At 35.5% G+C, this 72,089-nt stretch overlaps 1 protein-coding gene and 2 long non-coding RNA genes across 5 annotated transcripts; 1 reads left to right on the top strand and 2 right to left on the bottom strand.

The window, feature by feature from the left end:
- Nucleotides 1–33,727: 33,727 nt before the first annotated feature.
- On the bottom strand, nt 33,728–39,989 carry LOC113313223 (putative F-box protein At5g52610). 2 transcript variants are annotated; one of them, XM_026561965.1, is made up of 2 exons: nt 38,506–39,988; nt 33,728–33,898 (listed from the first exon to the last, which is right to left on the bottom strand). In XM_026561965.1, the coding sequence occupies exons 1-2, from the start codon at nt 39,800–39,802 to the stop codon at nt 33,891–33,893; spliced, it is 1,305 nt and encodes a 434-aa protein (XP_026417750.1). In that variant the 5' UTR covers nt 39,803–39,988; the 3' UTR covers nt 33,728–33,890. The 2 variants fall into 2 exon arrangements, with proteins under 2 accessions (XP_026417750.1, XP_026417749.1); XM_026561964.1 differs by having other exon boundaries at nt 33,783–33,843; nt 38,506–39,989.
- A 1,812-nt stretch (nt 39,990–41,801) lies between these two features.
- On the bottom strand, nt 41,802–42,569 carry LOC113308896. Its single transcript, XR_003340164.1, has 2 exons — nt 42,233–42,569; nt 41,802–42,058 (listed from the first exon to the last, which is right to left on the bottom strand). It is a non-coding gene; the product is annotated as an uncharacterized LOC113308896 (long non-coding RNA).
- A 5,501-nt stretch (nt 42,570–48,070) lies between these two features.
- On the top strand, nt 48,071–50,656 carry LOC113308421. 2 transcript variants are annotated; one of them, XR_003339788.1, is made up of 4 exons: nt 48,071–48,476; nt 48,958–49,156; nt 49,301–49,384; nt 50,401–50,656. It is a non-coding gene; the product is annotated as an uncharacterized LOC113308421 (long non-coding RNA). The 2 variants fall into 2 exon arrangements; XR_003339787.1 differs by lacking the exon at nt 48,071–48,476 and having other exon boundaries at nt 48,491–49,156.
- Nucleotides 50,657–72,089: the final 21,433 nt, after the last annotated feature.

Raw genomic sequence — 72,089 nt, 5'->3', positions numbered from 1 at the left:
ATGGATCGAAATATATACGTCAAAACAATCATCAAATCACAACACACAAACATGATATAAACACTAGGGTTTTGCTATATCTCTCAAACCACACGTTCAAACGACACAAAACTTTCAAGGAGATCATTTTAATCAATAATGAACATACCCAATTAAATATTTCAAAGCAAAACACCCTTATCAAGATTCAATATATTTATACATCCATTAATGGTTTTTAACCAAAAAACAACAAGAACCCTAATCATGACACTATCATGTTATCAACAACTTTTAAACACATAAAGCATGTAGTTTCAAGCACGAAAAACACATCAAACCAATAGCTCATGATACCAATATCAGAGTTTATACGATTAAAGGGAAAGCGGGTCTCGCTTCCTACTTTGAACTTAAGCTCCGATTAGCAAGAACAAGAAGCAGCAGCAGCAACAATGTTTCAACACGACGAACAGCAGGCACTTCAATCTCCAAGGATAAGCACGAACTTGATTCACAGGCTAAGAACTTGAAACCTTTTCTCCTGATGGTAACTCTCCTTAGGGTTAGAGTTACCACTTTTCTAATGGTAAAACCTTTTTTGTGTGATATCGGTGGAATCATTTACTTTCTACACACATTCTAGAGATGCTTATATAGGGTCCAAAACCTAAAGGATTATGGAACCATATCGGACTTGCCACATACAATATGGGTGACCATATTCGGATCCAACCCGAATATCTAACAGATGCGTAAAACTTAAGCAATTATGGCGGTGGTATTTAAACATAAAAGTGGGTCCTATACAAGTTGCGTCAGATTATCAATGGGATATATCCGGGATTTTAATTTTTTTGATTTCCAAACTTGTCCATCCGGGAACTACTCAAATTTCAAAATTTTGTTTCAATTAATGTGCTGCATATTAAGCAACCATACACACACACACACTTGTATTTACACTGCAAACAAATTACTCTTGCATGTTTTGTAATCATGCGCTCCAAGGATTACTCTTAATTGTCGCCCAAAATTTGACATTCATATCCATGACACGTCATTAAAATTAAAAATCCAAGCCTTATGGGAATTCAAGGTTCAATTCAAAAACGCCAAATGATATAATGTCAGACGCCAAACCATTTGGTGTATGATCTATCAACCGTTAGATGACAAACAAGACTATGAATCCTACGGTCTACATCATCCTTGTTAGAACATCGCTCGGTTGAAGTGTTGATATATCAAGCTTGTAATCAAATTTAGTTGATCTAAACTATATCTTGATTTCTAGTCTACTTTAGTTAAGTTTCGGAATTAGGATTAGAAATGTGTAGTTGAGTATTAGAAACCACCGATCACCCTTGAAGATTGAAGACTGGAGATCAAATGAAAACATCAACAAGGACTTCATCGACTAATGTATATGGTTATTGACTTCATTTGGATTCTTGCTCAATCCCACCTTTCTAATTTATCGAAATAATTGCTCACTCTATGGAACAATTCCAATGATGGCATACAAAAATTTATGTATAGACTCGAGGTTTTTTGATCCATGACTTTAGTGACAGTAACCTTTTGTTGATGGTGGATTTTCGACAAAGTGTAAAATCATAAAATCATGATACTGCATGTTTCTGATCCGGCTTCAGAAATGAATGTGACGATTCATATTTTATGATCCGTGAACCATTTCACAATATCTGACTAAGCGAAAATTCCTCTTAGAGCTATGCTGGATATGTTTCTCGAAAGGCCTCTCAGCTGAGTGTTTGATGCTTCACACATTTCATCATCACCTCTACATAGAATCAAAATGATTGGGAGGCTCCTAGATATATTGCATGCTAGTATAAAGTCTAAAGCATTCAGGACGTCACGCTGCTCGTTGTTCCCTGACTACGTAGAGAGACCGTGTATAGAATCTCTTAATAATTGGGCGGTTCTTAGACATATTATATGTTAGAGAGCTTAACGCCTTCAGGACGTCACGTTGTTCGTTGTTCCCTGACTATACACCCCTCAGAATGAGTATGATGTTTCAATTATCTCATATCTCGATTCTACAAATAGATTAATTCTAGCATGTCATTCTGTTAGAGCACTTCTCAGTCAAACACGCATGCGTTGCTATCTCAAGCATGTTTGTCAATGTTAGTGATCAAAACTATAAGTCTTGATTTCTAGTTTACTTATACTAAGTCACAGACTAGGATAGAAAGTGTAGTTGAGCTCAAGGCTCCATGGCGATCATCATACAAAGACGAAGAATTACTCAAGGAACTGGTGGAACTTCATCGACTAAAAGGTATGTGGAGACTTGAACTTATCTATCACTCAAGAATCTATCTACTTTATCTCTTATCTTGAGACAAAAGTCATTTTGCTATATAGATTTTGATTATACACATTTTCTATTTCGAGACGAGTTTATCTCTCTTATCTATTTCTCGAAATATGTGTTGGTAAGCTTTTGCTTTGGCCAAGTTCATCTTTACCAGTGACGAAAGTCATGTTAAGTTTCAATTACTTGAAAATGGCTTTGACGAAAAATGGTTTGTGAATAATAATCACATAACGTCCTCTAAGAATGTTTCAATAATTGAAATGAGAATTTAGATTATATAACCATGGTTGGATATAAGCATTATGAGGTAAATCATACATGTATAAGTCCTTATTCCATGAACCAAAGTATCCGTACTTTGCTGCTCAAGAAAACCGGAACTAAAGTCCACGTACTGTCGGAAGTTCTCATCCGGAGAATTTTTGTTGGATTTTGTGAATTGAAAAAAAACTTATTATGGGTACCTAAGTCCGCGTGCCAGTCCGCGTACCAGTCCGCGTACCTAAGTTGGTTATTTTCTAAAAACGATTATTCGTGAACTTAAACTTATATTAACTAAGGAATGCATGTTTACAAACCGTGGATATAAAGTTCATGAATCGATCGAGTGAATCAAATCATTTTTGTTTCGATTGTGTCTTGTATACTTCTATAAGATCTAAGCAATTGAAAAACTCTCTAACTAGTTCATTTGAGTCATTTGAACTAGTTACGGTAAAGAAGAATATGGTTGATATGAAAGTGCTCATATGGCTAACCATTTGGTTAACTACTGTTGAACCAACTAGATGTACATGTTTGGGTACGATTACACAAACCTAAATAAACGTGCATTTCATTTGTGTGTAACAAGCTAAGTTTCGATCTAACGGCTGAAAGATATTAGCTTGAATCTAATCAGGTTTTCATCTAACGGTGAATATTGAATGCTTTCTTAGAGCAAGTCTTATGGTGGAAGAATTCCATCTTCCAAATTATGTGCCACCTCAGCAGTTGGAATAGATCATGGAAGTTCATGTGTAATGGTGGAATCCATCAAAACACCAATCTTTTTAGCGTTTCAGTAGTCAATTGTCATTATTTATTTACTTATTTATTTACTTGTCCACGTGTCTTGAATGTGAAGAGGAAAGAAAAAAATCCGTACACCTACACTTATTGTTCTGAGCATTTATTAACAACCGTCCATTTGGTTTATTTAGTTCATTCACAGCCGTCAGTTTAAACAAGTAGATCTCTTCCTTCACGTAAGAAGATTTTAATCAGCGTTTGGCGCAACTGTTAATAGCGCTTTTTTTTTTTGCGGAACTTTAACGCTATTTTGAATAGCGTTAAACGCCAATCTTATTAGTGTTTTCATTTGTCTTCCACGCACCCTTCCACAAAACCATGGAACATAGCTTGGAAAAAGTGTGGAAACCCCTTGTTTGGAAGCCATTAGACTTGACATTCCACACTTTTCCAAGCTTGGAATAGCTTGGATTCCACCATAATACTTGCTCTTACTAAGCTAACATTGATTGCAAACCCTTATTTGAAAGACTATATAAGGGAGAACTCTAGCAAATGGGAAACCTAATCCCCACAACTCATGTGTGATACTAGTTGTATTAGCTAGAGTCGATTCTCCTTTAACCTTAGGCTTCTTCTCGAGACCCTATAGGTTAACGACTTGAAGACTTCATTGGGATTGTGAAGCCATACCCAACTATTTTCTCTATATTTGCGTGATCTGATCTTGTTGTTTCCATCATATTTGAGTACAATCGTAAGATTGGCTTGAGATTAATATCCCGGATAGGCAAGATATAAAATTAGTCACAAACACCTTCGTCTCATCGTTTGTGATTCCACAATATCTTCTTCCGCTAGTCGATTAAGATTATTGTGAGGTGATTGATAACTCGAGGTTGTTCTTCGGAATATAAGTCCGGGTTATCAATTGGTTCATGTTCACCTTGATTTATCAAAAGAAAGAACAAAAACTCTTAGGTATTTCTGTGGGAGACGGATTTATCTATTACCCTAGACTTTTCTGTGTGATACAAATTTGTTTATTAAAGTCTCCGACTTCGGGTGTAGCAACTCTTAGTTGTGGGTGAGATTAGATAAGGGAATCAAGTGCGTAGTATTCTGCTGGGATCAGAGACGTAAGGATCGCAACTGTACCTTGGATCAGTGTGAGATTGATTGGGGTTCAACTACAGTCCAGACCGAAGTTATTTTGTAGTAGGCTAGTGTCTGTAGCGGCTTAATACAGTGTGTGTTCAGTCTGGACTAGGTCCCGGGGTTTTTCTACATTTGCGGTTTCTTCGTTAACAAAACTTCTGGTGTCCGTGTTATTTCTTTTCCGCATTATGTTTTTTTATATAATTGAAATATTACAGGTTGTGCGTTGAATCGATCAATTGGGAAATCCAAACTTTGGTTGTTGATTGAAATTGATTGATCCTTGAATATTGGTCCTTGGTACTGTTTAAGTGATTTCTCTTTTATTCAATTATACTCGCAGATTTCTATTTGCTTGAGTAAGTATTGAATCAAGAAAGTGAGATATAACTCTTTGATATACTTTTGTTAAGATTGAGTTTGACTGTCTAATTGATTCTATTAAAAGTATATTGGAGTTAGTCCATATAGATTGATAATCGAAATATTGGGTGTGGTTGTTAGACCCTCGCTTTTTCAATTGGTATCAGAGAGGGCAAACACTATAAACCTAATAAGTTTGTGTTTGATTGATCCTAAAGAATTCTCCCTATGGGAAATTTCTTTCGGAAACTTGCTCTTGGCATCAGTAACGCATGCCAGAACTCCTTAAAGATTGTTCGAAGATTATTACGGACAAAACCTTTGGTGTCTGATAATAATTTCTATTCATCTAAGATATTGGAAAACTTAGATGGTGAGAAACAATCTAAAGGAAAAAGTAAACAGAAAGGAAGATTGACAAAACGTTCTCTACGCTCAAAGATATGGAATCTCACTAGATTAACTCTTAATATTTTTGAGGATTACTATCGTGATGGGTCAATTGACAGAGATGTATTTAGAGCCTTTGAAAATGCTTTTAGATTCTTTGATAAACTTAACTCTATTAAGTCTAAGAATCATTCCGATAAAGGTTCTGTAAATGTAATACCATGTAATCATGGTGTACGAACTAAACTTGTTGTCAACACAAGAAAACTCAATAACACGATTCCAAGATATCAGAAGAATCTTCTTTCTAGTCGTAGGAAGATAGAAAGCTCTAACAACCCTGATTATCATCATTACTTTGATTATATCACTGGCATTGCTCACAAATATCAACCAGAAATGTTGCATGAGGATCTCTTTGCACATTATGCCTCTTGGTAACAAGCCTAGCACTACCCCATTTGTATATATTTTGAGATGGGGCAAGAAATGGTTTGATTTGTGTACAGTTGGGTTAAAAATATTATTCTTTTCGGAATTTCGAATAGAGCTTTCTACTGCATCCGTCTCCTCTCACAAATTGTGTTGTCTTGGGATGCACAACCTTAATGTGCAAACTTCAAAGAAAATCTCACATTCCTTTTGTGGGTCGCAGTTCATAAACGGGTCCAAGCCCATTAGTGGGTCTTATAAAAAAGAAGTACGCGTTCTTGTGTTTCCACCATTAAAACTTCTTTGGAGGAAGATTAAAAGGAAGGGTGTTCAAGTTTCATTTAAAGTAAGTAATTTCATATTGGTTCCTTCCAATTTCTAGATCTCATGATGAATTTTAAGGTTTCAAAAAGAATTTCAAAAAGCTTGAGTTCTTCTAGCATGAATCTTCCTTGGACCAAAATTCTCTTAGGATTAGGTTTGTCAATGATTCTTGTGATAATGTTTTTGAAAGGATTTCATCTATGAGTTTTATTTTAGAAAAGAAATTGGATTCTTCTAGTGGACATAAAGAGGATTTAGTTTGCTATGAAAAATTCAATCTTGGAAACATCTTTGATGGTCTTGGTCAAGGATTTGATACTCTCACAAAAATCTTTTATGCCAACATTCATGATGTTGATCTCGGAAAAATGGAATTCAAAACCATGATAAATAGAGAAAGGTTTCTTGTTAATAGAGAATTGATTTCGAAGATTACCAAAATTTCGTTGGGTAATGTTCGTCTACCTATACCAAGTGATGAACGACCGTCGCATGAAGACATCTCTCTTGGTATTTGTGGTAATAAAGTTGTGTGGAATCAAGGAAAGTTTTCTACTAATGTTCTTAGTGTGGCCTCGATGGCTTTCGGAAAACTTGGTATCTCTAATCTTTGTCCCTCCACAATTGAGAATTCTCGGTGGAGCCGCGAGTTTGCGAAATTGGTCTATTTCCTTGAATTGGGTGTTCCGAGTCTCAATATTTGTGGCTTCATCATTTTTCAAATGGCATTGATGACTTCACCCAACAAGAAGTTAGGTTACCCTTGCTCTATTAGTCAAATTTGCCTTGAACGTGGATTTTATTCTATTGGAAATTCTCTTGGAGTTCCCAAACCTGTTCGTCCCTGTACTTTCAAACGTAAGGGACAATGTGTGCAAAAGACAAAGAGTTGATTCCCTTGACGATTCTTGTGATCCTACCTCCTTAAGTCTTCTTCAAAAAATTCACAAGGGTGTGTGTAAGGTTAATGCTAGGGTGAAGTGCGTGCAAGAACAATTGATGTTGGTTACAGCTAAGTTTCCCGAGCTCAAGGAAGAATTGAACATGATTCAAGCATGTTGGAGTGTTTCCGATGATGAAGATGATAAGTAAATTGTGATTTTATTTTGTCTAGTAAATCTTCTTATGAGAATGTTATTCTTGTGTATGTCCAACGTTTTCATCTTTATTTTTTTTAGATTTATTTGCTTAAATTCTAAAAATTATTTGGAAGGTGATTTTTGCAGTACTAATATTTCATGGTTTTATATATTGCAAATTTATTATGGGATATGTGTGTTTGCGTCCGTGAACTATGATTGTCCCATACCTTGTCAAAAGTTAAGTCTTTCATATGTCGATATGCATGTATTGATAAGAGAACGAATGAACTTTTGACATGACAAAAATTTTAAGCTTATTATATGTCATTATGCAAATATTGATGGGAGATAGGATGAACTTTTGTTTACAAGGATTATGTCTATTGTATGTCATTGTGCAAATAGTGATGTAAAATAGAATGAGTCCTTGTCTATTCCGCAGTATTGATCTTCCCTGATCCATTTTTATGTATATATTGTGCGGCTCCGTAAGTTCTCTTATGTTGAGCATTTCCGATTAAATTAATCACCGGTTTTCTTGTGGTTAATTTAATTGAGCATTTTTGGATTCAAATTCATATTTGTATGTGATTTTTTATGTCCAAAGAATTCTTTCTTTTCTTGAGAAAGTAAGGTCGCTCTTGTTGTTCTTTCGGGAATGACATTTTATGGGGGAGAGTTCTTAACTGTACTTGTGCTTAATTTCCAAATATTTGTGGGGAGTGCAGATGTGGAATATTATAGGAGTTACCTTGTATCTCTATAAACTCCTTGATGAAAGCATTTAGCTTCGGCTATATGATTGCATCTAAAAAGTTTATATGTGCTTTCTTTTGGTCATGAAATATCTCTATGGAAATTTCATTAGGATCCCACTAGTTTTCGTACCTTTGCCAATTTTATTGACAAAAAGGGGGAGAATTAATGTGTAGTTCACACTACAAATACATATGGTTTTCGGATCATTATGTAAGGGGGAGTGGTTTCTGAAAAAGCGGGGGACTAACAACACCACCCAATATTTCTCTTAGCAATCTGTATGGACTAACTCCAATATACTTTCTGGACAGTCAAACTCAATCTAGGTAAAAGGATATCGAGGAGTTAATATCTCTTCTCTTGATTTCATATTACTCAAGCAAATAGAAATCTGCGAGTCTTAATCAAATACAAGGAATAACTTGGATGGTACCAAAGACCAATATCCAAGTGTCAATCAACGTAAATTAACAACCAAAGGTTGGATATTCTAATTGATTGATCTTCAACGCACAAACTGTATTATTTCAATTATATAACGAAATATAATGCAGAATAGAAATAACACAGACACCAGAAATTTTGTTAACGAGGAAACCACAAATGCAGAAAAACCCCGGGACCTAGTCCAGATTGAACACCACACTGTATTAAGCCGCTACAAATACTAGCCTACTACAAACTAACTTCGGTCTGGAGTTGAATCCTAATCAATCTCACAATGATTCAAGGTACAGTTGCGCTCCTTACGTCTCTGATCCCAGCAGGATACTACACACTTGATTCCCTTAGATGATCTCACCCACAACCAAGAGTTGCTACGACCCAAAGTCGAAGACTTTAATAAACAAATTTGTATCACACAGAAAAGTCTACAAGGATAGATAAATATGTCTCCCACAGATAAACCTAAAAGTTTTGTTCTGTCTTTTGATAAAAATCAAGGTGAACACGAACCAGTTGATAAACCGGACTTATATTACCGAAGAACAGCCTAGTATTATCAATCACCTCACAATAATCTAAATCGTATGGTAGCGAAACTAGATATTGCGGAATCACAAACGATGAGACGAAGATGTTTGTGATTTCTTTTTATCTTGACCTATCAGAGATATAATCTATAGTAAATTATTCAATTGAACTTGTACGATAGAAAATGGCAAGATCAGCAGTAGTTTCATCTGGCTTCATAATCCCAATAAAGTCTTTCAGTCGTTAATCGACAGGGTCTCGAGAACAAACCTACGATTAAAGGAGAATCGACTCTAGCAAACCAACTAGTATCATACAGGAGGTGTAGGTGAAAAGGCAAGGGTACCCAAATATACCTCAAGATAAAACTTTTCCTACCTATAAGTCCTTTCTCCGAAAGTGTTTGTCTATGGACTGAGTCGATACAATACAACTAATCGGTTCACACTTCCTGTGATCATCTATGGAAACGAGATCGAGACAATACAACAACGAAGTATGTTTACTTGATATAAAGGTTCAGACTTAACCAAACACAATAGGATTGCTTATCAAGTAAATAGGAATTCAAATTTGTGTGATTTACTTTAATTATAATAAAATAATTAAAATGCGGAATATAAAACTAAATGACACAGCAAAATTTTGTTAACGAGGAAACCGCGGGACCTAGTCAAGAATTGAATACTCTCAGGATTAATCCGTTACACAAAATTACACCTAACTTCGTATAGTTGAGACCAAGTAACTAACGCTATAGTTCACCTAGTTCTGTCTGTATTCCCACGCCTCCAACTTATAAATAAGTCACGTACTTGGAACAATTTCTTTGGTTCGTATTCCAAACAGTAAAGGAACAACAAATCTGTTTGGTATCAACTCTATTCAACCAAGTGATATGAGTCGGACAAAGGCTCTTCCGTGTATCTTAACATAAACTCCTTCGTCAGGTCCTTAGATCTATCTTATGTTCAATTACCGAAGTAATCGTTTAAGATTAAGCCAACAACACCTTTAATCCGAAGAATCATGTTGATGCCGATCTACTCAATTAATCAATCCAATCTACCACAAGGATAAACCGATTATTAATTGGATCCTCTTTTACCCAAACAAGTATTGTGCACACCAAATATTATAAAACCCAAGTCAGATCTTCAATATCTTCTTTGTCTTCAAATCTTCTTAAATCTTCAATAAAAACCTGCACATAATCACTTGAATCTCTTGTGATCAATCACGCACAAAACGGAGTCTGTTAACAATGGATTATCACAAGATCGTCTTTAGAACTGACAACAGTCTAAAGATCCCTGTCGAAACTCTGAACTAGTTTGAGTGAATCTTATATCAAAAGAGAAGATTCTCAAGAATAAACAAACTAGGTGCAATCAGATTTCAACCACTGTTAGTCAATCAAAACAATCGAAAACAAAAGATAAACCGCAATTGTCTAGTTTCCCACCAACGGTACACGCTAGAGCTTCTCAATCCAAATAAGACTTAAAACTGAGCGGTTGTAAGAGATGTCGCCTAATTAGGTTACTCTCCTCTCCGAATAGGCGTCTACACCAGTAACAACAACAAAAGAGGAAGTCTGTTGTTACGAAGGATTAGTTTTCTAGAAGGGCAAACTTCGAGCATTTATAGACAAGGAAGTTTGCACACCAAGGAATTTCCAAAACCGAAAATATTCTCATGAATCATTAAAGCACAAATTTGGTTTCCATAATTCCTGGAAATGCTCTTTCCAAAAATAATGATCGAAATCTCTCGGAAAATCTAATTAGTAAATGCACATTGCTAATTCTGGAATTTCCCTACAAAATGAAATTAATAACCTTAATTAAAAGATTCTTAACTTACTTATGTTTCGATCCTGGGATTCTCTTCCCTTAGCCGTTAAGGAATATCTTTGAACAATTATAGAAATAAACATTCACAACACATGTTCAAAGTTTGTCGACATCTTTACTTTGTAAGTTCTCTTTCACACTTACAACCTTGAAACCAACTTGCCACACTTCCAAACAAGTTTAGAATTGGTTCATCTAACTTTCAAGAACTATGTGATTGATCAAACCAACATTCAATCACAATCATGGGTTTAACGGTTCTACAAAAACAAGTTTTGGTTCTACCTCCATGTGAGTACTGTGCATAGTCACACTAGCTTTCCAAAATTCGGTTGACTAGGTACTAGGATCGGTTCCCCACATATATATGGTATCTAACTTATATGTATTGCACATGTCCATAGGAACGGTTCCCCTTTGCCTAAAAACGTGTTGCACATGTCCATATGATCGGTTCCCCTTTCTGCTATAAACCTTGCTGCACCCAATACAAGGATCGGTTCCCCTTGATGTACTACACCCCTTACAAGGATCGGTTCCCCTTTCCTTTTAATTGGTCAGACATACAAACCCGATTATACCACATGTGATTACTTAAGATCGATTTTACTAATAAAAGTTATACCAATACATAAGTCAGGCCTTTGTGAATAGTTCTACCAAGAACACAACAAGTTGTGAGCGGTTATACTCTATCATATATATTGGTTGTTTATAAAATATGCAATGAATAACAAATCCAATAACACATGGCAATTTCCTTTTCGGTTCACAAACAAGTTTATGAACTTACTTCCTTAGAACATATGTAAACACCGTTCCCTATGATGTAATCCTCACCTCATACCCATACATAATCACAACAACATTCAAATGACTATGGCGATGTCTTATCTACAAAGTTTAATGGTTAAGCAATAAGCCTCATATTGTATTCCTTAATACTATGTCTATCTAGAGTTCAAATATGCTTCGCAGTTATGTTTTCAATATGCACGACTTGAAAGATACGTTAGGGAATGAAACAGTTCAAGTCAAATATCACTAACCTCAAGTGGAAGGATGATTGTTGTCGTTGTAGCTCCTTACTTCTTCACATCTTCAAGACTTCGCAATACTTGTAATGTCTCATATCCTAATATTTTGAAGCTAACATATATGAAGTTTACTCTAGTACATATTCAAGCGACTCTTAACATGAGTTTTGATTCACTAAAATATGACAACCAAACTTGACATACCAACGCTTGGTGGGTTCAACCGAGCAATGCTCTAACAATCTCCAATGGTTGTTCAAAAACAACCGCTTAATTCGATAAGACCAAAATAAAGATAAACTCCATTTTTCTCATCAGGTTCTAATTATCCATAAACTTAAACCTTCCAATTTTAAACAAGACAAGTACTAGGTTAGTTAACTAGCATTATTTTTTTAGGCATTCGATTAGACTTGAATAATCGAAACCTCACTTCGGTAAGTCTAACTAAGATCAGAATTAACTTAGTTTATCTTATCCGGAATCGAATTGGAATAAACAACTCATCCCGTACACAATATTATTTCGTTAAGACATAAATAATTCATACAAACCAAAATAAATTAACTTGCGTAATTATTCACCTCAACCGGAAGCAATTGAAACAACATAGACATTATAAGCACCGCAATTGCACCGAAATTTTGTAATCCTAAACAATTGATACCATGCAAAATCAAGATAACAATAGTTTTTCTTAACCGGAATCAATTGAATCACACACACACACATCAATTGTACCAAAATTTTGTAAGCCTAGACAATTGATACCACACAACAAAGCAAGATAACAATAGTTTTTCTTAACCGGAACCAATTGAAACACACATCCACACACACACATCATGGAATAAATATCAATTGAACCGAAATATTGTTAATAAAAAGAAACAAATATATATATATATATAAACTCAGGCTTTTCTTAAACATAAAAACAATTAACTAACAAGATTGTTACCTCAAATTTCGCATCCACTTCTCCAATATGATTGCATCTTCGTCCAGGGAGAATTGATATCGAAATAACCACGTTGTCATTCTTATGCGTGAACAAAAGAATAACAATACGCCTCAACCTTTACCAGAGAAAGGTTGAAAAACGGTTTTAACAGTTGCAAGCAAAAGTTGAAAACTGTCGAAACACATATGCTTTTATGCTAAACCAAACCGATTCAACATATTGTGACTTTTTCACATATTGTTTCTATCAGAACCCCTCATGATCCTTTGATAAATCCTACCTATTAGGCTAGAACTTAATCCCGCTAAATCAAAAAATCACCCAAACCATAAGGGTTCACAGTATGTGAGATCGAATGTTAAGGTAGTAAAACCGAAACCAAACATCCCATAAATCAATTTGAAATACACCATAAATATTCAACATAAAATCAAGTATTTAAATTACCTCAACCTTTTAGGATATTGAATTACGAAACCAACGCAAAAATAATGAGGTCATTCCGAGTTCGGACGAAGAAGTTATGCGCAAAACAGTTTTTACACATCTTCGTAAGGGGACGTCTCACTAGGATGCGTTCCCTCACCATGACATGGTACTAGGATCGGTTCCCTCACTATGACGGGGTACTATGATCTGTTCCTAAGAGTTACTTGTGACAGATCACAACACTAAACTGTTTTCGACATAACTTTTGCATACGATGTCCAAATTTAGTGATTTTTAGCTCGTTCTAACCGTAACAACAAGAGATACACATATATGATCAGTAGATGTCAACATCATGAACTCACAATTACCTTTTTTATTAAAACTAAAATATAGATAGAGAAAGTATGAGTATAGAAGAAAAGAAATCTCCTAAAGGTGTTAATTGGTCATATAATAACCGAGAGATCATGTGCTCGATTTCATGTGGTTCCTCACCTTTCAAAAAATTAAGCACCAAGGTGAATATGCACATTCTAACACAACTAGGTTGTGTTGAGTTGATCCTTGTCTTGTTCCTCACGAGTGACTAAGACGGAATCATCATTCTTGACCTCTTGCTTGGTTTGTTTTCTCTTGTTCCATCTCTTGTTTTTCTTCTTTAACTTGTGATGTAGAGTGTCATTATCACAACCTTTACTAGTACAAGAGATTTTAGACATAATAACTTTCTTTAGCCTTTCAAGAAGACTCTTGTAATTATTGTCACCAACAATTAACAGCTGAGATTCTTGTGACTAACTTTTGGTCCCTTCTTGTCGATGGAGGACTTCGGGACCCATTTAGAGTTGGTTTTCGCAGGAGCAGCTTTCTCCTTCATACCATTAGGACGATTTTCCTTTTGAATACTTTGCGAAACATCCTTTCTCCAATTTGGAACATCAGATCTTGTCTTTGCATTTGAAACGTCATCTCTCTTTCTATAATTGGGTATTTCATGAGATGACCTTGTCGAGTGATATACAAAATTTGAACTATCATTATAATAATTCTTTTGCCTAAACTTAGGACAATAACGATCTGAGTTCTTATGAGGAGAAAACATAGCCAATTCGTTTGATACAAAAGAAATTGCATCTTGCATCTTACGAACTTTTCATCCCCATTGCAAGTATCCTTTATTACCACAATAATAACAATGCTTAGTATAAATATACGAATTATGAGTTTTAATGTTACCTTTTTGTGGATCCTCTTGCATTGGAGCACGACGAGTTTTCTTCTTCTTCTTCTTATCCTTGTTCAACATTGTTGCTTTCATGACATTAGTAGAAGTGCTCTCTTTGATTATTGTTGGTTGAACACTATTCTTAGGCTTGACAGACTTTTCTTCTTTACAAAAAATAGGAGCATCTTTGTCATCAGCGGAAGCCTCTGATTGAGAAGAATTTATAGCTTCAACAAATTTTACCTCTTTGCTAATATTTGAAGCATCTATTCCCTTATGGCCCAATCATCGTGTATCACGATGATTTCTACTTGATTCTAACATTGAGGTTAACTTGTTTGAGCTTTCATTGGATTTTTTCACTTCCAAATTTTCTTTTTCCAACATCTTGATCTTATCAAGAGCACCGGCTAGATCGGCCTCAAGGCGTTTTTCTCGTGAGAGATATACACCTTCTTTATCTTCAAAACTCTTTTGTTGAGAGTTAATACTTGCATCAGATGCAACAAGTTTTTCTTCAAGACCCTGTATTTGTTGAGAAGTATCTTCCCTAAACTTCTTGTGATTTTGATACATCCTTTCATATTCAAATTTAATTGCTTTAAAATCATCCTGATTTTCTTCAAATACCTTTTTGTAAATAAGAAATTGTTGTGAGTATTCTTCTTCCAGCAAGTTATGCTCTTCATTGAGATTTTCAAACTTTAAAATTAAATCTCTTTCTCTTTCAAGTGTTGAAATAAGATCATTAGAACAAATAAGAAATTGCTTGCTCAATTCCTTTAGTTCAGATGTTTTTACACTTGATCTTTCATCAGAAATCTCCAGTATAGAACTCAAGGATATCTTGTTATCAAAAAGAGATTTTTCGGAGTCTGAATCATTGATTGCAAATACAGGGCTTAACTTAATCTCCTTCAGAGAACCTTCATACTTATTCTCAGAAGAACAAGTAGAACTTATTGAAGAAGCTCCTTTTAAGCATTTCTTAAAATCAAAACTTTCAAAGTCTTGTGATACGTTAACTGAGCCTTTCTTAAGTCTTCGCTCTCGCTTAACTTTGCCTTGGCCCATATCATATAGGTTGGATCGCATCAAACATAGATTGTTAGATCTTTTCTTGTTTGCCTGCTCTAATACCAATTGAAAAGGCGAGGGTACCCAAATTTACCTAAAGCTAAAACTTTTCCTACCTATAATTCCTTTCTCCAAAAGTGATTGTTTATGGACTGAGTCGAGACAACACAACTAATCGGTTCAAACTTCGTGTGATCGTCTATGGATACGAGATCGAGACAATACAACAACGAAGTATGTTTACTTGATACAAAGGTTCGGACTTAACCAAACACAATAGGATTTCTTATCAAGTAAATAGGAATTAATGTTTGTGTGATTTACTTTAATTATACTAAAACAATTATAATACAGAATATAAAAGTAAATGACATGGCAAGATTTTGTTAACGAGGAAACCGCAAATGCAGAAAAACCTTGGGACCTAGTCCAGAATTGAATACTCTCAGGATTAAGCCGCTACACAAAATTACACCTAACTTCGTATAGTTGAGACCAAGTAACTAACCATATAGTTCACCTAGTTCCGTCTGTATTCCCACGCCTCCAACTTATAAATAAGTCACGTACTTGGAACAATTCCTTTGTTTCGTATTCCAAAAAGTAAAGGAACAACAAATTTGTTTGGTATCAACTCTATTCAACCAAGTGATATAAGTCGGGCAAAGGATCTTCCATTTATCTTAACATAAAAACCTTCGTCGGGTCCTTAGATCTATCTTATGTTCAATTGTCGAAGTAATCGTTTAAGATTAAGCCAACAACATCTTTAATCCGAAAAATCGTGTTGATGTCGATCTACTCAATTAATCAATCCAATCTACCACAAGAATAAACCGAATATTAATTGGATCCTCTTTTACCCAAACAAGTATTGTGCACACCAAAGATTATAAAACCCAAGTCAGATCTTCAATATCTTCTTTGTCTTCAAATCTTCTTAAATCTTCAATAAAAACCTGCACACAATTACTTGAATCTCTTGTGATCAATCATGCACCGAACGGAGTCTGTTAACAATGGATTATCACAAGATCGTCTTTAGAACTCACAACAGTCTAAAGATCCCTGTCGAAACTCTGAACTAGTTTGAGTGAATCTTATATCATAAGAGAAGATTCTCAAGAATAAAAAAACTAGGTGCAATCAGATTTCAACCACCGTTAGTCAATCAAATCAACCGAAAACAAAATATAAACCGCAATTATCTAGTTTCCCACCAACGGTACACGCTAGAGCTTCTCAATCCCAAATAAGACTTTAAACTGAGCGGCCGTAAGAGATTTCACCTAATTAGGTTACTCTCTTCTCCGAATAGGCTGCTACACCAGTAAAAACAACAAAAGAGGAAGTCTGTTGTTATGAGGGATTAGTTTGCTAGAAAGGAAAACTTCGAGTATTTATATACAAGGAAGTTTGGACACCAAGGAATTTTCAAAGCCGAAAATATTCTCAAGATATTCATTAAAGCACAAATTCGGTTTCCATAATTCCTGGAAACTCCCTGTCTAAAAATAATGATTGAAATCTCTTGGAAAATCTAATTAGTAAATGCACATTATTAATTCTGGAATTTCCCTACAAAATCGATCATTAGACTGAGTAATATTCTTAACTTACTTATGTTTTGATCCTGGGATTCTCTTCCCTTAGCCGTTAAGGAATATCTTTGAACAATTATAGAAATAAACAATCACTACACATGTTCAAAGTTTGTCGACATCTTTACTTTGTAAGTTCTCTTTCACACTTACAACCTTGAAACCCATTTTCCACACTTCCAAACAAGTTTAGAATTGGTTCATCTGACTTTCAAGAACTATGTGATTGATCAAATCAACATTCAATCACAATCATGGGTTTAACGGTTCTACCAAAACAAGTTTCGCTTCTACCTCCATGTGAGTATTGTGCATAGCCACACTAGCTTTCCAAAATTCGGTTGACTAGGTACTAGGATCGGTTCCCCACATATATATGGTATCTAAATTATACGTGTTGCACATGTCCATAGGATCGGTTCCCCTTCACCTAAAAACGTGTTGCACATGTCCATAGGATCGGTTCCTCTTTCTTCTATAAACCTTGCTGCACCCAATACAAGGATCGGTTCCCCTTTCCTTTTAATTGGTAGACATACAAACCCGATCATACCATAGGTGATTACTAAAGATCGGTTTTACTAATAAAAGTTATACCAATACATAAGTCAGGACTTTGTGAATAGTTCTACCAAGAACACAACAAGTTGTGAGCGGTTATACTCTATCACACATATTGGTTGTTCATAAGATATGCAATGAATAACAAAACCAATAACACCTGGAAATTTCCTTTTCGGTTCACAAAACAAGTTTATGAACTTACTTCCTTAGAACACATGTAAACATTGTTCCCTAGGATGAAATCCTCACCTCATACCCATACATAATCACAATAGCATTCAAATGATTATGTCGATGTCTTATCTACAAAGTTTAATGGTTAAGCAATAAACCGCTTATTGTATTCCTTAATACTATGTCTATTTAGAGTTCATATATGTTTCACAATTATGTTTTCAATATGCACGACTTGAAAGATACGTTAGGAAAAAAACAGTTCAAGTCAAATATCACTAACCTCGGGTGGAAGGATGATTGTTGTTGTTGTAGCTCCGTACTTCTTCACATCTTCAAGTCTTCACAATACTTGTAATGTCTCATATCCTAATGCTTTCAAGGTAACCTATACGAAGTTCGCTCTAGTACATAATCAAGCGACTCTTAACATAAATTTTGATTCACTAAAATATGACAGCCAAACTTCACATACCAACGCTTGGTGGGTTCAACCGAGCAATTCTCTAACAATGTTGAGACCAGAATAGTTGATTCTAGAAGTGTGGGGGTTTTGTGTGAATGTGTGAAAAGGCGAGGGTACCCAAATATACCTTGAAAAATCGGGGGTCTAACAACACCACCAAATATTTCGTTTAGGCAATCTGTATGGAAAAACTCCAATTTACTTTTCAAAGAGATTTCCAAGCTTGAATTTTGAAAAACATACTAAATCCTCTTCACGTCCACTAGAAAAGTCAATCCTCTTTTCAAGAATAAAACCCTTATTGGCAATTTTATCAAACACTCTACTACAAGCATCATTCACAAACCTAATTCTAGGAGAGCTTTGATTATTATAAGGGTTCAAGTTAGAGGATTTTGACTTTTTAGAACTTCCTTTTGTAACCTTAGAATTTACCATAGTTCTAAAAGGTTGAGAAAAGCAAGTGGAAAAAAACTTACTTGGATATAGCACTTCAAACACCCTTCCTCTTGAAATCTTCAAAGGAGCTCTAATGGAGGAGAACAATAAACCCTAGTTCTCGTACGCGGACGATGAAGAAGAAGAGAGTTCGCGGACCACACTTCATATATATATCCTCTAATCATGGGCTTGGGCTGAACTTAGTTAAGACCCATGAGACAAAAAGGATATTCTTAGCCCTTTTTCACATCAAGGTATGCGGCCAAAGACGTGAATGTCAATAGAAGTAATAGAAAGCAAAACAAAACAACAAAACACAACTTAAACCATTTTTTGCCCCACTTCAAGATATATTTACAAATGGGGTAAATGCCATCATTTTTACCAAGAGGCATGATGCGCAGAGAAGTTCTCGTGCGGCATGTCTGGTTGATAAGTGTCAACAGTCCCAGTAGTATAATCAAAATAATGATGATAGTCGGGACAGCTGGAGCTTTCTATCTTCTGATTGTTTGGGCTGAAAGAAGGATATTTCCGAACACTGGGTTGTACAGTATTAACATTCTTAACACAATCAGCACCCTTTCCGGAATGATTCTTAGACTTATGAGAGTTAAACTTTTCTAAGAACTTAAAAACGCATTCGAATGCTTTAAACAGATCTTTGTCAATTGATCCATCACGATAGTATTCCTCATAGAGATCAAGAGTTAATCTAGAGAGTTTCCATATCCTTGAGCGTATTGTGCGTTTACCCTTCTTTTTATTTTTTCCTTTAGATTGCTTCTCATCATCTAAATCTTCCCTTTTGGAAGAAAAGAGATTATCATGAGAGCCAGGAGAATTTAGCCATAATAACCCACGAACAATCCTTAAGGAATTTTGGTGTGCGTTACAGATGCCAGGAGCAATCTTTCCTAAAAAAATTCCCATGGGAAAATTTGAAAGGAATGATCAAACACAAACTAGTTAGGTTTACAGTGTTTGCCAGCTCTGATACCAATTGAAAAAACGGGGGTCTAACAACACCACCCAATATTTCGTTTAGGCAATCTGTATGGACAAGATCCAATATACTTTTTATGAGAATCAACTAGATAGTCAGACTCAATCAATAAAAAGATATATCAAAGATTTTATATCTCAATCTCTCAATTTGATCTTTACTCAAGCAAATAGAAATCTGCGAGTCTTTATCAAAGAGAGATAACTTGGATGGTACCAAAGACCAATATCCAAGGATCAATCAATATCAATCAACAACCAAAGGTTGGATTTTCAATTTATGATCACGAACGCACAACCTGTATTATTTCAATTATATAACAAATATAATGTGGAAGAGAAATAACACAGACACCAGAATTTTGTTAACGAGGAAACCGCAAATGCAGAAAAACCCCGGGACCTAGTCCAGATTGAATACACATTGTATTAAGACGCTACAGACACTAGCCTACTGCAAACTAACTTCGGACAGGACTGTGGTTGAACCCATATCAATCTCCTACTGATACAAGGTACAATTATACTCCTACGCCTCTGATCCCAGCAGGATGCTACGTACTTGATTACCTTAGATGATCTTACCCACAACTAAGAGTTGCTATGACCCAAAATCGCAAGCTTGATAATAAAAATATATGTCTCACACATAAAAGTCTATCAAAGGATAAATTTGTCTCCCACAGATAAACCCAAGGTTTTGTTCCGTCTTTAGATATAAAATCAAGGTAACATGAACCAATTGATAATCCGGTCTTATATTCCCGAAGAACAGCCTAGATTAATCAATCACCTCTCAATAATCCTTCCTGACTACACAAGCGGATTATCGAGGAATCACAAACAGTGAGACGAAGATGTTTGTGACTTCTTTATCTTTCCTATCGGAGATAATCAAATCTCAAGCCAATCAAATCGATTGTACTCGTACGATAGAAGATGCAAGATCAGATCACACAACTACGATAAAAGTAGTATCGGTCTGGCTTCACAATCCCAATGAAGTATTTAAGTCGTTAAGCCGAATTTAGAGAAGAAACTCAAGGGTTAATGGAGATCGACTCTAGCGAGCGCACTAGTATCACACAAACGTGTGGGGATTAAGTTTTGCTCTAGCTAGAAGTCCTCTATATATAGCCTTTCAAATCAGAGTTTTGCCTTAGGAATCAAGCAAACCTTATTCACCGTTAGATGAAACCTGATTTAGATTCAAGCTAATATTTCTCAACCGTTAGATCGAAAAACAAAGCTTGTCATACACACATGGTAAACGTGAACTGGGTTTGTGAAACACAAGCTCGAACGTGTACGCGTGTGTTGGTTCAACACAGTAACCAAAAGGTTAACCATATGAGCATCTCATATTAACCTGGTTCTTCTTCACCATAACTAGTTCACTTGACTTCAAACGAACTAGTTAAGAGTTGTTCAATTGCTATGAGATCTTATGTAAATACACAAGACACAATTGAATCAAAGATGATTACGATTCGATTGAATCGGCTCAATGAACATCATAGCCACGGTTTGCATAAAGCATTCCTTAGTAATTTAATGATACATGTTCAGAGCTCATCTTTAGATCATAACCTATTAAGTACACAAACAAGTTCACGGACTTAATCAATCGGGTTGAGTTTTCCAAACTCAACAGAATTTCTCGGGAAGAGAAGTTTCGCCAGTTCGCGGACTGGGTTCGCGGGCTTAACAGCAAACGAGTTATATTGGAAATCCCAGCAGAAATTCTCGGGATGAGAGTTTTCGTCAGTTCGTGGACTGGGTTCGCGGACTTGGCAAGCCAATTCCACAATCCTACCGATTTCTCTTGCTCAACAAAGTTCGAAAACTTCGGATCACGGAATACATGGTTATGTAATCTAAACTCTCATTTCAACCATTGAGACATTCTCAGAGGACGCTATGTAGCCGTTATTCACAGACCGATTCATTTCAGAGAAATTCTCAAAAGTGATTGAAACTTTTCATGACTTTCGTCACTAGGTGAAGATAAACCTGATCAAAGCGAAATGCTTTACCAACACATGATTTCGAGAAAAAGATAAGCATTGAATACTCAACTCGAAATGTCAAATGTGTATGATCTAGTCTATATAGCATACGAATTTTGTCTCATAAAAAGTAGGAGATAGAATAGATAGACTTTTGAGTGATAGATAAGTTCAAGTCTTCACATACCTTTTTGTTGATGAAGTTCCACGGTTCCTTGTGCAGATCTTCGTCGTTGACGCTGAATCGCCATGAAGTACTTAAGCTCAACTACACTTTTCCTATCCTAGTCCGAGACTTAGCTAATAGGCTAGGAATCAAGACTTATAGTTTTGATCACTAACATTGACAAACATGCTTGATATAGCAACGCATGCGAGGTCGACCAAGCTATGCTCTAACGATCTCCCCCTTTGTCAATTTTAGTGACAAAACTATTAATACATATGGAATACAAAAAAAAGATAAACTTTAGTGGCTCTTATTCCATAGTCTAATCTTCAACGTTCCTTGAAATCTTCGTCCTTCCAAGTACTCCAGTGATCCCAAAGGTTGTAAGTTTAGTATCGCCGTTGTTGAAGATCCGTAGCAATAACAATGAGAGAAATCGAGATTCTCGATCATTATTATACAATGTCATAGTACTATTATGTAACATCAAAGTCCAATTGTATCACGACTTTAACAATAATACTATGGTGATATGTATCATTCCCCCTTAGTCAATACTTTATCTCGATCATGGAAACCGCTCCCTCTTACACAATGATCCGAAAACCATATGTATTAGTAGTGTGAACTACAATATTTCTCCCCCTTTTTGTCAATAAAATTGGCAAAGGTAAAAGAACGGGTTCATAATGAAATTTCCACAAGAGACATTTCATAGACCAAAAGAAAGAATACACATCATCTTAATTTAGATGCAATCTTATAGCCGAAGCTAACAACATTCATCAAGGAGTTTAAAGATACAAGATAACCCCTAAAAAAATCCACAGCCGCACACCCCGCAAGATATTACCATTAAGCACAAGTTCAAAAGAACTCTCCCCCATTAGATGTCATTCCCGAAAGAACAACAAGAGCGACCTTAATTTCGAAAGAAAAGAAGGATTTTAGTTGGACACCAAAAACCACGCGAATGATTTTTTATATCCAAAATTGAACCAAAATACTCACAAGAAAACCCATGAATGTTTTAATTGAATAAGAAATTAAATCAAAACCAAAAAAGTGATCAATTTAATTAAAGGTGCTCAACATAAGTAAACCTACGGAGCTACGACTAAGTTAATCATATGGAGGTGACTAACTTAACCGTCCAAATACTCAACATAAGGAAAAAACTTACGGAATATTTGGATACTCTACATAAGGAAGACCTTACGGAATATGAGGATACTCGACATAAGGAAAACCTTATGGAATATTCAAGACTACATTAACCAATAAAACATGATAGTGTAGTCATTCATATACTCAACACAATGAATTGTGGAATATATGAAAACTCAACTAAATTAATTACAAGAGAACCTATAATTAATCTAATTGGAATACGAGTAACCAAACTAATCACCGAAGTAATCAATTTAATTATTTTGGGCTCAACATAAGGGAATTATGGAACCCCGACTAAGATTATCAAGAGACATGACAACCTTAACCGTACATGTACTCAACATAAGAAAGAAGAAGCTTATGGAGTACAAACTAAATAATCAAGGATGATTAATTAGTTTCTAATGCTCAAAATATAGTATCTTACGAAACAACCAACCATGCCAACAACAATCGTATTGGTTGTATCATGCTCAACGTAAGACACACAATGGAGCCTTCACGGTATACATAATACAAATGGATCAGTGAAGATATATACCGTGGATAACCATACAAGGATCTATTCTATTTTCCATCATTATATGCATAACAATATAATAGACTTTATCCTTGTCAAATAAAAGTTTTTAATCCTATTTTCCATCACATACATGACTGCATAGGCATAACTTTTGTAATTGTCAAAAGTCCATTCGTCCTTAAAACCAATAAACGAATATCAATCATGAACGACTTTACTTTTGACAAAATATGGGACCTTCAAGTTCACGGACGCAACCAATACATATCCCACAAAATATTGCAATATATCAAACCAAAAGAATATTGCAATAATAATCATCCTCCAAATATTTTTAGAATTTTTAAATCCAAAAACCTAAAAAATAAACACAAGAAGATGAAACAAAATAGCTATGTGTAGTCACAATCATCACTATTCAAAGCACTAGTTATTCTTCCAACTAATCAAAAAGAAGACATCCTAGGCATTATTATTAATACAAACTACTCATCTTCTTCTTCTCCATCCGAGATATTCCAAGAAGCTTGAATTGTGTTCAACTCCTCCTTTAGTTCGGGAAACTTTGTTGCGACCAAGGACAATTGTTCTTGAACACACCTCACTTTTGAATCAACTTCTTGAACACCTTCATGAATCTTTTGAAGAAGACTTATTGTAGTAAGGTCGCTAAAATCAAGATACGCAATTCTTTGTCGCTTATAAGCATTTTCCTTCACACGCCTAAAGGTACATGGACGAACCAACTTGGGAACCCCAATAGAATTGCCAATTAACTCACACCCACGATCTTGACAAATGCGACTAATCAAGCAAGGGTATCCCAACATTTTAATGGGAGAAGTCATCGAAATCATTTGAGAGATAATGAATCCACAAACATCGAGACTAGAAATACCCGAATTAAGGAAATAAACCAATTCCGCAAAGTCATGACTCCACCAAGAATTCTCGATAGTGGAGGGACAAAGGTTGGGAATACCAAGTTTTCCAAATGCCAAACAAGAAATACTAAGCTCATTAGTAGGAAATTTTCCTTGAGACCAACCGACCTTATTTCTACAAAGCCCAATAGAAATATCATCGCATGAAGGACGTTCATCATCGGGTCTAGGAAGCCGAAAGTTTCCTAAAGGAATATTAGTAATCCTTGAAATTAGGTCTATATCAACGAGGAACCTTGTCTTACCAATCATGGATTTGAATTGCAATTTGTCATAATCAACTTCATGAATATTTTCATAGAAAACCCTTGTAAGAAAATTAAAACCTTGACCTAGACCATCAAAGAGATTTCCAAGCTTGAATTTTGAAAAACATACTAAATCCTCTTCATGTCCACTAGAAAAGTCAATCCTCTTTTCAAGAATAAAACCCTTATTGGCAATTTTATCAAACACTCTACTACAAGCATTATTCACAAACCTAATTCTAGGAGAGCTTTGATTATTATAAGGGTTCAAGTTAAAGGATTTTGACTTTTTAGCACATCCTTTTGTGACCTTAGAATTTACCATAGTTCTAAAAGGTTAAGAAAAGAAAGTGGAAAAAAACTTACTTGGATATAGCACTTCAAACACCCTTCCTCTTGAAATCTTCAAAGGAGTTCTAATGGAGGAGAACAATAAACCCTATTTCTCGTACTCGGACGATAAAGAAGAAGAGAGTTCGCGGACCACACTTCATATATATATCCTCTAATCATGGGCTTGGGATGAACTTAGTTAAGACCCATGAGACAAAAAGGATATTCTTAGCCCTTTTTCACATCAAGGTATGCGGCCAAAGACGTGAATGTCAATAGAAGTAATAGAAAGCAAAACAAAACAGCAAAACACAACTTAAACAATTTCTTGCCCCACTTCAAGATATATTTACAAATGGGGTAAATGCCATCATTGTTACCAAGAGGCATGATGCGCAAAGAAGTTCTCGTGCGGCATGTCTGGTTGATAAGTGTCAACAGTCCCAGTAGTATAATCAAAATAATGATGATAGTCGGGACAGCTGGAGCTTTCTATCTTCCGATTGTTTGGGCTGAAAGAAGGATATTTCCGAACACTGGGTTGTACAGTATTAACATTCTTAACACAATCAACACCATTTCCGGAATGATTCTTAGGCTTATGAGAGTTAAACTTTTCTAAGAACTTAAAAACGCATTCGAACGCTTTAAACAAATCTTTGTCAATTGATCCATCACGATACTATTCCTCATAGAGATCAAGAGTTAATCTAGAGAGTTTACATATCCTTGAGCGTATTGTGCGTTTACCCTTCTTTTTATTTTTTCCTTTAGATTGCTTCTCAACATCTAAATCTTCCATTTTGGATGAAAAGAGATTATCATGAGAGCCAGGAGAATTTAGCCATAATAACCCACGAACAATCCTTAAGGAATTTTGGTGTGCGTTACAGATGCCAGGAGCAATCTTTCCTAAAAAAATTCCCATGGGACAATTTGAAAGGAATGATCAAACACAAACTAGTTAGGTTTACAGTGTTTGCCAGCTCTGATACCAATTGAAAAAGCGGGGGTCTAACAACACCACCCAATATTTCGTTTAGGCAATCTGTATGGACAAGATCCAATATACTTTTTATGAGAATCAACTAGATAGTCAGACTCAATCAATAAAAAGATATATCAAAGAGTTTATATCTCAATCTCTCAATTTGATCTTTACTCAAGCAAATAGAAATCTGCGAGTCTTTATCAAAGAGAGATAACTTGGATGGTACCAAAGACCAATATCCAAGGATCAATCAATATCAATCAACAACCAAAGGTTGGATTTCCAATTAATGATCACGAACGCACAACCTGTATTATTTCAATTATATAACAAATATAATGCGGAAAAGAAATAATACAGACACCAGAATTTTGTTAACGAGGAAACCGCAAATGCCGAAAAACCCCGGGACCTAGTACAGATTGAATACACACTGTATTAAGCCGCTACAGACACTAGCCTACTGCAAACTAACTTCGGACTGGACTATAGTTGAACTCCTATCAATCTCCCACTGATAAAAGGTACAATTGTACTCCTACGCCTCTGATCCCAGCAGGATGCTACGTACTTGATTCCCTTAGATGATCTTACCCACAACTAAGAGTTGCTACGACCCAAAATCGCAGGCTTGATAATAAACAAATCTGTCTCACACAGAAAAGTCTATCAAAGGATAAATCTGTCTTCCACAGATAAACCTAGATTTTGTTCTGTCTTTAGATATAAAATCAAGGTAACAGGAACCAATTGATAATCCGGTCTTATATTCCCGAAGAACATACTAGATTAATCAATCACCTCTCAATAATCCTTCTTGACTACACAAGCGGATTATCGAGGAATCACAAACAGTGAGACGAAGATGTTTGTAACTTCTTTATCTTGCCTATCGGAGATAATCAAATCTCAAGCCAATCAAATCGATTGTACTCGGACGATAGAAGATGCAAGATCAGATCACACAACTACGATAAAAGTAATATCGGTCTGGCTTCACAATCCCAATGAAGTCTTTACGTCGTTAACCCGAATTTAGAGAAGAAACTCAAGGGTTAATGGAGATCGACTCTAGCGAGCGCACTAGTATCACACAAACGTGTGGGGATTAAGTTTTTCTCTAGCTAGAAGTCCTTTATATATAGCCTTTCAAATCTGGGTTTTGCCTTAGGAATTAAGCAAACCTTATTCACCGTTAGATGAAACCTGATTTAGATTAAAGCTAATATTTCTCAACCGTTAGATCGAAAAACAAAGCTTGTCATACACACATGGTAAACGTGAATTGGGTTTATGAAACACAAGCTCGAACGTTGTACGCGTGTGTTGGTTCAACACAGTAACCAAAAGGTTAACCATATGAGCATCTCATATTAACCTGGTTCTTCTTCACCATAACTAGTTCACTTGACTTCAAACGAACTAGTTAAGAGTTGTTCAATTGCTATGAGATCTTATGTAACTACACAAGACACAATTGAATCAAAGATGATTACAATTCGATTGAATCGGATCAATGAACATTATAGCCACGGTTTGCATAAAGCATTCCTTAGTAATTTAATGATATATGTTCAGAGCTCATCTTTAGATCATAACCTATTAAGTACACAAACAAGTTCGCGGACTTAATCAATCGGGTTGAGTTTTCCAAACTCAACAGAATTTCTCAGGAAGAGAAATTCCGCCAGTTCGCGGAATGGGTTCGCGGACAGAGTTCGCGGACTTAATAGCAAACGAGTTATATTGGAAATCCCAGCAGAAATTCTCGGGATGAGAGTTTTCGTCAGTTCGCGGACTGGGTTCGCGGACTTGGCAAGCCAATTCCACAATCCTACCGATTTCTCTTGCTCAACAAAGTTCGAAAACTTTGGATCAAGGAATACATGGTTATGTAATCTAAACTCTCATTTCAACCATTGAGACATTCTCAGAGGACACTATGTAGCCGTTATTTACAAACCGATTCACGTTAGAGCAATTCTCAAAAGTGATTGAAACTTTTCATGAATTTCGTCACTAGGTGAAGATAAACCTGATCAAATCGAAATGCTTTACCAACACATGATTTCGAGAAAAAGATAAGCATTCAATACTCAGCTCGAAATGTCAAATATCTATGATATGTTCTATATAGCATACGAATTTTGTCTCATAAAAAGTAGGAGATAAAATAGATAGACTTTTGAGTGATAGATAAGTTCAAGTCTTCACATACCTTTTTGTTGATGAAATTCCACGGTTCCTTGTGCAGATCTTCGTCGTTGTCGTTGAATCGCCAAGAAGTTCTTGAGATCAACTACACTTTTCCTATCCTAGTCCGAGACTTAGCTAATAGGCTAGAAATCAAGACTTATAGTTTTGATCAATAACATTGACAAACATGCTTGATATAGCAACGCATGCGAGGTCGACCGAGCTATGCTCTAACATACCTCAAGCTAAAACTTTTCCTACCTATAAGTCATTTCTCTAAAAGTGATTGTCTATAGACTGAGTCGAGACAATGAAACTAATCGGTTCACACTTCGTGTGATCGTCAATGGATACGAGATCGAGAAAATACAACAACGAAGTATGTTTACTTGATACAAAGGTTCGGACTTAACCAAACACAATAGGATTGCTTATCAAGTAAATAGGAATTAACGTTTGTGTAATTTACTATAATTATAATAAAACAATTATAATGCGGAATGTAAAAGTAAATGACACAGCAAGATTTTGTTAACGAGGAAACCGCAAATGCAGAAAAACCCCGGGACCTAGTCCAGAATTGAATACTCTCAGGATTAAGCCGCTACACAAAATCACACTTAACTTCGTATAGTTGAGACCAAGTAACTAAACCTATAGTTCACCTAGTTCCGTCTGTATTCCTACGCCTCCAACTTATAAATAAGTCACGTACTTGGAACAATCCCTTTGGTTCGTATTCCAAACAGTAAAGAAACAAGAAGTCTGTTTGGTAATAACTCTATTCAACCAAGTGATATGAGTTAGACAAAGGCTCTTCCGTTTATCTTAACATAAACTCCTTCGTCGGGTCTAGATCTACCTTATGTTCAATCACCCGAAGGTAATCGGTTAAGATTAAGCCAAAAACACATTTAATCACAAGGAAACGTGTTGATGCCGATCTACTCAATTAATCAATCCAATCTACCACAAGGATAAACCGATTATTAATTGGATCCTCTTTTCCCAAACAAGTATTGTGCACACCAAAGATTATAAAACCCAAGTCAGATCTCCAATATCTTCTTTGTCTTCAAATCTTCTTAAATCTTCAATAAACACCTGCACACAATCACTTGAATCTCTTGTGATCAATCACGCACAGAAGGGAGTCTGTTAACAATGGATTATCACAAGATCGTCTTTAAAACTAACAACAGTCTAAAGATCCCTGTCGAAACTCTGAACTAGTTTGAGTGAATCTTATATCAGAAGAGAAGATTCTCAAGCATAAACAAACTAGGTGCAATTAGATTTCAACCACCGTTAGTCAATCAAATCAATCGAAAACAAAGATTAACCGCTATTATATAGTTTCCCACCAACGGGTCGTGCTAGAGCTTCTCAATCCCAAAGAAGACTTTTAAATTGAGCGATCGTAAGAGATTTCACCTAATTAGATTACTATCCTCTCCGATAGGCGGCTTCACCAGTAACAAAGACAAAAGAGAAAGTCTATTGTTATGAAGGATTAGTTTGCTTGAAAAGACAAACTTCGGTATTTATAGACAAGGAAGTTTGGACACCAAGGAATTTCCAAAACCGAAAATATTCTCTAGATATTCATAAAAGCACAGATTCGGTTTTCATAATTCCTGGAAATGCTCTGTCCAAAAATAATGATCGAAATCTCTCGGAAAATCTAATTAGTAAATGCACATTACTAATTCTGTAATTTCCCTATAAAATGAAATTAATAACCTTAATTAAAAGATTCTTAACTTACTTATATTTCGATCCTGGGATTCTCTTCCCTTAGCCGTTAAGAAATATCTTTGAAGAATTATAGAAATAAACATTCACATCACGTGTTCAAAGTTTGTCGACATCTTTACTTTGTAAGTTCTCTTTCACACTTACAACCTTGAAACTGATTTACCACACTTCCAGACAAGTTTAGAATTGGTTCATCAGACTTTCAAGAACTATGTGATTGATCAAACCAACATTCAATCACAATCATGGGTTTAACGGTTCTACCAAAACAAGTTTCGATTCTACCTCCATGTGAGTACGACGCATAGTCACGTTAGCTTACCAAAGATTGGTTGACTAGGTACTAGGATCGGTTCCCCACATATATATGGTACCTAACTTATATGTGTTGCACATGTCCATAAGATCGGTTCCCCTTTCTTCCATAAACCTTGTTGCACCTCATATAAGGATCGGTTCCCTTTGATGTACTGCACCCCTTAGGATCGGTTCCCTTTCCCTTACTAGGATCGGTTCCCTTTCCCTTACAAGGATCGGTTCCCTTTCCCTTACACGGTCAGACATACAAAATCCGATCATACCTTAGGTGATTACTTAAGATTGTTTTTACTAATAAAAGTTCTACCGATACATAAGTCGGGCCTTAGTGAATAGTTCTACCAAGAACACAACAAATTGTGAGTGGTTATACTCTATCACACATATTGGTTGTTCATAAGATATGCAATGAATAACAAAACCAATAACACCTGGCAATTCCTTTTCGGTTCACAAAACAAGTTTATGAACTTACTTCCTTAAAACACATGTAAACATTGTTCCCTAGGATGAAATCCTCACCTCATACCTATACATAATCACAATAGCATTCAAATGATTATTTCGATGTCTTATCTACAAAGTTTAATGGTTAAGAAATAAACCTCGTATTGTATTCCTTAATACTATGTCTATCTAGAGTTCATATATGCTTCGCAGTTATGTTTTCAATATGCACGACTTGAAAGATACGTTAGGGAATGAAACAGTTCAAGTCAAATATCACTAACCTCGAGTGGAAGGATGATTGTTGTTGTTGTAGCTCTATACTTCTTCACATCTTCAAGTCTTCGCAATACTTGTAATGTCTCATATCCTAATGCTTTCAAGCTAACCTATACGAAGTTCACTCTAGTACATAATCAAGCGACTTTTAACATGAGTTTTGATTCAATAAAGTATGACAACCAAACTTGACATACCAACGCTTGGTGGGTTCAACCGAGCAATGCTCTAACAATGTGTTAAGACAAAGATGGTTTTCGAGACAGCTAGTTTGGGTGCATACAGTATTTCTCAAGGAACCGATATCTTGCAAATTATTCAAACTTGGATGGAAGATAATATGTATCAAAAATTTATTCACAAGATGTGCATCCTTTGGAATATATGGAAATCCAGAAATGATATTGTCTTTTCTGCAGGAAGGTTTTGGTTGATATCATCATAAGGAATGCTTATCGTGACTTCAAGTTATGCTTGGGAAATATTACTGAAACTAGATGCAACAATCTCGATCAATTTCAGCCGTGGAACTCTCCAGAATTTCCTTATGTTAAGGTCAATGTTGATGCAGCTTTCATCCCCGGTAATGCAGTAGCAGGAGCGGTGGCTATGGACCATAATGCAGCATTCTTGGGATGTGCTTCGATCACCTTTGATGATACTTCATCTGTGCTGGCAGAAACAATTGCTTGTAGATTGGGAATGGAATTCAGCTTGGAAAAGGGTTTCAAGAAAATCATAATAGAAGGAGACGTATCTAATGTGACATTGGCAGTTCAAGGTGATATAAGTGAGATCCCATGAAGCATTCGATCAAACGTTCTTAAAATAAGGGATCTAATGCCTTTCTTTGATGATGTCAAATTTCAGCATGTTTTCAAATGTGCAAACTCTATGGCACACTCATTATGTCAACATGTTATGCATGACTCTGTAAATAGAAGATGGAATGCAAATTTTTCACCCTCTGTATCTCTTCAAACCTCAATTACTGAGGTAGTTTAATAAATGAGCTCTTTTTGGAGCCCTTCCCCCTTCAAAAAAAATTAAAAAAAATAATAGGGTTACCTGAAACATAAACAGTATCATCCCTGACCAATAACATTGCTTCAATGAAATTCCTCAGAGAATGGTTATTAACTTTGTCTCAAACTGGGAGACCAATAGATTTCCATTTAAAACATCAAAATAACCAAAAAAAAACAAATTTTTGCCATGTAAACAATATTTCCATAAAATTTTCACATTCTTAAAATATCCTGGCCCTCTATTATTAATTCGATTTTATGATCCGGATTTTATTAACATCATGTAGACGTGGTGTGAGAATTTTCAACAAACTTTAGCCAATCAGAACCAAGGGTTTCGTCTACTTACCAATATAAAAGAGGGTGGACGTTATCGCTCAATTTGGATCATCCGATCGGATCTATTTAATTAGAAATTGACGGCCATGAAATGTAAGGGGGTTAACTTTGATTTTGGCCAATCAGGAGCGAGGATTTTATTCACCGGCCAATAGGAGGGGAGGTAAGCGCAACTGTCGATGTGGTAAGAGAGATGTGGTTTGGTGTTTAGGTTATTGATAATATAAAAACCATCGCTGAAAACATCCATGCGAAATGGTATTTCTTATAGCTTTACCTATGTTTTCCCTGTAAACCGATCCAGTGTAACCGAGATAGTTTTGAAGACACATGGATCTTCGACATAGAACTATATTGTTATCAACATGAAAATAATTACTTTTAGCTATATATATATATATATTCCTAATTATTTTCTCTCTATTTGTTAGAGCATACCTCGGTTGAACCCACCAAACGTTGGGTATGTCAAGTTTGGTTGTCATATTTTAGTGAATCAAAACTCATTTTAAGAGTCGCTTGATTATGTACTAGAGTCAACTTCGTATAGGTTAGCTTGAAAGTATTAGGATATGAGACATTACAAGTATTGCGAAGACTTGAAGAAGTGAAGAAGCAAGGAGCTACAAAAATAACATCATCCTTCCACTTAAGGTTAGTGATATTTGACTTGAACTGTTTCATTCCCTAATGTATCTTTCAAGTCGTGCATATTGAAAACAAAACTGCGAAGCATGAACACTCTATATATACATAGTATTAAGGAATACAATACGAGGTTTATTGCTTAACCATTAAACTTTGTAGATAAGACATCGACATAATCGTCTGAATGCTATAAGTATTATTTATGGGTATGAGATGAGGATTTCATCATAGGAAACAATGTTTTACATGTGTTTTAAGGAAGTAAATTCATGAACTTGTTTTGCGAATCGAAAAGGAAATCCCCATGCGTTATTGCTACTTTTATTCATTGCATATATTTTGAACAACCAATACGTCTGATTAGTATAACCGATCATGACTTGTTTGTGTTCTTGGTAAAACTATTCAAAAAGGCCTGACTTATAATCATGTTTATATTCGTTGCGTAAGTGTTTTAAAATGCTTTTCAACGGTATAAAGTTTATAAAAAAACCGTGGTATAGTTTAAGAGATAAGTCGTTTCCAAATTTTACTAATTATTGCCCATAAGAGTATGATTGTAAAAAATACTTAAATATACTACACTTTCCTCCTTGCCTTAAAATTTGTGCAACCTCCCCACCCCCTTCTAACGTCCCAGCTCGCTCCTCCGCTGTTTTAAAGCCTGCTGCACCATCCCCCACCCCCCACCAACAGCTCCGCTGTTTTAAAGCTTGTTGCACCATCCCCACCCCACCAACAGCTCCGCTGTTTTAAAGCCTGCTGCACCATCCTAAAATTCCCCACACCGAAGGCGCAAGGGCAATATTTGGGACCAGATTAAAGGCCTAGTGTAAAATTTCAATAAGTTAATAGGGTTGAGATTTTTAAATCCTATCCGATTTAGCGAAGTAGATTTATTCATAGAATAGAAAGTTATTAAAACATCAGAATGTTCTAAATTTACATTTCAAAAATAAAATGTATAATTTAAATTTAAAGATTCCTATAATAACAAATATCTAAAAAAATTATCTTCAATTCAAGTATCTATCTTATAGAGAATTGGTAAAAAATAAGATAGTAGGTTGCATATTGTGTCTACAAGTTATACAAAATTAGAGATGAAACACCATGTTATATAATGTGAAGAAGAGACGAACAACTTATGATTAATATTTGAATAAGGCACCTTGATGTGGTGCTATCATATAATGATTATTTATATTATAAAAAGAAGTGGTGTGTGTAGCCTTACAAATCCGACCATCGATTTCGTCATCCAACGGCTCGGATCGATTCGTTATATGTTCTATTTAGACGTCCGTCCGATCCCGTTTTTAACATATAATTTTGGACGGCGCTGATTATGCCCGGCCCAACCAAAATTCCCTAATTTTACTTTGACCAGTTTTTAGGTTTCATGAACCGCAACCTAACCTTACCGTGACCAATTAAATTCGTGGTCTACTCGATTTGATTAGCCAGGACGCATGCATACACATTTGAGAACCCATTACTAAATTTTGTAATGGGCTAGACAACTATTACTAAATATCTATGTACATGGGCTCCACACCTCTCCCAAATTTTGCATGGACGCATGCATAAGGGTGAGCATTTGATCCATAATCCATGGATTTAACCTGGACCAACCGTTCATTTGCGGATGGGTGTCCGGACCGTTCGTTAATGGGTTGGATGCTGATGGAATTTTTGAAATCTAACGGATAAAGGATCGGGCCCGGATGCAACCTTGAAAATCCGTTGGACATCCATATCCGTTAAATTAAGGACATTTATATAGTTCTAGAAAATGTTATGGATCATTTAGGAATTTTTAAGATGTTTGCTTGGAGTGACGTACATCGCATTTTTATATTTGCATACACATATAAGATATATAGGTTTTATAAGGAGTCATTTGTGTAGCTTTATTTTCTTTACTATAAATTTTAACTAAAACAAATCCATTGGATTATCCGCATCCAATCCGTCCATCCGTGCATCCATTGAATGCAAATCCGTTGGATATGGATTGGATGTGGATGCCAAATTTGAAATCCGTAGTGCAATGGATTGGATGCGGATGAGGTGAAAACCGGTCCATACCGGCCCATGCTCACCCCAACATGCATACAGAGTTGCTAGACCTGCTTGCTAAAAGAACATCTACTTATCAAGTCAATAACTTCATTCCTCGTGTCGGTATTGGTGTATGCGGAGGACGACACGTTAATCATATTTAATATTAGTAAAGGAGATTCAATAAGCTAAGGTTCACGACAAACATAGAGTATTACTACCCCATTACGGCAGTATCCTGTGCTAGATTTAATTAGTTGATTTACCTCAGTTATATTTTTTGTATAAGATATGTATTAGAATTCTATTTACATAATGGTTTCTAAATTAACTACGTTTAGAATACAGGAAACACGAAAAGAAAAAAAAATATAAATTTTAGGAAGCTAGGAATATAGGAAATCAGTAAATCAAATCTTAATTAGGGAATTACATTTGACTCTTGATTTTCTAATCCACGGCCCCGGCTGCTATGGCCCGACTGACTAAACACGACCCGATCATTACATGTTGACTAAATTTTAATGCGAGGACTATATTCGACTCTAGATTTTCTAATCCACGGCCGGGGTCGTAGACCCCGGCTGCTATGACCCGACTGATCAAACACGAAACGATCATTACATGCTGACTAAAATTTTATGTGAGGATATTGACCGGCCGGCCGAATAATAAACAAAACTCAAAAAAGGTTGATCCCGACCGTAGACCGGGATGATACCTAGTTAATGCATATATCAGTGAAGCCAAAACTTAAAAATTTTGTTCTCAAATTGAGAACAAGATGTACTTATCACACTATACGGACGTTGGTTAACTAAATCAATTTATGCCGCTATGCTAGCTTCTATATATATGTATGATTAAGTCTTAGTGTGGTGTATATTTCATTCATCTGCTACCATGCGTGAATAGTGAATGGCCTTCGAGACTGCCGTGTCAATTAACCCTTGCAGTCAGGGCTGCAAAAACCAGCCCGCACCCGCCAATACAGTTGTGCACACCATGGTTGGGAGGGTGATCGGTGGAAGCTAAAATTACCCGACCTAACCTGCCCATGTCCTAGTCATAGATCACTTCATGTCATTATAACCGTTGATTAATGATACACTTATAACTGCAATACCCTAATTCTTTTCATGTCTTCTTTACAAACTAAAACATACCCTATTTCTTTTCATGTCTTCTTTACAAACTAAAACATTCAAGTTCCACCAGTCGCCGCACAACGCTTCCATAAGCATGGTCATCAATGAAGATCAGAGCTACAAGAACAACTACAAGAACAAGATATTCATATATTTATACACACCCTCCGTCTCAAATTAATTGAGCAATTGAGCTATCTGGTTTTAAATTGTCCCATAAATAATTGAGTTATTTCACTAATCAAGGGGATATCTCTAAAATTATCTTTTTAATTGATTACTGTTACTATAGAAATATGTATAATTTGATAGTCATGCTTATATTCGTTGTGTAGATGTTTTAAAATGTTTTTCGACGATATAAAGTTTATGAAAAACCGTGATATAATTTAGGAGATAAATCATTTCTAAATTTTGCTAGTTATTATCCACAAAGGTACAATTGTAAAAAATATTTAAATATACTCCCCTTCCTTCTTGTCTTAAGAATTGTGTAAACTACAACTAGCTCAATTAATTTGGGACAGAAGGAGTATATGACACCTTGATCCAGTACTTGCGACTCTTTTCTTTAACAACTACACGTACTAATCTAAGATTTCATCGATGAGCTAATGTATTTGGATTTTGGAAGATTTTACAATATAAATCAAATATGGTTTATGCTGATATGATCACTATCTTTCGATTCATTTTGGTTTTAAGGAAAGGTCATTCACAATTATTATTTTTATTTGATGGGGAAAGGTACTAGCAGCACCATTACTTTTGTGAAATCAAGTTTATCAATAACAGATCAAAATGATGTAAATAAAATATGGTTGGTTTATGCTGACATTGTACCTGTTATTCATTTGATTTGGTTAAGTGTATATATTTTGTTAAAGGATCTTGGGAAAACCTTATTACATGAACAAGCTATCAGATTCGATCAATGTATGATGTGTCGGTTGTCCAGAAGAAATAACCAGGTTCTGTTCAATGGTTAAGACCATACCTCTTTAAGATAACTTCAAAATAACTGACAATTAAATTGAGCACAAAAGAGTTAATTCTTCTATGATCCATTTTCAGGTGTAGACCGAGAAGCAGTCTCCTAGTAACATGGTTTTAAAAAGCATTTTGGGGCACGTATCAGGGCGCGCTTTTTTGCACCCCAATCTTAAAACGCTTTCTGAAGCGCTTTATAGGTTTCCATTGGTATATTAGAAAAGAAATAAAGACTAGAAACCCTATAATTAAGTCAGTTTACAAGCCCAAGAGTCTGTCCAATTACTTAAAAACCCCGAATTATTCTATAAAACCTGCCCAAGAGTCTGTCCAATTACTTAAAAACCCCGAATTATTCTATAAAACCGTTTCTTCTCCTAGTATATCTGGTTCCTTCTTCCTCCTCTAAAAAAAATCATCTTCTCCTCTTCAACCTTCATTTCTTCTTTATTTATATTTTGTGGGGCAGCGCTTTACTAACGCTTTTATAAGCGCTTTACGCTCTACTAAGAAAACGCTATCGCTATTTTAAACCTCGCCTAGTAATTCTAGAAGTAGTTTCCTAATCCTGGAAGGAAAACTTAGGAGTCCTATTTTTAGAAGATTACAACCATAGGAGAGCTTCCAAACCTATAATGAGTTGAATATAGAAATAGTGCTACCTATATAGATTGGGTAGGGCAGACAAAATACAATGAAGAAGAAAGGTAGAGCTCCTAGGGCTGAAACTACCTTGAAGGAAAACTTTGTGAAACTCTTCCACTTAAGTAACAAAACCAAGGTTCTAATTGCAATCTGTTTGTTCTTTCATTCTACTTTCAGCTATTCTATTCTCCATCCTATCGGGGTCTGAAAATTGATCATTTTCAGTGATAATGATGTGCAAAAAAAAATGGACCATCAATATACTATTATTATCCGTTACTCCAAAAGAATTCAAGGGGCCTACAACTCAGGCTAGTTTGACCCGACCAACAAAACACCGTGGCCATAGGCCCTATCTAATTTACCGGCTCAACTCCTGGGTCGTAAGCCCGAGTAATACCTAATTATTTTATAAATTTAACGGGTTGATCAATCTGACACACTAGCCAAGTCAGGACTGACAAAACAATATTATTTTAACGAAGTTAATAATTGATCACGGATTAGTCTATCTAAGTGCTGTTGTAATAGAATATGAATTACTTTAGACACAGTTATCTAGAGTTCCAAAAGAGATTGACACGTACCAGGGGTGTAGCACACATATGGATCTCGTTTACCCTGAACAGGCATCAGACTATCCACATAAGTTGAGAATTTCAAGCCGACGGCATCACGATCCCGATAAATCCCTTTGATTTCAACTTGTTTTTCGATGTTGTTTCTTTTCCGATTGTAATAATAAAGAGTCTCGAACTTAGTTTGTTGATTGAAGTTTTTGATGATCATGAGATCTGTCCCGATAATCGCTTCAAAAGATACATAATCATCGTACGAGTCCCACAAGTCAAATGGGAAATTAATTTTCTCTTCAATCCAGTTCCCATAATTTATGTCGCTGGTATTGACACCACTGTAAATCCATAGACCAATAGAACTACCATCCACTCTTTCTAATAAAGCTATATGCCCATCAATTTCTATTAAATCAACATAAATACAAATAGTTTGTATCCCTCCATTAACTGGATAATCCCGCCAACGATTATTGATGAAAGTAGGGATTACAATGACTTTGTTAAACTTTTCACCTCTAACATCAAACGCCATTATGACTTCATGAACTTTATGGTGTTCATCCAACCAATAAATAACACCATTAACATAAACAGATGCACCAACTATGTAACCAGGAGTAGAACTCTTATCAATTTGCCTCCATTCATTCTGAACTCCAACTGTTAAAACTTCACAATTTTGAACATCAAGACCGTATGGGTTCTCTTTAGAAATTTTTTGTTCTGTATTCATCGTCTCAAACACAGAAACAACTTTGTGTTCCTTAGTAGCTGGATCAAATCCGAATCCAAAACCCCACCTCATCCTAGAAGTGTCCACCGCTTGTCCATTATGATCTCTCATTAATTTCCTAGTCCTTGTTTCTAACCAAGATGTTTTATATCCTGTGCTAGGATTATAGACGAGAACAGAACCTTCAAAAGGTTTAACAAAACAGATCAACCCGTTTACCGGGTTCAGCATTAATGTTTCATCAAAAGTGTTATTCCTATCATCATCAGTAGCTTTACGACCTAATAAGGGAATTGCTGGCCCCCCTTGAAACAAGTCGCAAAAAAACAAATCCATTTTCCTTCCTAGAACAGAAGAAATAAGGAGTTTCGTACCTTCTCGGCGTGTTTTAGATCGCACAAGGTGCAAATCGATCAAGTATTTATCTTCTTTGATTAGAGATCTCCAATGTGTACATACCAATTTGAATCTCATTACCGATTTCACTGGAAGCCTGCTTAGAATGTCACACAAAATTAGATCGTCGCCACCAAAAATATCACCATAGCTGACCTTCATCTTCTTCCTATTCATTTTTTTTTATCGAATCTGGGTTTCCTGATCTCTCGATTCCAGTTGCAACCCTAGGGTTAGGTTTCAATCTCTCTTATCTTCCTGAAACTTCTTATATATATAGGCCTGGATATGGTTCTGTAACTTTCGGTTTAGGTCAAGGAATTAGAAACCGACTACTAGAAAAACGAAACAGTTTATTTGGATGGACAAAAAACACCTTCGAGGATTTTTGGAAATTTCTCCCACTTATCGAGGCGTTTGTATAGCCGTGCAGCTGCTAGAAAAATCTCGAAGGACAGCTGGTGCATTGACTTTATTACATGTACCCTACTGGTAAACTGACCTACTTTCCTCCGCAGAACGTAGCCCCATGGCACCATCTGAAATTCTAGTTACGGAAGTGAAAAACTACTACCAACCAAGGTTTGAAAAACGGCTGAAAAACATCAATTAAACGCTTTTTGTTCTAAACAATGCGTTTTTTGTCCCAAACGTGCTCACACCCGTGAATTACTTATTCTATTAATAAGCGACAAGTGTATCAAAATAGAGATGCATACAACAATCACTGGAGATGTTCGAAACAAGGTTTGTATTTGGATTCTATGTTATTAAAGTACCTTTGTTTTAGGTCTCCACATAATAAATACTCATAGTCTATTGAAGATGCTCTAACATTAATCCCTAAGATTACTCCATGAAAAACTCTCTTATAATAATTCCCCTAAGAGCAAGTCTTATGGTGGAATCCACCCATCTTCCATCTTCCATGCCGCCTCAGCATTTGGAACTGTGGATGGAAGCACAAATGTAATGGTGGAATAGTGGAAACGCTATTCTTAATGGAGCTAAAAAAACGCAATTAAGAATGGAGCTTTTTTTTTCAGCCGTTAAATTTCAACAACTCATTTTAAATTTACGGATAAAAAAACAACGCAATTCTTAATGGCGGTTTTTTAGCGCCAATCTTATTTGCGTTTAGCGCTATTCTTATTGGCATTTAGATGGATTCCACGAACCCTTCCACGAAATCATGGAACCGTCCTTGGATTTTTTGTGGAAAGCCCCAACTTGGAAGCCACTAGACTTGACATTTCATGATTTTTCCACACTTGGAATAGGTTGGATTCCACCATAAGACTTGCTCTAATAATTTTCCTATAATAATTCGCTGATAATTGTCCTATAATAATTCCCCTAAAAAGACTGTATTAAACGTCTTTGCAACTACATGGTCAGTCATGATGTTAATGTGCGAGCAGGAAGTTTTCTTTTTCATGGGTTAAGTGTGGTCGTTAAAAAAGGAGTTGGAGCCCAGCTTGTTGCTTGGCTACCGATTAGTTTCTTGTCTGATGATAATTTTTCCGAATAATATTTGATTTTTATTTTTATTTTTTTAAAGAATAAATCTTAACTAATAGAAGGAAAACATTTTAAATTACACCGACGTATTGGTAAGCGCGCAACAAGCTGCGACGAAAGTCCCAGGCGTCATGACATTATCGTACATGACTTTCTGGACTCTCTTGAGAAGTCCACCGCGTAAGGAGCCAGACAAAAAGATATATATTTTTTTTTCAAGCACGAGATTTAGGAAAATTTTAATGTTCACGTTGGTGAAAATTACGGTTTTCATTGCTTTTCACAATTAGGGATGGGTGATAATTGTAATTTTTTATTCCTACTTATTACTTCTAATGAAAATCACAACTATCACTAGTTACGAATGTCTAATTTAACGCTTTTGTTAACCTATAATATACCCGTATATAGGTTAGGGAATAGTAAACAACTACTATAAATTTGTATTCATTTTATAAATTCTTTTGGGGACTGTTGCAATCAGTTTAGTATACATGGATTATAGGAATTAGCTTTGGTATTCCGTTACTACCCTTTGAGTTTATAAAATAAAAAACTACTGCATTTATGATGGTGAGCACAGTTTTCTAACAGGTTAATTGAGACCCTTTATTAGTCCATTGAATCAAAAAGAGAGTTTTTTATTAGTCCATTGAATCAAAAAGAGTGTTTTTTATTAGTCCATTGAATCAAAAAGAGTGTTTTCTGGAAGCATCATTCCGTAAACCTCTTTTGTTTTCTAACAGTTTCCCCATACATTCTTCATACATTTTTCTGGAAGCATCATTGTAAGCTAATGCAGCTTCAATCGCATTTGAAACTCTCATCCTTCTTTCTTCGTTCTTTTAGCTGGTTCCATGTATACTTCTTTTAGCTGGTTCAGTTTTATTGCGTCTACGCTTTTTGTTAATCCTAAAGCACCACAAAAACAAGCAAGGTCAAAATTTTAATCACAAACACAATTTCATCAACAAAAATAACGATAAGCCCCCAAACCCTTAGAACCCCAAAATCAACAACAAAAAGCTAATTAACAAACTTAAAACCGTAAAAAAGACGTAAAAAAGAGAAATTTTAAGAACATACCTGTCAACACCTTGATTCATTCACGGAATTTGATCTTCAATCATATATCTCACTATTAGTTTCTAAAATTTAATAATTTCTAAACTACTGTAAGTATACAAATCTCATATTTACTTTTCTAAACAGGGTGTTAATGGATCTTCGCTTTATCAATTGAACTAAAACCAGATTAAAACGTGATAAGCTAAGTTAAGATGAAGATGAGATTACATTAGAGTTTTGTAGAGATAAAACAAGGTGAACAGATAGTCGATTGGTTAAACAATATTTAAATAGATAGTTTTGTAGGGATAATTAACTTAAAATGACGATGCAGTTAGGGAATAAAAACGGAGAAGAAGAAGAAGACGGATATAATTAAGGAGGAGATTTCGTGAATCGTGACTGGCTTTATTATTCTGTAACAAAATCTATAAGGGTATTACTGGAACTTAAGTTCCAAATAAAGAGAAAATTAATTTATGCTTAATTTAATACCAGATTATCATTCCCTATGAAACTAAAAGTCGGGACCCCTAATTTAATTGATGTTTTCATTTGTAATCATGTAAAGTTTGTGAAAATTCATTTTATTAAAAGTGAAAATACATCTTATCATTACGATTGAAAATTCAAATTTTCACATATGTTGCATCAGAAATAACTCGTGTCGTAATGGCACGGCATGAAACTGAATAACATGTGTTTGAAAAATACGATTTAGCTTATACCATTGTTAACATTCGACTCTATTTGAATTAACGTACATGCATATTATTATTCAAAAAATTTGATGGTGAGACCTGATCATATTTAACCGGTTCCCAAGGAAATGAACCATCTTATTTTATTATGCTGACAACTTTTTTTAGTGTTATTTTTTATTTCCAAGTTGATAAAAATATAATTAATTTATTGAGATAATAATATAATATCAAGTGTACATGTTTGTAACAGTAAAGATATAAGAAATAATCTAGAACTTCTTATTCTTCTTGTTCAGATTTAGTCTTTTTGGACTAGATCTGAGCAAGGATATTCAGTTTTTTATGAATAAAAGTAGTCTAATTTGTAGTTTTAGGTTTTGTTTTTGTTGTTTTTGGTGTCTATGGACACGTTTCTTCGCTATTTGGGCGATTTTTTCTTCGTCTTTAGGACGATTTTCTCTTCGCTCTAATAGCGATTCTCTCAAATCTCCATGGTGATTCTTGGCTTGCTATTCTCGATTCATCAAGAACATCAATGATTCTGGTCGGATTCGCTTTGGATTCATCTTCAACAAGAGGGATTTAGGGCATCCGGATTCGTTTGGATCTACAAGATTTTGGGCACATTACTCCATTTTATTTGGAGCATCTCTTATTGAAGAAGATAATTATTTCAAATGGTCGGAGTTGATTCCGGTTCACACCATCATTCGTCAATACTACAGGTACAAAAATTGGATATCTTTGTGGTGCATGGTTCTTTCTCTTCGCGATGTATTTGCAATTGATGTCATCATTTATATTTGAGTTTGAATTATTTTGTGTCTTGGTGTTTTTGATAATCCTGTAAACAAACATGTAATCACTATTTAGGTTTGAATGAATTGAAATTTGATTTCCAAAAATAAATAAATAGTAATAATCTTGATTATTTATTTTCATATTTAATTTTTCTTTTATGATTCTAATTATGAGGGAATTCAATCAATATAGATACTTATAATAAAAAGAGGTTACAACTATGACATATGTTAGATGTCTTTGTCAGGGATGAGACTGAGATGGTCGGATCATCTGTTTGTCTCTCAAAATATTATTTGTTCATCTAAAATGCTCAAAAACCCCTTTTGTTTTATATTATAGATCCCAAGTTCCTTTTGAATCACCCATAAAAATCCAGCATTCTTGGTGCATTTAATTTGTAACTTTATAATAAATTTCGGTGTTTCGAGCAATTGATCGACAAATCAAGTTTACTTATGGATCCTTCCTTATAAATTAATCTCCATGATTTATCTCATCCTTAGGTTCCATAATTTTCCAATCCAAAGTATATATTTTAAGCCTGAAACAACACGGCTCATCTCAAAAGCCGTTTAACATTCGTAAAATCGAGCAATAGTGTAACTTATTATAAGGACAACTCTTATGATATGGAGGTAATTCATAACTTGAGGAGTATCCATATGCGCAACAAAAAGTGGAGTTACAACCCACTATGGATAAAAATAAAAAACAATAATCCATCTGGTCATGAAGTGGTTAAAAAAAGTAAAAATTAAAATTAGCAAAGCTTATATCCGTCCGTCATGAAGAGGTTGTATTTTGCAACGTTTGTATCTTGTCCCTGATCACCTTTTTGGAAAAAGAATCATATAAAGAAATTAAATATATATATATACACTAGTCCTTACGGCACGGTCCATGATGTTGGTTCATTTTTAATATATCGTATAATTTGTGTCCCAAATACTTATCAACTCCTTATGATTTAATATGGTTTTGTCATAAAAATAGTGGTGTTTTCCTATATCGACGGTTCTCTATAGTTTGGACATATAAAAAACGGTCCAGATTGATCATAAAGGTTTTGAGATTTGGGGAGATTTATATTTTGCGTGTATAAAGAATGACCACGATTAAGCTTTCCAATAATAGTGTTTCACTCGAACCATGGGGAGAAAAAACGTAATAACTCATACATGAAAACCCATTTATTTAATTTGAAACCGCTCATCCCCTTTTATCACGGCATTAACTTAAATGTTTTTGGTAACTGAAATAAAGATGAGATTTCATTTGTGCAATCCAAACCTCCCAGCTTTTGGGTTAATCACTTCCCTTCAACGACGCTTTCTTTTTCTTCATTTTTGTAATTCAGATCTTAAAGGTATGATTAAGTTTTTTATTTCCATTTCTTAAGCACTAGAAATAACCCGTGCCATAACGGCACGATATGAGACAAAATAATAGTTGGTCATAAGGATTTAAATAAATATTACAAACTATAATGAGACTTATTTTGACCCATAAGAACTTGTTTAGATATTTGTCATCCAGATAATTATAAATTCGTTACGCTTATAATTAATTAAAATAATAATTACTGATAAAAACGGCAGGTGTATTGTTATGATTTGCCTAAAATACCTTTATTCGATCCTAAGAGATTACACATACAATCTTTAGTCGATACCCAAAGATTGGTGGTCTGTGATACTATTGTGTTGTATTCAGAATATTATGCTGAAACTTCTCAGAACATTGTGTTGAAACTTCGTCGATATTTGCAACCATTTCCGATGCAATATAACACCACTATGCACGTTTTTCATATTCGATATTTCCAACACCAAATAAGGAGTTGAGAAGCTAGAGGTGAATAATGATACTAAAAAAATACTTGGTGACATTGATAGGTCAATATTTAAGGTTTTGATAACGATGCTCAATCGTGTTTTATGGAGGAAAAGACAATCAGGATCAATAAGATAAAGATAAAAAACTTAGTAGATGTAGAGAACAAAGGAAATCACCATAAAAGTCAGGGAAGTTTATGAAAAAATTAAGGCTTCAGTGTCAACTTTGAAAATGAATGTTATTCCGAGCTAGATTGTTGTCCCACTTGCAACGCTGCAAAGAACGCAAACTTGTGAGTCTACGTATCCTAGCTAGGACAATTATAAGCTTTAAAATAACATTTTTTTTCTCTAAATTAAAATTAGGCTATGACTGAGGTGAAAAGTTTTGGTGATTCATTTTTTTTGGTTATTTCCAAGAAGGAGGATCCATGGACACTCTTAGATGGACACTATCATACATGATTTGTGTCATTTTCGCCGCAAAAACCAAACGACAATGAATTTAAATCTAACATTTTGATGATACGTTCCTCTTATAAGACTCTACATTCCTACCAAAAATGAACACAATTCGAGATGTATAAGACCACCATCTACGCCTTAGAATATCAATCGTTAAACGTTAATGGTTGAAATTAACATCCGTAGATGGTGAGGTTTCGTTCTCGAATTGTGCTCATTTTTTGTAAGAATGTAGAGTCTTATAAGGAGACGTATCATCAAAATGTTAGATTTAAGTTCATTGTCGTCTGAGTTTTGCGGCGAAAATGACACAAATCATGTATGATAGTGTGCATAGATCCTCCCTCTTTCCAAGAAAAACAAAATGAGTCAAATTGAAATGATTTTTTTGATTTTTAACATAATGTTCTTTGTTCTTCATTTTTTGCAGGTTGAGGAAGGACAATTGATTTGTTTCAAGGAAGATATAACGGTTTTACATGTTGTAGCTGCAAATGTTTTAATATTATTGTTTTTTTGTAGGTTGATAAAGGTGGATAATTCATTTTAAAAAAATATAAGTTGTTTTCTTTATGAATAAAAAATATGAGTTTATATAGTTGTATCATTTAGTTGGTAAGCATTTTTTGTTGGCACATTAATTTTAATTTGTGAGGAACTAATTATAAGGATTATATGCATATATCCATAATTGAAGGAGGTTAAAAATCTAATTTATAAATAACTCGTGCCGTAACGACACTGCATTAGTCTGATCTAAGACTGATGTAAATTTTTTTCTAAACTTTTAATCGTTCAATTTCGATAAAGTTTTCTATTTTGTTTCAAGAAAAAATAATTTACATGGAAACATAATAAAATTAGCCATATACATCACCCAAAATCCAACAACCGAGTTATTCAAGTAATAGCGTATACATGTATATCACTTCTGATCATACTTACCTTGCCACCACTAAATCCAACTAATATTGCATATCTAGATTGTTATAATATTTTATACGTAAAACCACTAACCTGTTTTCTTTTTTGTATTTAATATTCAATTAATATTTTGAGTTACGATGTGATCAACTAATTAAAGTTCAATAAATTTTGGTTTATAATGAAAGAGGTTACAAATACCACGATCGTTGGATGTCTTTTATTGGGATGAGACTGGGATAGTCAGATGCAGCGTTTGTCTCTCAAAATGTTATCTAGAGATAACCCGCGCCGTAACGGCACTGCTTTAATCTGACCCGCGACTGATGTATTTTTTTCAGACTTTTAATTTTTCAATTCCGAGAGAGGTCTCTATTTTGTTTCAAGACAAAATAATATCCATGCAAACACAATTAAATCATCCATATACATCACCAAAAAAATCCAACAACCAAATTACTCAAATAATAGTGCAAATATATACATCAACTCTTATCATATTCACCTTGGCACTAATAAATCCAACTAATGCATGTATGATAACATTATATACTTTAAAACATTAACCTTTCTTTCTTAGCATTTAATATTTCAATTAACACTTTGAGTTATGGGGTGATAAGTTAATTAAAGGTCCATTAATTTAGGTTCATAATGGAAGAGGTTACAAACACCACAACCGCTAGATGTCTTTTGCTAGGATGAGACTGGGGTGGCCGGATCACATGTTTGTCTCTCAAAATGTTATCCGTCCGTCCAATGCTCAAAAACCTATGCTGTTTTGTATTATAGATAATTAGGGATTTCACAATTGATTTGGTTTTGTTTTTACCTTGATTGATTGTAAAGGTATGATTAAGTTTCTTAATTTGTATTTCCTTGGCATAGTTAAGGCTTCCACAATAGATTATTGTGTGTTTTTACCTTGATTTCGTTTGATTGAATTCCTCTCTTCAAACTCTCCCCACTCTATAAAGATATCTATTTTTGGATTTTTATGACACTTCTTTCCATTTTCCCCCGAGTTTTCAGAAAGTTTTCTTTTTTTCTACAAATCAGTACTTTATAATCGCTAGAATTTAACTTTTTATTTGTGTTGTTTCTTTCTTTTTAGGTCAGAAGTTTTGTTTTCCTAAAAATCGAAACTAAAACTTGGTTATTTGAGGTTTGACTTCTATCGGTTTCATGAATTTCATGGGGATTATGATTATCATTTTGATAAGATTATATTTCTGCGTAATACATCCATGCATTGTTATTTACCATTTTGATTTAATAGGATCTATTGATTTAGTTGTGATATTAGATGATCTCATGTAAACATGTAACTTTGAGCCTTTAAAAATACCAGTTATTGATTACGTTATGCTCCAACGTGTTCAATTTTTTTGGTGTTGTTCTTTTCTCTTTGCTCTCCTTCATTAAGAGACGTGTGGGTATTTTGGTGCAGGTCTTTTAGTTTAACGAATTAGCTTCATCTACTGAAAAAGTATCTCGTGGCTGATTCAAAGGCACGATCTAAAGAGATTGGTAATTTCTTCGTAATATAGTCTTTTAGAATGATGTATCATTTTTCGTTAGTTGTTGAACTTTTAGTTTTTATTCCTTTGCTAATGTCTTTTTTTTTAAAATAAATTGCGTTTTAGGCTTTTAGCTTATTGTCTTTTCTAAAATCCATTGTGTTTGAACCTTTAAAATAGAATAAGAGTGTTATGAAATGGGTATTTATTAGATTTGATTTCACATCAATTTTTTATTTTTGTTAATTTTAAGTTGTTAATATTGTGGTTGGATAGTTGGTCTCATTCGGTATACTTCGACCATGGCAATGCTTAAGGAAAGAATTGTTACTGATTAGCCAAAGGGCTTGAATTTGCTTATCTGTTTGGTTTCGCTGGTGAAAATGTTTGATTGAGATCATGTTGCACCTCTTTGTTTTTTCTTTCATTGTTGTGTACTTTTAATTTTATTGTGTTGTGATTTTACATTCCAATTTATGCTTTTGTGCAAGGGAGTGGTACTCTGGAAGAGAAACCAGGAGAAGCCATAAGTTTCGCCTCCTATTAAGGCTTGATCTTCATCTAAACTGCACAATGTATATAAGAGACGGGTGTTTTTTTTGGTATGAACATATATCTACATTTTCAGCATAAAATAAAGGATTCTTCAGAACACGACGGCGAAACTCCTAAATTTGATCCTTGTAGTATGTAAGTACATTAACTGACAAATATTTGTAATATTTTTGGCAGTGTTGACCTCAAGGGACTCTAAATTTGTAGCATGTTTGATTTTAAACGGTGTTTTTGGTCTAATTGGTTTTGCAATCTTGACTCATTTCATCAAAAATTTAGAACACAAGACTAAACTTTGCGGGATATCAAGTGTTTAATGTGGTGCTGGTGCAAATGATACAATTATCAACCTTAGTGTTTCTGGTGAGTGTTTCAATGGTCTGAAATTGGACATTTTGATTTAACGACATTATTTTAATTTGAATGTTGATGAAAGATTAGAGTCCTCAACATGGTTAAGTTGTCTTGGCTGCTTGATGTATTGAAAGGCATCCATAACATAGGGTACACATTTCTTTTGGAGATTATCAGAGTTAAGCATCAAAATATAGGTGTCATATTATATATATTTGAGTTGTTTGAGAAGTTCTGATTGAGAGTCAAGTAGTTGAGTTGTTTGAAGATTATCAGAGCTAAGCATCACTTCCTCAGGATAACTGTAATGATTTTAATACTCTGTTAAGGAATCCTCTTGGTGCTAGCCTTAGCCCAGTTGATCCCAATGATGTACCTCTGGAGTAGGTTGCTCTTCCTTGAGCTTCCCATACTCTATTTTCTATAAAAAAAACAAAGAGAGTCAAGTAGTTGTTTTAATTGAAACATTATCGTTGTCGTATAGTGGAGGTTTGTGTTTATCATTATTCGTTGGTAAATTTAATTATTTTTGTGTTGATGTGTTACGATCATTAAACATTTACGAAACTTACCTTGAAATAAGTTTGCAAGGGTGATGGCATTTTCCGATGTTACCTTGAGCGCACCAATTGAAATTTAGTGACAGATTATTATTTTTTAGTCTGATTGCAAAGTATGGTGTCTATAAGTGTGTGTGCCAATTTGTTGGCGAAAATTAGAGTAGAGTATAAAAGATTGGGGTCTATTATTAATAATAGGTTGAAGAAAATTTTGATGTAATTGGTTTAAGGGTATATGAGGTATGATGCATTTCTTTGTAAGTAATGAATATCAAAAGTGATCTAAACGGAGTAAACTTGGTCACCATTTTGTTCTTTTTTTCTTCACCTATTTACCTAATTTTCTTGGTTTAAATCAAGCAATGATCTATTTGGTGTTGTTTATCGTGCATTTTTTCTTCACCTACCTAATTTCTTTAGTTGGAATCAAGCAAAGACCTCATTTGGTGTTGTTTATTTTTGCAGGATTGCATGCTTTGTTGGCGTGGAATATGTCTTCAATGGTTTTCATAAATTAGCTACCATCATGCCACCTCATGATAGTAAAATCCGGAACTTTCCAAATCTATCAGATTTGGTTTTCTAGCTTCCTAAAATGTTGAATGACATTTTTTAAACCTGGCGTTTTTAGGGGCCACCCCAAAGGATTTAGGGGCCATCAATTTATACCCAGCCAAAGACTCTAGTTAAGGGGTACCCTATATGATATTGAAGTTACATAAATGCCCTTCTGGTAAAACTGTATAAAAACCAAATCAAAAACAATTCTACTTATTTCAACTTTTCTTCTTCCAGTTTCATATTATCTTCCGATTGTGGAAGAAAAAAAAAATTCCTCGTTCAACCGAAACATCGCCGCGAATCGTAAAATCAAAACATCGTCGATTCGATTATAAAACAATGGATAAGAGAAATGAAACCCACCGACCTAGAACCAAAAATGTTGCTCGGGGTATCGATCCAAACATTGGAATTTTAGCAAGAAATAAAGAAATTCTTGCTGCAAATGAAGAAGAACGCGAAGAAGTACCCGGCAATGTAGTCGGTGGTGGCGATTCCGAGACTCAAACACTTCGTCAACTTCAAATGGTCCCAATTAGGTAAGAATTTATCATTTTTGGGGTTTATTTCGCTTTAGTTCGTCGAATCGAGAAAAAAAATTTCTAAGGTTTTCGGTTATTTATCCATATTCGGACGATATGCATGCTCATTTACTTCCGAATGTAGTCGTGTTCTTCATTTTTCAAGAACATCGACAGTATTCGGGAGAAAGATTTGATGATTATCTGCCGAATATTGGTGGCCATATCTTCCTGGATACAAACTGCTAATAATCGGTAGTTTAATGAATTTTTTGGCTACCGAATTTATTTAAGTAGACACAAAGTATTCGGAAGAACATTCACTACCGAATGTATATATTGAAAACATCTCAAAATTTCTGATATAGGAAAAATCCCATTTTGGGGCCAGTATTTATTCGGAAGACAATATAATGTTTTATACCTCCGATTGTGTAGGATAAAATTTTAGAGTTTCTGAACTCCAGTTGATGAATATTCGGTTGTAAACATGTTTAGTTATATTCCGATTGTTTTTCATTCGGAAAAAATATGTGTCTTCTTACTTCCGAATTTGTACATTCGGGTTATAGATGTGCACTTTGTCTTCCGATTGTGTAGGATGAAAAATTTACAGATTCTGAATTCCAATTGATGTATATTCGGTTGCAAATATGTTTAGTTAGTTTCCGATTGTTTTGTATTCGGGAACAATATGTGTCTTCTTACGTCCGAATGTGTACATTCGGGTTATATTTCCATAATTTGTCTTCCGATTGTATAGTTTGTAAATATTGTTCCTTTCTTTCGGTGGCTAGGTACTTAGTTTTATTTCCGATTATATATAATCAGAAATATCTTTTTGATATTACTACCGAATATACAGGCCAGAAAAACTATAGTTTACTGAACTCCAAATGACGCATATTCGGTAGGAAATGATCCATATCTATTTCCGAATGTTGGGTATTCGGTAGATAGGTACTCAGTTTTGTTTCCGATTATATATAATCGGAAATTATGTTTGGAAATTACTACCGAATATACACAATCTATTTACTAAAACTTGATTTCTTATGTATATAGGCATGGATCTATGACCACTTCCCTATCCTGAAGTTGGCCGGAGAGAACCCGGGGTGGTGCAAAGGTACTCCTAGAGGAACAAAGTATATATTTGAAGACAACCGTTCTAGGAAAAAAGAGCAGCAGTTGATTCGCATGAGGGAGATTTTGGACCAATTGAAGGCCTCGGACGTATGCTTTGATCCATACAAGGAAGATCGAGCCAATGGGCATATAAATTTTCGGTCGGACTTGTCCATTTATTTTGGACCATTGTGGCACCCCACAGGATATGTGATGTATAACCCCTCTAGGGTGATGCGATAACACGGGTATATACAACAACAACCTCTGGAGAAAATGGGGGATTACTACAAATTGGAGTTGGAGTTGTGCTCTTCTAGTGGTGATAATCTTACAATTGTTCACAGAGGCCCTCCTACTGTTCTTGATAACTGGGATAAGAGGAATGACTTCATTATCGACACTGGTAGACGAACCAACCGAGGTGATGAAATTTCTCCAGACTATATGAGTTGGTATAACAAGGTATCACATCCTTTGGTTATCCGTGAAATCAAATCCAACACTACTGCGGCGGGTTCAAGTTATAATTGTATCATCAAAGACAAACCAGCTGGTTATGATAGACTGGTGCGTGTTCTTATATTTTTGTTCATTTTATATGATTCCTATAAATCTTAGGTAATTACCGTTTGATGTTATGTCATTACGTATAAAAAACAGGTGAATAGGTTCAAGCGTGTTTCCAAAATGTTAACTGCATGCCTGAAGAGCGGAGATCCCGTGCCAGCTGAGAAGATCAAAGAGGATAGAGATCTAGTTGATAATATGGATAACGAAGATTATGCTGCCCAGTTTGGGGAGAAAGTCACGAAGAGGCATCCGCCCAAGGTGGCAGTATCAAAGACGGGTAAAAGAACTCGAGCTTCATCGAGCGCTGAAGCTGCTCCAACTGAAGGTGCTCAAACCCGTGGTCGTGCAGGACTGGAAGGTAGTCACGGTCGTAAAGTAAAGAAGAGCAGATAAATGACAATGATTTTTGTTGTACATTCGGAAATTTGTTTGGGTAACTAAGTTAGACAAGTTCAAATGACAATGATTTGTGTGTTATATTCGGAATATTTGGTAACTAATTTAACTTCCGATTATTTCAATTTCAAAAATTTGTGTTTTTCCCAAATTCTGATTTTTGGGCCATCGTACAATCGGAACTTTACAAAAAAATTTATCCTCTGAATATTACAAGTTCAAAACAAACCACGCCATGGCTCTAGGTGGTTCCAAGGGCCAATATAGAAGGTTAGACAGCCCATATTCGGAAGTTTGGGTAACTGTTTAACTTCCGATTAATTCAATTTCAAAATTTGAAAAGTATCAGTTTTTCCCAAATTCTGATTTTTGGGCCATCGTACATTCGGAACTTTACAAAAAAATTTATCCTTCGAATATTACAAGTTCAAAACAAACCACGCCATGGCTCTAGGTGGTTCCAAGGGCCAATATAGAAGGTTAGACAGCCCATATTCGGAAGTTTGGGTAACTGTTTAACTTCCGATTAATTCAATTTCAAAATTTGAAAAGTATCAGTTTTTCCCAAATTCTGATTTTTGGGCCATCGTACATTCTGAACTTTACAAAAAAATTTATCCTCCGAATATTACAAGTTCAAAACAAACCATGCCATGGCTCTAGGTGGTTCCAAGGGCCAATATAGAAGGTTAGACAGCCCATATTCGGAAGTTTGGGTAACTGTTTAACTTCCGATTATTTCAATTTCAAAATTTGAAAAGTATCAGTTTTTCCCAAATTCTGATTTTTGGGCCATCGTACATTCGGAACTTTACAAAAAACATATCCTCCGAATATTACAAGTTCAAAACAAACCACGCCATGGCTCTAGGTGGTTCCAAGGGCCAATATAGAAGGTTAGACAGCCCATATTCGGAAGTTTGGGTAACTGTTTAACTTCCGATTATTTCAATTTCAAAATTTGAAAAGTATCAGTTTTTCCCAAATTCTGATTTTTGGGCCATCGTACATTCGGAACTTTACAAAAAACCTATCCTCCGAATATTACAAGTTCAAAACAAACCACGCCATGGCTCTAGGTGGTTCCAAGGGCCAATATAGAAGGTTAGAAAGCCATATTCGGAAGTTTGGGTAACTGTTTAACTTCCGATTAATTCAATTTCAAAATTTGAAAAGTATCAGTTTTTCCCAAATTCTGATTTTTGGGCCATCGTACATTCGGAACTTTACAAAAAAATTTATCCTTCGAATATTACAAGTTCAAAACAAACCATAATCGGAAGTTTAGTTTTTATTACCCTTTCGATTATTCTAACCGAATATTACAATCGGAACCAAACAACACCATAATCGGAAAGAAAGTTGACTCATAACATAACCGAATATTACAATCGGTAGTTTGTTTAACAAAATAATCTACCGATTTCGTATAATCGGCTAGTTTTTATATTAATAATACTCCGATTACATCCATTACATAAAATTCAAACGGCCTTAACCTTAAAATTTCGTCAAAAGCACCTAAATCCATACTCCTAATTGACCATAAAAGTATTAAAACAGATCATAACTTCCAGTGACCATAGAAATTGTCCCTCTTGATTTTGTAGCATCCTTCATGTTCAAATCATTTCCCGTAGAGGTCCACATACCGGCGATCCGCAAGATTTCTCTGAAATTACGAATGAGTAACAAGTTAGTACTAACTTTTGTTAATGTGAGTTGGAGTTACAGAGATACTTACTCGTTTTTCATACGTCCACCAAGGAAAAGCGTTCCTAACAAACCGTTCCTCATCTTCAAGTTTGTAAATCTCCTTATCGAGCGCATTCTTTCTCATCTTAATGTCATTGGATTATCTTCGAATTCGATTACCATCTAAGGCCTCAAATACCATTAAGATACGGTTCCATATCTGCTCTTCGGATTCCGATTTGTGGAGCTTGTGAACACGATCATGAGTAGTTACCACAACCCACGCTCTATAAATAGCACAATCTTCTTCTTCGGCAAAAGCAATATCCATGTTTTTTGTTATGAAAATTAAAACTGAAGAGAGGAAAGAGTTTGGTGCAATTGGGGTGATAGATATGAGTTTCTTCATATAGGTTTAGGGTCCAACGACTCTTTTTGTTTTTCCCAAAAACGCCAACGGCTAATTTGACGAAAGTTGAATGTGGAGAAACCAATAATCGGTAGGTATTGGATTTAGCATATCTACCGATTATGGTAGCTTTCAAAATTTGAATTTGCGGCAACTTATAATCGGTAGGTTTTGTAATATATTTAACTCCCGATTAACGCTGAATCCAAAACACGAACCAAGAAATACTGCACCGACTACAATCGGAAGTCTGGGAAATATTTTGGCTTCCGATTGCATTCGGAGGGTAACAATGTTATCATATCCTCCGAATATATAAGGGTAATTTCGCCATTACGAATTACGCGAGATAAGGGCTGGCTACATTTTCCCTTTGGGTGACCTTTTTTGTTTTATTGTTGGCCCCTAAATCCTTTTGAGTGGCCCCTAATAATAAACAATTAATGCTTATCCAATACCTTGTGCCTCCATTGGGTTTGTGTGCTCGTTGCGCCCTTCACTTACTAGCCAGGGTGGCTTCCACAATCTTGAGAGACTTGATCCGTATAAAGGATCATATATGCCAAATATGCCTGGGTGACGCACCGGGTCAACACCGTTGACAGGTTCCATAAAACGTGGTCTTATTATTCCACCCTCCTTAAATGGGACTTTGCCCTCAAAGTCCATTATATATATTGATACTGGGTCCACATGTGATCTTATCATTCCACCCTTCTTGAATAGGACCTTTCCCTCAAGGTCCAATTTTGAGGCACTTACAATTTGGTTTTCTTCATCAACAACTGCCGAAGGAATATTAACGGTATCAAAAAAATTAATGTCACTGGGTTTTGGAATCTCAGTAGTAAAATAATCGGTTGTAGTTACAACAGGTTTCGGCTTCACGACTTTAGCTCTTTGATGCTCCTTGAACTCTTGGAATGCAGATTTCCAATAAGCACGACTTTCGTCTAAATCTTGGTGCAAATTAGCTAGTGCTAGCATTGGGTCATCACTTCCGAAACGCTTTAGCAAAGCAAAACAAAAATTCTTCCAACACCCTGAAATATAATTTTGCATCCACTTGTACCATTTTAACGGACTACCGATAAGGTGATCACTAGCTACCTTCACAAACTCTTCCAACGGAATGTTATGGAATTCAAAAATTAATTGTGCTTGAAATAACCAACCTTCCGGATCTCTGCCATGGAATTGCTGACATAATAACCTCTTGCCGGCTGTTTGGTACATAATGGTGTAGAAATTGGGTAACTGTTGGCTTACTGTTGGCTTGATAGATAGCTTCACGGATAATTGGCTTAACTTTGGGCTTCACAGATAATGGTCTGACCGTTAGGCTTGATTTGGGTCCAAAACAGGTATTGGGCCAAATTGTGGACTGTAGTATACGAGATGGGAATCGCTGCTGCTGGCTAGAGACGTAATGTTGTTGACGTACGCTAATAAAACAAACCCTAATAACAACGAAACTCTTCCACTAATACAGATGGTGAAGTTGTAAAATAACTTACTTTTGACGGATACGTACGTAGAATTTGATTGCACACTTCTTTGAGGACGTCGGTATGTGTGAAATCTTTCTCTGATTTGAGTTTTTTTTTTCTTGGATAAAAAGATAATGTCGATGATGATGAAACGATGGAAGAGATGATAATGGATTGATGGGGTTGCGGAAGTTGGGATAGGAAAGAACTTGCTCTGACACCAATTGGTAAAAAAACGATTTGTTTCTTAATCAACGGCCAGCAGCTCAAGCTCAAAAGGTCATGATTCAAATAAATCAATAAACCAAAGGGTAGCAATATTGCTTAATAATTTTCTTGTTCTGATTAATCAACTGATAAGACCTATTTATAGGCTACATTACTTGGAAACTAAGAAAACAATACTACTCCTAAAATACTATTCCAAACAAATATAAACTCTAAATAAAATAATTAAATACTTAAAATATAATAAATACCTAAATAAATATATTATCTCTAATAATAAATAATCTATGCTTATCCAATGCCTTGTGTCTACATTGAACTTGTGTGCTCGCTGCGCCCTTCATTTGCTAGTCAGGGTGGCTTCCACAATCTTGAGAGACTTGACCCGCATAAAGGATCATATGCGTCAAATATGCCTGAGTGACACATCGGATCAACACCGTTGACAGGTTCCATAAAACGTGGTCTTGTCATAACTCTAGCTCCACAGTTTATTATTATCAACATTTTGCCAACTTTGTTAGTTTTCAGTTCTTGGACTATTTTGCTTCTGGATCTTCATTTCTTTCACTGCAATGTAAATATCGGGATGTTAACAATATGATGTCGTTGTCTTTTCGCTTCTAAATGTTCCGTTGTAATATCTCCATCACCAAAATTCTCATTTAACTCTGTATAAGTACACATGAAATCAGGGATTCTCATTGTAATTGTAAGTTCACATGAAACTACTTCACAAAACTTTAAAATGGTGGGTTAAAAGACAACCAACCGGCCAATTTTACGATTTTATAAACAAAACTGAATGTTTATACAATTCCCGCTAAAATTCAATGAAGCAAAAAGAAAAAAAAAAGGAAAAAGGTTAGGATCCTACCTTCAAGTGAGTTTTATGTTTCCTGGCATTTTTAGGAGCGACCCCAAAAGAATTAGGGGCGACACTAAAAGACAAAAAAGGTCACCCAAACGTAAATCTAAGCTACCCCTTATCTTATATATTTCGAAACGGTCAATATGCCTTTATAGAATCGGGAGGATAAATCATAATCGGTAGGTTATAGGTGAATCGGTAGGTTAAATTGAAATTATACCTACCGATTATTGTGTAGATATTTCGGCTAATAATCCCTTTTATAATCGGTAGCTTATTCAACTTGTATGACTACCGATTATAAGGACCCCCATATTCAACCTTGGCCAAATTCCATAGGTTTTGAGGGGTGCAGAGCCAACCATAACCACTTGGCTTGAGATGTGGATGTAGCCATAATCGGAAGCCAAATAGGTTACAAACACTACCGATTATAAGTTGCTCCAAAATGAGTTTTTTTAAAATCCTTCACGTAATGAATTTTGAAATATGCTATAATCGGTAGGGTATACAACTACATAACCTACCGATTATAACGAGCCCCAGATCCAACCCTTGCCATATTCCATAGGTATTGAGTGTACACAGCCATCCCTAACCACTTGGTTTGTGTTTTGGATGCAGCGTTAATCGGGAGTTAAATATATTACCAGAACATCCGATTATAAGTTGCCCCAAAATGAGTTTTTTCTAAAATCCTTCATGCAAGGGAATTTGAAATCTACCATAATCGGTAGGTTAGACAACTTAACAACCTACCGATTATAAGGAGCCACGGATCGGACCCTTGCCAAATTCCATAGGTTTTGAGTGTACATAGCCAGGCATAACCATGTGGTTCTTGATTTGGATGTAGCCATAATCGGACGTCAAGTAGGTTCCACAACCTATCGATTATAGGTTGCCCAAATTCAAATTTTGGAAGCTACTATAATCGGTATGTATTATAACTTAAATACCTACCGAATATTGGTTTCACCTTCGTCAAATTAGCCGTTGTAGTTTAAACCAAATTTCAGAAATAGCCGTTGAGTTTTTGGGAAAAATAAAAAGATCCGTTGGACCCTAAACCTATTTAAAGAAACTCATCTCTATCGCCCCAATTGCACCAAACTCTTTCCTCTCTTCAGTTCTAATGTTGAAAATCAAAAACATGGATATTGCTTTTGCCGAAGAAGAAGATTGTGCTATTTATAGAGCATGGGTTGTGGTAACTGCTCATGATCGTGTTCACAAGCTCCACAAATCGGAATCCCAAAAGCATCTATGGAAACCGTATTTTAATGGTATTTGAGGCGTTAGATGGTAATCGAATTAGGAGATCATCCAATGACATTAAGATGAGGTTAAAGGTGCTCAATAAGGAGATTGACAAACTTGAAGATGAGGAACGATTTGTTAGGGTCGTTTTTCCTTGGTGGACGTATGAAAAACGAGTAAGTATCTCTGTAACTCCAACTCACATTAACAAAAGTTAGTACTAACTTGTTACTCATTCGTAATTTCAGAGAAATCTTGCGGATCGCCGGTATGTGGACCTCTACGGCAAACGATTTGAACATGAAGGATGCTACAAAATGAAGAGGGACAATTTCTATGGTCACTGGAAGTTATGATCTATTTTAATACTTTTATGGTCAATTAGGAGTATGGATTTAGGTGCTTTTGATGAAATTGTAAGGTTAAGGTCGTTTGAACTTTATGTAATAGATGTAATCGGAGGATTATTAATATAAAAACTAGCCGACTATAAGAAATCAGTAGGTTATTTTGTTAAACAACCTTCCGATTATATTATTCGTTTATATTATGAGTTAACTTTCTTTCTGATTATGGTGTTGTTTGGTTCCAGGAAACAAAGTTTTTTTAACATAGAATAATCGGAAACTAATAAAAATTAAACCTACCAATTCTCATAATTCGGAAGTCAAGGTGTAAATTTACCTTCCGATTGTTGTGTTGTTTGGATACAGAAAAGAAAGTTTTTCACATAGAAAAATCGGACGGAACACATAAAACAAACCCATTGATTTTCTTAATCGTAAACCATGTAGTAATTTCGATTTCCGATTACGGTGTTGTTTGGTTCCAGGAAACAAAGTTTTTTTACATAGAATAATCGGGAGGGTAATAAAAATTAAACATACCGATTATTTTTATTCGGAAGTCAAGGTGCAAATTTACCTTCCGATTCTGATGTTGTTTGGTTCCAGGAAACAAAGTTTTTTTACACTGAATAATCAGAAGGAAAAGTATATTAAAAATCTTCCGATTCTGACAAAATATTTTGCAAAATCCCCAGAATCGGTAGGTTAATAATATACAAAGGTCTCGATTCTGACAAAAAAATGCAAAATCCCCAGAATCGGTAGGTTCATATATAAACTTAGCTTCCGATTGTGTTCCAAAATTCAACAGTTTCATGTCTCTTCATGTGATTCGCTTGCGAGTCATCGTTAAATGCATAAACATAGCAACATAACCATTCATAATCCATAAAAGGAACCATTCAAAATCCATAAACATAACGTAACAACTAATAATCCGACACATTGTTTGAAAACGACACAATCCGACATAAACAAAGTTATCCATAAAGTGAAGGAAAAATATCGAGAGTTTACAACATCGAGAGTTTACTATTTCTTCTTTCCTTTGACTTTGAGACGACTTGGACCAACATTATCATTGGTTTATTCAACTTGAGTGCTCGATGACGCCCGAGTTCTTTTTTCACAATCTTTTTAGGTTGCTTGGTTTTTCCACAAACTGAGATGCATAATCTTCATTGTCAATGTTATCAATCAACTCTTGGTGCTTTTTTATCTTCTCAAGTGGCACAGGCTCTCCGGCTTTTATGCAATTAGTGCACCATTTGGAAAAACTCTTGAACCTGCCCATCTGTTTTAAAACATAGCATACCATCAAACGGTCATTACTCTATTTTGACCCAAAATATTAAACTAAAGTAAAAAAACAATACGTACCAATCTATCATAACCCGGAGGTTTCATATTGAGGATACTCTTGTACGAAGCTGGCTTTGGTTTAAGATCACGGATTACACGAATATGAGAAACATTCCGGTACCAATCCATATAGTTGGGAGCATTTTCAAAATAGTGACACAACACTACAAAAGGCACCCATTACTCCTTCAGATGAGCTGAACCCGAGCCCAACTTCTTAGCAGCAAGATCAGCTCGCTTCTTCTCACGAAACTCCTTTATACCCTCCTTGACCTTCTCGGAAAGCTCAGCAGCAAATCTTCCTTTTTCCTCTGCAACTTGGAGAGTCAATTTTGCTTAGACAGTCTCGGCAGCTGTAATCTTCCCGATCAGCTGAGCCTCACTGGCATTTAACCGAGTCACCTCCTCCTCCAAGGATCGGACCTTCCCTTGCTTCACTGCAAACATAACAAACTGATCAACGCTATGACAAACAATATTGAAAAGGCGAGGGTACCCAAATATACCTCAAGCTAAAACTTTTCCTACCTATAAGTCCTTTCTCCGAAAGTGATTGTCTATGGATTGAGTCGAGACAATACAACTAATCGGTTCACACTTCGTGTGATCGTCTATGGATACGAGATCGAGACAATACAACAACGAAGTATGTTTACTTGACACAAAGGTTCAGACTTAACCAAACACAATAGGATTGCTTATCAAGTAAATAGGAATTAACGTTTGTGTAATTTACTTTATTTATAATAAAACAATTATAATGCGGAATATAAAAATAAATGACACGGCAAGATTTTGTTAACGAGGAAACCGCAAATGCAGAAAAACCCCGGGACCTAGTTCAGAATTGAGTACTCTCAGGATTAAGCCGCTACACAAAATTACACCAACTTCATATAGTTGAGACCAAGCAACTAAACCTATAGTTCACCTAGTTCCGTCTGTGTTCCCACTCCTCCGACTTATGAATAAGTCACGTACTTGGAACAATCCCTTTGGTTCGTATTCTAAACAGTAAAGGAACAACAAATCTGTTTGGTATCAACTCTATTCAACCAAGTGATATGAGTCAGACAAAGGATCTTCCGTTTATCTTAACATAAACTCCTTCATCAGGTCCTTAGATCTATCTTATATTCAATTATCGAAGTAATCGTTTAAGATTAAGCCAACAACACCTTCAATCCGAAGAATCGTGTTGATGCCGATCTACTCAATTAATCAATCCAATCTACCACAAGGATAAATCGATTATTAATTGGATCCTCTTTTACCCAAACAAGTATTGTGCACACCAAAGATTATAAAACCCAAGTCAGATTCAATATCTTCTTTTTCTTCAAATCTTCTTAAATCTTCAATAAAAACCTACACACAATCACTTGAATCTCTTGTGATCAATCACGCACAGAACGGAGTCTGTTAACAATGGATTATCACAAGATCGTCTTTAGAACTCACAACAGTCTAAAGATCCATGTCGAAACCCTGAACTAGTTTGAGTGAATCTTATATCAGAAGAGTAGATTCTCAAGAATGAACAAGCTAGGTGCAATCAGATTTCAACCACAGTTAGTCAATCAAATCAATCGAAAACAAAAGATAGCCGCAATTATATAGTTTCCCACCAACGGTACACGCTAGAGCTTCTCAATCCCAAAGAAGACTTTAAACTAAGAGGCCGTAGGAGATTTCCCCTAATTAGGTTACTCTCCTCTCCGAATAGGCGGCTACACCAGTAACAACAACAAAAGAGGAAGTTTGTTGTTACGAAGGATTAGTTTGCAAGAAAGGCAAACTTCAAGTATTTATAGACAAGGAAGTTTGGACACCAAGGAATTTCCAAAACCGAAAATATTCTCAAGATATTCATTAAAGCACAAATTCGGTTTCCATAATTTCTGGAAATGCTCTGTCCAAAAATAATGATCGAAATCTCTCGGAAAATCTTATTAGTAAATGCACATTACTAATTCTGGAATTTCCCTATAAAATGAAATTAATAATCTTAATTAAAAGATTCTTAACTTACTTATGTTTCGATCCTGGGATTCTCTTCCCTTAGCCGTTAAGGAATATCTTTGAACAATTAAAGAAATAAATATTAATAGCACGTGTTCAAAGTTTGTCGACATCTTTACTTTGTAAGTTCTCTTTCACACTTACAACCCTGAAACCGATTTGCCACACTTACAAACAAGTTTAGAATTGGTTCATCTGACTTTCAAAGACTATGTGATTGATCAAACCAACATTCAATCACAATCATGGGTTTAACGGTTCTACCAAAACAAGTTTCGGTTCTACCTCCATGTGAGTACTGTGCATAGTCACACTAGCTTTCCAAAATTCGGTTGAATAAGTACTAGGATCGGTTCCCCACGTATATATGGTGTCTAACTTATATGTGTTGCACATGTCCATAGCATAGGTTCCCCTTTGCCTAAAAACGTGTTGCACATGTCCATATGATCGGTTCCCCTTTATGCCATAAACCTTGTTGCACCCCATACAAGGATCGGTTCCCCTTGTGATGTACTGCACCCCTTACTAGGATCGGTTCCCCTCTCCCAAAATTGGTCAGACACACAAACTCGATCATACCACAGGTGATTACTTAAGATCAGTTTTACTAATAAAAGCTATACCAATACATAAGTCAAGCCTTTGTGAATATTTCTACCAAGAACACAACAAGCTGTGAGCGGTTATACTCTATCACACATATTGGTTGTTCATAAGATATGCAATGAATAACAAAACCAATAACACCTGGCAATTTCCTTTTTGGTTCACAAACAAGTTTATGAACTTACTTCCTTAGAACACATGTAAACATTGTTCCCTAGGATGAAATCCTCACCTCATACCCATACATAATCACAATAGCATTCAAATGATTATGGCGATGTCTTATCTACAAAGTTTATTGGTTAAGCAATAAACTTCGTATTGTATTCCTTAATACTATGTCTATCTAGAGTTGAAATATGCTTCGCAGTTATGTTTTCAATATGCATGACTTGAAAGATACGTTAGTGAATGAAACAGATCAAGTCAAATATCACTAACCTCAAGTGGAAGGATGATTGTTGTCGTTGTAACTCCTTGCTTCTTCACATCTTCAATTCCTCACAATACTTGTAATGTCTCATATCCTAATACTTTCAAGCTAACCTATACGAAGTTGATTCTAGTACATAATCAAGCGACTCTTAACATGAGTTTTGATTCACTAAAATATGACAACCAAACTTGACATACCAACGCTTGGTGGGTTCAACCGAGCAATGCTCTAACAATCTCCCCCTTTGTCAATTTTAGTGACAAGACTCTTACATCATTTGGATAAACAAATTAAAATAATTCATTACAATCCGCTTGATTCCCGATTCAACAGCACAGTAAAACTGCTTACTTTCAATCCTTGAAAATGGCGTTGTTGACATTATAATAACAAAGCAAATACTACCCCTAAGGAAGATAGGTATATATTCAATCCGCACGTCTTTGTTATACCACTTCATATGACATGTTACTCCCTCTTAGTCTGTGCTTTCACTCTTTCGTTAGATAAAAACATTCAAGTACCAATGTTCTTTTCCCTAGCGATGCCAATCAATATAAAATCAATGCCAGCATCACCTGTTTACTCCATATATTTCTCCCCCTTTTTGTCACAAAAATGACAAAGAAACGAAAAAATAAAGGACAACACGAAAAGAATCTTACAAATCTCAGAATATACTTGCAAACCTGTAGAGTTAGGCACGAGGGTTTCACACATCATGTTCTGATAACCAATATCAAAACCGAAACTACAAGTAGTCTTATTTTGATATGTTACCAAGGAAAAAATTGTCCAAAATAATTTTTCCAATTTAGTTTAGCAAACCAAAAACAACTAAGCACCTTAGTCACTTTGCTAAACCGATTGTTTTAAAAACAACCGCTTAATTCGATAAGACCAAAATAAAGATAAACTCCATTTTTCTCATCAGGTTCTAATTATCCATAAACTTAGACCTTTCAATTTTAAACAAGACAAGTACTAGGTTAGTTAACTAGCATTTCTTGTTTAGGCATTTGATTAGACTTGAATAACCTAAACCTCACTTCGATAAGTCTAACTAAGATCAGAATTAACTTAGTTCATCTTATCCGGAATCGAATTGGACTAAACAACTCATCCCGTACACAAATTATTTCGTTAAGCCATAAATAATTCATACAAACCAAAATAAATCAACTTGCATAATTATTCACCTCAACCGGAATCAATTGAAACAACATAGACATTATAAGCACCGCAATTGCACCGAAATTTTGTAAGATACCATACAAAAGCAAGATAACAATAGTTTTTCTTAACCTGCACCAGTTGAATCACACACAACATCAATTGTATCGAAATTTTGTAAGACTAAACAATTGATACCACACAATAAAGCAAGATAACAATAGTTTTTCTTAACCGGAACCAATTGAAACACACATCCACACACACATCATGGAATAAACATCAATTGTACCGAAATTTTTTTAAGCAAAAGCAACAAATATATATAATATAAACTCAGGCTTTTCTTAAACAGGAAAACAATTAACTAACAAGATTGTTACCTCAAATTTCGCATCCACTTCTCCAATATGATTGCATCTTCTTCCAGGGAGAATTGATATGGAAATATCACCACGTTGTCATCCTTATGCGTGAACAAAAGAATAACAACACACCTCAACCTTTACCAGAGAAAGGTTGAAAACCGGTTTTAACAATTGCAAGCAAAAGTTGAAAACCGTCGAAACACATATGCTTTTATGCTAAACCAAAAACGATTCAACATATTGTGACTTTTTCACATATTGTTTCTATCAGAACCCCTCATGATCCTTTGATAAAGCCTACCTACTGTGGCTAGAACTTAATCCCGCTAAATCAAAAAGTCACTGGTGGGCCCGGATAAGTGTGAAAATTAAGCGTAATGAAAACGCGAGCCTACAGTAATACCGCAAGTGCACGGTCGTCGGTTGTAGCTCGTGCAAGTACGGGTCGATCCACAGAGACTGGGTGTGTTTGGAGTTTCTAGCTATTTTGGGTTCTAATTTGTTGTTGGGCTTTTGAGTGGTCAATGGGCTTTGAGTACCCTTTAGATCCTTTGGAAATGTACTGGGCTTAGTAAAGTGATCTGGGCTTGTGGTTTCCCTTGACAGTGAGTTACATAACAAATGGAGTAAAGCAATGAAACATGAATAAGATGGTGTTTACAGGGGCAGTGAAAATGGTATTTACAGAGGCAATAAAAATGAAGCAAAGAGAAAGACCAAGGCAGTGAGCCAAGGGCAGGGACAGTGAGCAAATAACCAAAGGCAGTGAAAGAGAAGTAAACAAAGATGAGGTAAAATACTAAAGAACACTAGGGATTTGATTCCACCATCTAACCTATCTAGGCAGTGTTACTTGTGAACTAAAATCTTGTCCCTAATGGACCTAGGTTAAGGTTCAAGCCTGCCTATGGTCCAGGGCTGCATTAGTGGAAGATAATTAGCTTAATTCACTAGCATTACCCCTAGCATTGAGTGTCTGTTTAAGGCACACTCAATCACAGGTGATGTTTGATCCCTAAACTTAATTACTTCACTACTTCAGTTAAATGTGGATGGTTAAGTCCCTAAATTCTCTAGTTCACCCCTAGCATTGAGTGTCTTCTTACAGCACACTCAATCACAGGTGACTTCGATCACCAAGAGCACTAACATCCTAATTCAGTTATACCTACAAGAGTGTTCACTAAGATTTTGCTACCCAACAAGGTCTTCAGGCTTCATCTAAGCCCCAACTGATGATCTAGAACATGTTGACAGTAATTGATGACATGATAAACATAAAGAGTAATTGAAATTGCAAGTGGAACAAGAACATAAAACAAAGCATCAAATTGAACTAAAACATTAACAGAAATTATGACCCTTGAGGCATTGGCTAGTCCAGTCCTCTTGGGTGACACTGGCTATTCCAGCATATCCTCTCACACACACCCTCCAGTTCTATTTATACCCAAAACATCAAATTAGGGTTATCACCCATTTTCCCAAAATCCCAAAATAAAACAGTACAATTAGGTTTACTGTTTTTCTAATGTCATGGGTCTAATTGAGCCCATTTCCCTACTCTAATCCTCTCCTGGTACGGTCCCAACATGAATTAGGGTTTCTAGAGAAACCCCCAAATTACAGAGAAATTAAGGTTAGTGATACTCACCCAAATCGAGGAAATTTCTTCCATGTAGTCTCGACCCATGCTTCCTCTGACCTTCCTGCTCTTCTCGGCTGCTTCAATTTCTGTCTCTAACCTCACCTATTTCATCAACTTCTAAACTAGGGTTGTCGGGTTGAGAAGTTGATGTAATAGATGGCTAGAGAAGAAGGGGACGTGATGGTGGTATCTGCTACGGTCGGGGAAGAAGTGATGGTGGTGGAGAAGGCGAGGTAGTGACAGTTTGCAGAGACAGGGCATGGAGGTGGTGGTGGTTCTGCAACTGATTTTGGGAGAAGGGGAAGAAGCTCGACTGTTTTGGGAGAAAGGAAGTGTTTGTTTGGGTATAGGGTATCGGGTTCTACGGTGTGAAGCGGGGACATCAAGTGGTGATGTTTTGTGAGATGGGCCGTGGGATGTGAAAATGATGGATTGATCGGATGGCTCCAAGTGAAGAGACTGGTAGCGACCGTCGGATGCCTTGATATAACGAAGTTAACGGCGAAGATCGAGGTTAGGTGCTGTAGTGTTTAGCGGAAGTATCGATATTTGATGCACATGCATAGGAGCGACCGTAGGATTCAAATGCAATCTAATCTGAAGGCTTGGAATTTAGGTACTATGGTGTTTTGCAGGGACTTCAGATTTTGATGAACGATGAAGAAGCGACCATTGGATGATGAGATGGATCCGATCTAACAGCTGAGAATGGAGGCGGGTATGGATATAGAAAATGGGTTTGGGTAAGGGTTTTGGGCCTTGGGTATGCCAAGCCCATATCTTCTTTAAGAACAATTCTTCCTTCTTGAGCCCATTCCTAGCTTTTTGGACGTGCGCTCCATTCTTTGCGTCTTCCTTGCGTCATTTCTTCCGGCTTTTCACTACTTTTCTGCTCTTTTCCGCTCTGCTATTCATCCAAACTTTATTTATTACCTAAAAATGCAAAATTAAGTAAGAAAAATATTTATTCTTGAAAACAATGAAAATACAGAATATGGGATAAAATGTAGAATTAATGCACAAAAGATGAGTTAAATGCCAACAAAAAGGGATAAATATATACAATATTTGGCACTCATCAGTCACCCAAACCATAAGGGTTCACAATATATGAGATCGAATATTAAAGTAGTAAAACCGAAATCAAACATCCCATAAACATAGCAATAAGGTAAAAGCAATTAAGCACAGGCTATGTAAACCGAAAACTATCACAAGAAAAATTACCAAATCAAATAATTTTATTCATAATAGACCAATACAATGAAAGTAATCAAAAATTGATGTATATTCTTTCTTTGCAACCTAGTCCTTCATGTCAGAACTGAATGAAGGTGGATTACTATTTTTCAGTTGAATTTCTTCAAGTAGAAAGCCTTGTTGTTTGACCAGAATCTCTTGCAGATGAGAAATCTTCGTGAAGGATTCTGCAAGAGCATGTAATTCTGTCTTCGATTGAACACAAAAGTGTGTCAATGCCTCAATACACTGATCTTTCTTCGGAGTATTCTCTCTTTCCTTCTTGCTAAGCCAATCTCCCTTTTCTGATTTTACCCTTAATATCAAGAGATAATCCGGACTTAGTTTTAAGATGATCGTTCTGATCTTGCATCTTCTCCAGAGAAACCATTTGATCCAGACCCATAGTTCGGACAATGAATGATCAAAATGGGAGAAGAGTCTTTTTATATTTTTCATACTACCGAAATATAATATTCCTAAAAATACGAATATATCAAATATCTTCAAATAATAGATATTATTTCCATAATCTACACAAACGTGCCTTGATTTTTCTTCTTCCCCACTTAAAGATTTGGCACACGAGGTGAGGAAAGAATTCTAATACCGATCAAGTGGCATTAGTATAAGATTTTCTCTCATTATGGAATTTTGAACAACCAGAGTGTTCTTGATATAGTGTAGTATGAAAAGATCTCCTTTTGATGCCTCGAACTAACGAAGTGTCTTGGGATAGACTGGAACTGCATACGCAACTTTTAGCAATTCTGCTTTTAAGACAGTTTTTGCATCTTGCCTTATTTTTCCCTTTACCATTAGATGATTTAATAATATCGGAAGACATGTCCATTCTTCAAATGGGTAAATCACTAATGGAGGAGGAAGAAATAAGATTGACAACTAATGCAATATTAGCTATTTCCTCTTCTTCAGAATCGTATGAATCAGAGGACTCATCTAGAGTTACAACCAATACCTTGCTTCAAGTATATTTCTTAAGATCGGGACATTCTTTAGCAATATGACCAAACCCTTTACACTTGAAGCATTGCGGCTGATATTCATCATCTTCTTCCTGATCCTTTTTGACAAGAACTCGATCATGCGGTCGAGAAGATTGATAAGTATCCTTAACGAATCTCTTGTTTATTTTCTTCAAGAGATCTCGAAACTGTCTAGTAATTAATGACAATGATTGTTCAATTTCATTATCAGGATTTTCTGCAATCTGTTCATTTGAATCATCCAACTGTATATTCCTTTTTATTGGAGCTTTTGGAACTTTTGCTTTAAAAGCGATTCCTTTGCTTTGAATATACTGTGATTCATGATCAAAGATCTTTAACTTACCAATGAGTGTGCTTCGTGTGAGAGTTGAAAGATCGTTTGCTTCTACGATTGCATGCTTCTTAGAATCGTATCTAGATGGCAACGATCTGAGAATCTTACATATTATATCCTTTTCAGAAATAGTGTTTCCTAACGAGAAAGAAGCATTAATTATCTCAGAGAGTTTAATGTGAAACTCAAAAGTGTCGTTGTCATCCATTCGAAGGTTTTCCCACTCGGAAGTGAGGGTTTGAAGTCTAACTTCTTTTTCTAAAGAATTTCCTTCGAATACGATCTGAAGATTATCCCAAGCTTCTTTCGAAGTTTGACATGTTGACATATGATGTTGTAAATCACGACTTACAACATGAATAATTGCATTCAAACCATCTGAATTCTGCTTTGCAAGTGCCTTTTTTTCATTCGAAAACTCTGCTAAGCGTTTAAACTCAGTTTCTGAATTTTCTTTCTTTGGAAGAGTATAACCATCGTGACTAATAGCCAAATATTAAAGTCTCGTGATTGAAGAAAATATCTCATAGCATATTTCCACCATAGATAGTTTGTTCCGTCAAATATTAGCGGTACGTTAATTGAAGTCGGTTCATCAGAACTCGAGTTCATTCTTATAGGTTGGATCGCACCAAACACAGATTGTTAGATCTTTTCGCGTTTGCCTGCTCTGATACCAATTGAAAAGGCGAGGGTACCCAAATATACCTCAAGCTAAAACTTTTCCTACCTATAAGTCCTTTCTCCGAAAGTGATTGTCTATGGACTGAGTCGAGTCAATGCAACTAATCGGTTCACACTTCGTGTGATCGTCTATGGATACGAGATCGAGACAATACAACAACGAAGTATGTTTACTTGATACAAAGGTTCATACTTAACCAAGCACAATAGGATTGCTTATCAAGTAAATAGGAATTAACGTCTGTGTAATTTACTTTAATTATAATAAAGCAATTATAATGCAGAATATAAAAGTAAACGACACAACAAGATTTTGTTAACGAGGAAACCGCAAATGCAGAAAAATCCCGGGACCTAGTCCAGAATTGAATACTATCAGGATTAAGCCGCTACAAAAAATTACACCAACTTCGTATAGTTGAAACCAAACAACTAAACCTATAGTTCACCTAGTTCCGTCTGTATTCCCACGCCTCCTACTTATGAATAAGTCACGTACTAAGAACAATCCCTTTGGTTTGTATTCCAAACAGTAAAGGAACAACAAATCTGTTTGGTATCAACTCTATTCAACCAAGTGATATGAGTCGAACAAAGGATCTTCTGTTTATCTTAACATAAACTCCTTCGTCAGGTCCTTAGATATATCTTATATTCAATTACCGAAGTAATCGTTTAAGATTAATCCAACAACACCTTTAATCCGAAGAATCGTGTTGATGCCGATCTACTCAGTTAATCAATCCAATCTATCACAAGGATAAACCGATTATTAATTGGATCCTCTTTTACCCAAACAAGTATTGTGCATACCAAAGATTATAAATCCCAAGTCATATCTTCAATATCTTCTTTGTCTTCAAATCTTCTTAAATCTTCAATAAAAACCTACACACAATCACTTGAATCTCTTGTGATCAATCACGCACAGAACGGAGTCTGTTAACAATGAATTATCACAAGATCATCATTAGAACTCACAACAGTCTAAAGATCCATGTCAAAACTCTGAACTAGTTTGAGTGAATCTTATATCAGAAGAGAAGATTATCAAGAATAAACAAATTAGGTGCAATCAGATTTCAAACCACCGCTAGTCAACCAAATTAATCGAAAACAAAAGATAAACCGAAATTATCTAGTTTCCCACCAACGGATCACGCTAGAGCTTCTCAATCCCAAAGAAGACTTTAAACTGAGCGGCCTTAAGAGATTTCGCCTAATTAGGTTACTCTCCTCTCCGAATAGGCGGCTACACCAGTAACAACAACAAAAGAGGAAGTCTGTTGTTACGAAGGATTAGTTTGCAAGAAAGGCAAACTTCAAGTATTTATAGACAAGGAAATTTGGACACCAAGGAATTTCCAAAACCGAAAATATTCTCAAGATATTCATTAAAGCACAAATTCGGTTTCCATAATTCCTGGAAATGCTCTGTCCAAAAATAATGATCGAAATCTCTCGAAAAATCTAATTAGTAAATGCACATTACTAATTCTGGAATTTCCCTACAAAATGAAATTAATAACCTTAATTAAAAGATTCTTAACTTACTCATGTTTCGATCCTGGGATTCTCTTCCCTTAGCCGTTAAGGAATATCTTTGAACAATTAAAGAAATAAACATTCATAGAACGTGTTCAAAGTTTGTCGACATCTTTACTTTGTAAGTTCTCTTTCACACTAACAACCTTGAAACCGATTTGCCACACTTCCAAACAAGTTTAGAATTGGTTCATCTGACTTTCAAGAACTATGTGATTGATCAAACCAACATTCAATCACAATCA

The sequence above is a fragment of the Papaver somniferum genome, chromosome 9, assembly GCF_003573695.1.
Source record: "Papaver somniferum cultivar HN1 chromosome 9, ASM357369v1, whole genome shotgun sequence".
Classification (NCBI taxonomy): Eukaryota; Viridiplantae; Streptophyta; class Magnoliopsida; order Ranunculales; family Papaveraceae; genus Papaver; species Papaver somniferum.
Note: the sequence above shows the minus strand (reverse complement) of the source record. Positions and strands in the feature narration are given on the sequence as shown.

What these genes read in the sequence shown, in the direction of transcription:
- LOC113313223 (XM_026561964.1), bottom strand. Translation starts at nt 39,802, where the DNA reads ATGAATAGGAAGAAGATGAAGGTCAGCTATGGTGATATTTTTGGTGGC. An exon ending in ATATGTGTGCTACACCCCTG is followed by an intron (nt 33,844 to 38,505) that starts GTACGTGTCAAT and finishes GGGGAATTTTAG; the next exon opens with GATGGTGCAGCAGGCTTTAA.